Raw genomic sequence first — 70,984 nt, 5'->3', positions numbered from 1 at the left:
GACCCGCGGTGTATGTAGATAGAAATGGCTCTTTCTAAGGTTTTAAGAACATAACGGTTCATTATGTAAGGCCTTTATACACCACTGAAAACATAGTCATGTATACTATATTGCATTTCTGTCAATAGATCCTCCCAAATTTTACACATTACACCTTTAAAGTCACAATTGTGTATTATAAAGTCAGAATTGTGTGATATAAACTCGCAATTGCGTGTAATAAAGTCAGAATTGTAAGATATATAATGTTGCACTTGCGAGTTAATAAATGAGAACTGTGAGATATAAATTCGCAATTGCAAGAAAATGTCAAACGTGAGCTGATTTATTCCCCCTCAGAATTGGACTTGATAACTCGCACTTTATATCTCACAATTCTGAGAAAAGAAGTCAGAATTGCAATTCTGACTTTATAACTCGAGGTTCTGAGAAGTGCAGGATGTAAACTCACAATTGCGAGAGAAAAAAAATCTGAATTGTGAGATAAAAAGTCGCAATTGACCCTTTTGCAAATAGTCCCCTTAGTTACTGTTGCTACGTCTGACAAGCCATAGCACTCTCACGCCACACATCATGTTCTCATGCAGTGAAAAATACATCACGAAGCAAAGAGGATACTGACAACACAACGACAGACAAGACATAGCAGGTTACTTTTGGTATGAAAGACTTAGCTTTCAAATTGTGTCATTTTTTTTAAGGAATTCATACAATAAATACTGTTTTGTGGCTCTTTAATCGCTGTAGCGTCAGTTCAAGCGGCAAGTGAACCAATCATTTATTGGTTATAGCATGAAATAAACATGAACAAACATCAGAAGATATGTTGTTTCAACCGTGGAAAGATGTCAATACACGCAATTTTTCAAGTTCAAGCCCACCAACGTTAATCTACTAACTCTCCTGTCTGGTTTTTGTCAAACAAAATGGCAGATTTGGAATTATGATCGGTCAGATCGCATGTCAATCAAAAACCCGGTGTAGGGTGAATTACCTTTTTAATTTTTTATGCTACTGGGAGAGCTTGTTTTGTGAATGAGTCAGTTCAGCTGTGTGGGTGTTTGTTCGAGTGATTCAGCAGCTATGCTTACAATCACAGTTGCATCAAAGAGCATCCGCTCTTCCAATCTCTTGATGGATCTCTCCTCCTCTTTTGCCTCTTACAGCATTCTCTGACGGGTCTACCAGCACTAATAATTCAGGCAAGATAAAACAAAATCTACCCATTCATCCCAGAAAAAATTCTATCAAATATCCACAATATATATATATATATATATATATATATTGTAAACAAAAAGAAAATCTCACATTTGCATTTAGTTTCTCTTAATTGCTCATACTGCATTTAATTACTGATTGATTGTTTGATTCAAAGACTGACAGAACTCACGATTATATATGCACAACATTTTTTAAGATTTTTTAATTTATCGGTACCAGTTGATATTGGACATTTAATTGTGCATGGTCATTTCCCTTTTTTACATTTAGATGAACTTTTCCATCATATAATGCTCACTTAAATTATTTAATAAAGCTGTTCAATGTAATATTTAGCAAATCTCAAACTGAATATCCATTACCATACTACAGTATACCTTGTAATGTTGTGATGCTAAATTTATTTGCAGCATTTAAAACAATTAATTTTTAATTTGAGTGATTTACTTTTTTTTTATTTAGACAAAATTGGACATTTTTTGAAAATTAGGAAAATTATTAAAAAACAATATTTATGAAAATTATCATCTTATTTATCATCCAGGCATATAATATTGGTAAATCCCACTTACAATTGTCACGTTATATTAGTGTTTTGGTTCCATTTAAGGACTTTTAGTTTGTTATCATCTTGTTTTCTTCCTGTTTTCCTTGGTGTCATGGTAATTCACACCTATTTTGTATTGTGTTCAATTATCTTGTGTATATAAGGCCTTCAGTTCTCAGTTCATTGTCTCGTATAGTTTGTGTTACATGTACACTGCGTGGTTTGTACTGTATTCTGTTCTTTTGTTTGATTTAATAAAGTTTTATGCCGCAATTAGATCTACTACACTGTAAAAAAGAATTGTTGGTTTAACTTAAAAAAGTAAGTTACCTTGCCTTAAAATTTTGAGTTCATTGAAATTAAAAATTTGAGTTAATACAATGAAGGTGATTGATTTAATGAACAGAAACTCAAAATATTATGTTATCTGAACCACATTAATTATCTAAGTTGATTTGACAAAAGAAAAAATGTGATAAATCATGAAAATAATTTTTTACAGTGTACACCTCTCTGCCTCCTCATCTTCATCATACTGTGAAAACAGTGACAACATCAACAATTATTTTCTTATAGAGTATCAGTGCATTACAAAAAGAAAGATATAACACATAAATAACATTTTTAATACTTAATATGAACATTAGTGAAACATTCTTACAACATATTTTTGTTAGCTGGCAACCTTCAACCTGCAAACAGTATGGCAATTCATGTTACAATATAGTGCACAATGTAGTAATAACAATTATGTGCTGGAAAAGTATAATTATAGCCTGAGCATGAGGGTCATTCAGTGTTATTACTGCTTCATGTAGTGTACCACCTGGGAGTTGTAAACGCTTCTGAATTGGATTGTTTCTTGATGCCACAGTTCCTTTGACCAGATCCTGAAATGGAGATTCGTTTGAAGTAGGCTAGGTGTGAATCCTGTAAACTGATACAGGCTTTATGAGATCCTTGAATTTGCCATGATGAATCATCTAAATGTTGAAACCCTCAGCTGTGTCCTAGAAAGCCCTCCACTGAGAAATATTGTCTATTAAATTGGTCTTTTTCCTTCTGAACTGATACAATACCAAGCAATGTCAATGACACCTTGCCGGAAACTATTAGCCATTATTATGTAACTCTTCCCTATTTTCTTCCAATGTTATAACTGTCACAGACACGCCAGGCTCTACACTCACCCAATCACATCGCACTCCCTCTCCTGAGTACTGACAAGCCACACCTGACGCTCATTCACAATCATCACCACAGCCACATAAAAGTCACGCCAGTTCACTCAGTCACTGTCCGGTCTCGTTAACACATACCAGTGTTCACTTACCTCCAGGACTCCCCCTAACTCGACTACTTACCTGTCTCCAGCGTCTACAGTGATTCCCAGTGTCTCCTCGTCTCCTGTGCTTTCTCCTGTGTGTTCGTCTGCTCCACGTCTCCCGGCATCCACGCTCCCTAAGAGAACACAGACAAGTATCAGTTCCAGTTCATCGGCTCATCGACCCAGTCATCTGCCATCACTCACCTGCACTCTTCTCACGCTCTGCTTTACCTGAAATAAACCTGTTAATCCTTACCTGTGTCTCCGCTCCCTTCTGTCCTGTAACAGAAGACCGGACCAACACCGTCCAGGTAACAGCATGAGCACCCCGGATCCCATTCAAGAGCTGGTCGATGCACTTCGTCGCACCTTCACCAGCACCTCCATGACAACGCCACCAGCGAACACTTCCGCATCCACCGCCACAGCTCCTTCACCTCCCGTGGTCGCCAGTCCCATGGCCAAACCGGCGCCCTTCTCTGGTCTGGCGGAGGATTGCAACGGTTTTCTCCTGCAATGTTCGCTGGTCCTGGAGATGCAACCGCACTTATATCCTGACGATCGTTCAAAAGTGGCTTTCATAATCTCTCAGCTTCACGGGAAAGCACTGCGATGGGCTGAACCTCTCTGGAGCCTAAACAACCCCGTTGTATCATCCTTGTCAAGTTTTACAACCCACTTCAAGGAAGTTTTTGGAAAGCCCGCCTGGGACTCGTCGATTGGTGAGAGATTATGCAATTTAAAGCAAGGTGCACTAACTGTGTCTGATTATGCCCTCCAGTTTCGTACCCTCGCTGCTGCTAGTGGCTGGAATGAGCAGGCCTTGATAACCACGTATCGTCAAGGCCTCGATCCCCGCGTGCGGTTGCATCTCGCTGCATACGAGGATTCCATCGGGCTCGAGAAATTCATTCAGCTGTCTATCAGATTCGCCACTCGTATGCAGCTGTGCTTAGAAGAGCACCAGGGCCAGCCGCTATTCCCCTCCATTTCCCGCCAGCCAGAGTCCGTCAGCTCCCCAGAACCAGCAAACGACAACATGCAAATTGAGCACTCACGCCTTTCAGCAGCTGAGCGACAGAGGAGGCTGACCCAGAATCTCTGTTTGTATTGTGGTGGTGCCGGGCATTATATCGCTGAATGCCCTTTACGTCCTGCCCGATTTTTGGTGAGTGCCGTCCTGCCCACTCTGAATAAAATGAAACCACTCACAATTGTAGTAACACTTACTGCTGCTGAACTTTGTCTTCCAGCCAGTGCGCTCCTCGATTCTGGGTCAGCTGGAAACTTCATCTCCGGAGCCCTCTGTCGCCAGCTGCGTCTCAAGACCACCCCAACGCCGAAGATCTACCAGATCCACGCGATAACAGGAAAACCCTTATGGAAGGTACGTTACAGCGTGGGACCTCTCCGTCTCCAAGTGGGAGTGCTCCACACCGAGGAGATTCAGCTGCTGGTTCTGGAGGAGTCTACATCTGACGTGATCCTAGGGCGCCCATGGCTTGAGCAGCACAACCCCACCATCTCCTGGAGGACAGGAGAGATCCTGAAGTGGGGTAACCAATGTTTCCAGGACTGTTTTCCCGAACTCCCAGCGTCCAGTTCTCCAAGTTCCCATGAAATCCAAGTCGGGGCTACCACAGTGGAAAGCCCTCTCGAGAAACGTTCCACGGACATCCCAGCCTGTTACTCCCACTTCAGAGATGTCTTCTGTCCTAAGCAAGCCTCCAAGCTGCCTCCTCACCGGCCATGGGACTGTGCCATTGACCTCATCCCAGGTGAGCCAGTGCCCAGAGGGAAGATATACTCCCTATCCGTCCCGGAGGAGAAAGCCATGGAGGAGTACATCGACGAGGCTCTCAAGCAAGGTTACATCCGACCGTCCACTTCCCCTGCTGCTTCTAGTTTTTTCTTCGTGGCCAAAAAGGACGGAGGCTTGCGGCCCTGCATTGATTATCGAGCACTCAACCAAATCACCGTAAAGTTCCGTTACCCCCTTCCTCTCGTCCCAGCAGCCCTGGAACATCTACGCGGCGCCACTGTGTTCACCAAGCTGGACCTCCGCAGCGCGTACAACCTCATCAGAATACGTGAGGGGGACGAGTGGAAGACCGCCTTCGTGACACCTACCGGCCACTATGAATATCTTGTTATGCCGTATGGCCTGGTCATCGCCCCCTCCGTATTCCAAGACTTCATGCATGAGGTGCTCCGGGAGTTCCTGCACCGGTCTGTCCTGGTCTACATTGACGACATTTTGATTTACTCCCGGAGCCTGGCCGAACATCGCCGACACGTTGCGGAGGTCCTCCAACGCCTGAGAGATTACCACCTCTTCCTGAAAGCCGAGAAGTGCACCTTCCATCAGCCTTCCGTGCAATTCCTCGGCTACAACATCGACCACAGTGGCGTCCGCATGGACGAGAGGAAGGTCACAGCAGTGAAAGAATGGCCCATTCCCTCCACTATTAAAGAGTTACAAAGATTCCTAGGATTTGCCAACTTCTACCGCCGTTTCATCCAGCACTACAGTTCCATCACCGGTCCACTCACCAACCTCCTCCGTGGTAAGCCCAAGTCTCTGTCCTGGACCCCAGCAGCCACCCAAGCCTTTGAGGCCCTCAAGACCGCCTTCACGACCGCTCCCCTCCTGGCTCACCCTGACCCAGAGCTCCCCTTCATCGTCGAAGTTGACGCCTCAACCACCGGAGTGGGAGCGGTATTATCCCAGCAGCAGGGGAATCCCAGCAGACTCCATCCATGCGCTTTCTTCTCCAGGAAGCTCAACCCGGCGGAAGTTAATTATGACATCGGCAACCGCGAACTCCTCGCCATCAAACTTGCCCTAGAGGAATGGAGGCATTGGCTTGAGGGAGCCAAACACCCTTTTGTAGTCTTAACAGACCACAAGAACCTAGGATACTTACGAGAAGCCAAGAGACTAAACCCCCGCCAGGCCAGATGGGCTCTGTTCTTCACGAGATTTAATTTCACCATCTCCTACCGTCCCGGATCGAAGAATGTGAAAGCCGATGCTCTATCTCGTATCCACAGCCTCGACGAGAGCAACGAGGATCCAGAGCCCATCATCCCCGAAAGACTCGTAGTGAGTCCCATCTCCTGGTCGGAAGAGACGCTCCCCGAGTCCAATGCCTCCACCAGCATTCCGCCGGGTTGTCCCCCCGGATTGAAGTATGTACCCCGGTCACGACGCACACCCCTCATCCATTCAACCCATACTTCACTGGGCACTGGCCACCCCGGGGTCAACGAAACCCTCTCGCTGTTAAAACAGCGCTTCTGGTGGCCCAACATGACATCCAACGTCAGAAGGTACGTGCAAGGGTGTAGGGAATGTGCCGTCTCCAAGAGTCCACGCCATCTTCCCTCCGGAAAACTCCAGCCTCTGCCCGTTCCCACTCGTCCCTGGTCGCACCTAGGAGTGGATTTCATCACCGACCTTCCTGTCTCCGATGGATGCACATGTGTGCTGGTAATCGTCGACCGCTTTTCCAAGTCCTGTCGTTTAATTCCCCTGCCTGGACTCCCCACTGCCATGGAAACGGCAGAACTATTATTCAACCATGTATTTCGCTACTTTGGATTACCTGAAGACATTGTATCAGACCGTGGATCCCAATTCACCTCCCGAGTCTGGAAGGCCTTCTTCAAACTCCTAGGTGTGACCATAAGTCTCTCCTCCGGATACCATCCACAGACGAACGGGCAGACGGAGAGGAAGATACAGGAGATCGGCCGTTTCCTACGTACCTTCTGTCACGGCCACCAGGACTCCTGGAACCAGTTCCTGGGCTGGGCCGAGTACGCCCAGAACTCTCTTCGTCAACCCACTACAGGCCTTACACCTTTCCAATGCGTGCTCGGCTACCAGCCCCCACTTTTCCCCTGGGATGGGGAACCATCAGACGTTCCGGCGGTGGATTACTGGTTCCGGGAGAGCGAGAGGGTCTGGGACTCAGCACATCTGCAACTCCAGCGAGCCCTACGCAGGCGCAGGTTGACAGCCGACCTTCGACGCTCCCACGCACCCAACTTCCAACCAGGGCAGGAGGTTTGGCTGTCAACCCGGGACATCAAGCTGCGCCTGCCCTGTAGGAAGCTGAGTCCTAGGTTCGTTGGCCCCTTCACCATCATCCGGCAAGTCAACCCCGTCACCTATCACCTGCAACTCCCCCCTGAGTATCGCATTCACCCAGTTTTCCATGTGTCACTCCTGAAGCCTCACCATCCCTCTGTTCTTCCCTCCACAGAGCCTGGCGACCCCGAAGATCCCCCTCCTCCACTCATCGCAGAAGACGGGGTAGCCTACCAGGTGAAAGATATCCTGGACTCCCGACGTCGTGGTGGGTCCCTTGAATACCTGGTCGACTGGGAAGGCTATGGTCCCGAAGAACGCTCATGGGTCCCGAGGAATGATATCCTAGATCCCAGCCTCCTTGACGACTTCCACGCCAGACACCCCAGCAAGCCAGCCCCCCGAGGCAGAGGTCGACCACCACGACGTCGGGGTCCGCGGTCCTCAGGAGCGGACCGTGGAGGGGGGGGTAATGTCACAGACACGCCAGGCTCTACACTCACCCAATCACATCGCACTCCCTCTCCTGAGTACTGACAAGCCACACCTGACGCTCATTCACAATCATCACCACAGCCACATAAAAGTCACGCCAGTTCACTCAGTCACTGTCCGGTCTCGTTAACACATACCAGTGTTCACTTACCTCCAGGACTCCCTTACTCGACTACTTACCTGTCTCCAGCGTCTACAGTGATTCCCAGTGTCTCCTCGTCTCCTGTGCTTTCTCCTGTGTGTTCGTCTGCTCCACGTCTCCCGGCATCCACGCTCCCTAAGAGAACACAGACAAGTATCAGTTCCAGTTCATCGGCTCATTGACCCAGTCATCTGCCATCACTCACCTGCACTCTTCTCACGCTCTGCTTTACCTGAAATAAACCTGTTAATCCTTACCTGTGTCTCCGCTCCCTTCTGTCCTGTAACAATAACTCGCTCATGATACTTTTTGCATGGCCAAAGCTTTGCCCTCCTAACATTTATTGTTTAAGAAAAGACCAGTGTTGTCTTGAAAAAGTGTTGAAAACCTAAAAAATAACATGTTTTCACTGTTTAAGCAATAATTCTTCTAAATAACTGTCCATCAGCTTCAGGCCTCATCATGAATACATTGGAAAAATTCGCAGTTCTCTTCTGATCAAAGTTGCAACATGAAAACCCCTTTGTTTAATCATGAGCCTGAAATACTGACAAAAGTCGGACAGCCGAAAGCTCTGGAGTTGTGCAAGACAGCACCCGAGCAACCTGAAGTCACGTTCACTTCACTCTGTCTCAGGGCACATTAACGAAGCAGACACAATAAATGAGCAGTAATTAGCAGATTGAGATCATTTGGATAAGACAGATGTTATGCAAATTACTATGAATAACTCAGCTGCTGTTAATTATATTTTGAGACTTAATTACCAAATTTCCTTGTAGAGCATTCTTTTCCTTGTTTAAATTGAATTTCTGTAACCTAACATTCTTTAATTATACACCATGTCCTATACACACAATTTCATTAATGAAAAAGTACATCCACATTTTTTTTATGGTGATTTATATTTTAGAACTGTTGGGAAGTATTTTTGGTACATTCTAATGGAAAAAGTCTGTTAAAAATGCGGCCCATTGTACTTTGTTAATATGAAGAAATTTTCCGTATTGATTTTTTGCAGGTGTTTTACCCGTATTTTGAATTACGAATTGCACTGCATTTACTGATAATGTTCTGGCAGAAAATTACCTTTACATTTTCTATCAGTTTTTTTTCTTGCTGTCTAAAACATACGTATAATTCAAAATATGGCTACAACACGTGAAAAATCAATATGGAAAATTCCTGCATATTAACACTGTCCAGGGGTTGGACAATGAAACTGGAACACCTGGTTTTTAGACCACAATAATTTATTAGTATGGTGTAGGGCCTCCTTTTGCAGCCAATACAGCATCAATTCATCTTGGGAATGACAGATACAAGTCCTTCACAGCGGCCAGAGGGATTTTGAGTCATTCCTCTTCCAGAACAGTGGCCAAGTCATGATGTGATGCTGGTGGAGGAAAACGTTTTCTGACTTGCTCCTCCAAAATACCCCATAGTGGCTCAAAAATATTCAGATCTGGCAACTGATCAGGCCATGAGAGATGTTCAACTTCACTTTCATGTTCATCAAACCACTCTATCACCAGTCTTGCTGGGTGCATTATTGTTCTGATACACGGCACCCCCTTCAGGGTACAAAGTTTGAGCCATTAAGTGCACATGGTCCTCCAGAATGGTTCGGTTGTCCTTGGCAGTGCCGTCCCCATTAAACACAGTAGGCAATGCCATAATATTGCAGCCCAAACCATCACTAATCCACCGCCATGCTTCGTGCTTCACTCTGGGCACACAACAGTCGGGGTGTTAAGCCTATTTGGGGCTTCTCAACACCATAACTCCCACAGATGTGGAAAAGACAGCGAAGGTGGACTCATCAGAGAACAATACAAGTTTCACTTTGTCCTCAGCCCAACATTTGCACTCTTGGCACCAATGAACCCCTATACATTGGACCCTATTTAAACTTTGTCGGCTGAAGACCCAAGTTTGGTTTTAAGATGAAAATGTACCAAGCACAATGTTCTCTCACCATTCCTGATTTCTAACACACACTCACCACATTCACCATGGTATTGCGGCTATCAGAGCAGAAACGACAGCTGCTGCTCTCTATATGTTTTTCCATGATCTCTGGGCATATTCATATGTATTGCGTGAGCTTATTTTGTCCATTAGATCGAAAGATCTGAAAAAACCCATACATTTACCCACCCATAGACCCTACTCTTGAAGAAATCAAGACAGAAGTAGTTGAAAGAGGACAAGAGATGAATAAAAATACCAGGTGTAAACAGGGCCTTAGAGTGTAGTCCACCAACTAAACCTAATCGTCACTGGAAAGTAAGCAAATTGTACGAAAACATTCATATAAATTCATAGGAATTGGTACAAATTAACCACCAGTTCATCAAAACATAAAATATTTGCAAAATGCCATGAGGGAATGTTGGCTTTAAAATCCAATAATTACTTCCATGTTAAAAAAAATCCTAATAACTGTATTACATAATCTGCAAGGATGATGATTACCACCTTTCCTGGAGACTTTTAGAAGAAAATAAGAAGACAAGAGTGAGAATATGACCTTCAGCTTGGTTGCCTTGCAGGAAAACTCCAGAGACACATAAAATCTGATTGATGGGCAGTACAAACAGGCAATCCTAAGCATGCCATTGTACTAATGTCTTTCACACTGCATTTCTTTTTCATTAACATTCACATTTTGGTACCTTGGAGTGATCGCCTACCTTAATTTTTGAACAAAGAGACTTCTCACAGAGTAGATGAAACTATTAGCCAATAATGATCATGTTTCACTCTAGAGGAAAAATAGTGACAGTGCACAGATGAAGACTTGTTGTCTTGTTTACTTGCGTAAGTGGGCAAAATCAGCAATTTTGCTACTAAATACCCTATTAGGAGAAATGTGAGTACAGAGCTACCATATTAACAATTGCTAGGAGGCACACTGCTGGGTTTGAGCAGTCCCGGCAAAAAATAGCAGGACATAATGGAAAAAAGTTCCTTCTAAAATTCAAACATTCGCTCAATTTATGTGCTTGTTTTTTGGAGTAATACATTTGGGATGGAGGCAAAGAATCTCTCTGGTTTGAAAATGTGTGCATTTTACAGCCTCATTAATTTAATGATTTTTGGTCTGATTTGACTGCGATTGTCTTAATTAGTTACAAAAACAGAGGAAATGTTGTCATGTGGGATGTGCCTGAAGATGTGAGGTCTCGCTTTACACACAGGGCCCATTTAGGTCTTGTTCTAGGCACCAAAAAAGAGGGGAATCACTGATGAGCAAATAACAGTTAGTTTAAATGAGCTGTGGGAAAAGCCATCCAGTCATTCGGCTCTGTCGACTACAAGCTTGATGTGAAGAAAGTGCACGTTTAAAATAAAAACCATCAGCTTTTCAACTTGAAATGGTTAGGCTAATCAATTAAATAAAAGCATTTTTAAAAACATCAGTGTGTTCAAGCTGAATGATATGTGCTATGACACAGTAGATATGAGTGTCGTGAATATAAAATATTTCCAGATCTGCCTCGAGCGAAAGCGATGTGCCGCCGCTTTCCCAGAGTGCTTCTTGAAGGCAATAGTGTCTACCAAACTAAACAAACAAACAAACATTCAAAAAAATACCTGGAATGGCAAATCTATTTAAAACATATTTTCTAACTTTTTGAGCAGAACACTGCCAGAGGCAACACATCAGTGGTGGAGATGGGACCGTAAAAATCTGCATACATTTTTAAGCTGGCACGCAATGAAGGCGCTGGATGGGAAACAATGTCCCTGTGCCTGCAGTACGAGGTACAAAACACTCTGGTGACTCATCGCTTATAGTGTAGTACACTGGAATAAAAGACCAGACGAGAAAGAGACCCAACCCCCATCGTAAACACACAAAAATGTGACCTTCAACAGTTTGATGCTTGGCTTGTGTCTAAAGAAGCACTCAGTCCCTGTCCAGTGAACATTAATGCAACATTTGATTGTGAATCAGAATTTTTTTTGTAAAATGTTACCAGTGATTTAGGAAATAATCAATACAAAGTGACCAAAATTATGCTAAAATACATAATGATTAAAAGTTACCACTTCACTGAAATTAATTACACTGTTCAAAACATTTATTAAGCACATTCATACTCAAGAAAACAGCCATTGCTATTGTTGCATATGTTGGGTTTATATTACTTTATATATTAACTTAGAAATAAAATGTAAATATAAATATTTAAAGTTTTATATATATATATATATATATATATATAAATCATAATTCATATATGTGAGCAATAAGGTACGAGAGGCTGTGCTGTATCGTGAATAAGTCACGGCTGAAGGGCGTTGTTAGGCATGACGCGAAGCCTGCAACCCCTTCAGCCGTGACTTGTTCATGATACAACACTAGCTTCGAGTACCTTATTGCTTTTATAAAATGGTTACCACACAATACAAATATTAAAGTCAAAAATATGTATCAATGCAACTTTCATGAAGTAAACTTTCAAACAGCCTTTCTTTCCGCTGGACAAAAATAGTCCCTGACCGTGAACAGCAACAGAAGTTACATTATTACGCCGTTAGATGGCAGCAAAGACTGTCTTTATGAGTGTGTCAGTCAGTAGCAAAGACTTTTACATTGAAAAGACTGAATTGTTGTGAACACGGAACAAGACGCAACTGATAAATGCTTTGACTAGCGCTGTCAGTCACGGGAAAACCCCTTAACTGTTAAAAGGACAAGATAATACATCGGACATTTAAACAGATTTTTTTATTATGAACATAGGACTGACCTGAAGGGAAATGCTAAATCTGAATGCAGGTAATAAACTCGCTCACTCGATCTCTTTCTCACAACACTCTTCTACATAATACAGTAAGCTTCAATGAACAATATCAATTGAGAACATAAAGTTTACATTGCTAAGGGTGTTGTGTAGTGATACACAGAACCGTTGGGTGAAGCGGTCATAGCCGCATTTTATCGTGAATAAAACACAGCTATTGACCAATCAGAATCAAGGTCAGGAACTAACTGTTTTATAAATATATAATATTATACGAACAAGTGCATATACATTGCTGTAATGTAATGAATATATAAATATACATTTAAAGTAATTGATTTAAATGTATTTTATCAAATTATATAATTTTATTATATAATAATATATATTTAATAATATATTTAATACTCATATTTAACAAATATATTATAAAGACTAATGCATATAGTGGGTCTATCTTTTCATATTATATTCTAAACAATATATATTATATATAATATATAAAAACTAAAAACTATTATTCTTTCATAAATCTTCCAATCATGTCTGTCTTTGCCATGATGATGACATTGACATGCCATAACACTGATAACATTAACACTGATTTTATCCTGTAAACCAAACTCTAAAGATAACCAGTGGTTAAATAATGGTGCTTAAAAAATTAGCATGTTTACAACCACTAGATATTTCGCTACATACATTTATTGGACTGATTTGGTGTGTTTTATAATAATATCTGGATCACTTTATACAGTACATGTTAGACCTACTCCTATGCTGTTCTGTTCAGAAACTGTCCTTCAAAGCAATTTGCATCTATAACTCAAATATAATGGAATTTCAGAAAGTAATATAATTAGTTCTAATCCTCAACACCAAGTTGAATTTTCCACAAGATTTCCACCTTCTTCCAACTACTTGCCAGATGGCCTTGAATGCGTAATGTATGATAATGCATGATAAAATATACAGCCTTGGACACATTCATATTTCACTGTACATTAAATATTTGTGGGTGGATCTGATTGCTTTTGTAGCCACCAGAAAATCTATAACAGGCCTCAGATGCATCATTACAAATATCGCCATAACGTCTGTATCTGAGGAGGCATTGTCCTTTATCACAAAACACTACGTGCCTGAGGAAATAAACAATGTTAAACAATACAATACAAATGTAATAAAAAAACAAAATCCATAGGTTGAAATGTACTAGTTACAGTATAGTCTAACTGGTACAACAAGTAGGAGTATGTTTGTGAAATTTACTTGATTGTGACCTTACCTTAACTTTATTATGTGTCATACATTTTCATTTAGGTTGTTTGGTCTTTAGAACATGTGTGAGAATGAAAAATTAAACGCGATGTTCACATCCACCCTACTGTTTAACAACTAACCTTGGTCTTGCTGATGTAGCTACACGACGTTCTACCCCAGAAGAAATTAGAAAAGTTTGGTGTGAATCCATCAATGTTTGGATTATGGGTCCAATATGCTTCCACCAGTCCACCATGAAACCCACCCCAGATGGAGCTTGAACCCTCAGTAGCTATGTGGCGTAAGAAGCAAGCGTCAGATCAATGAGGTCACTGAGGCAAAGACTTTAGAGTACAGAACATGTTGGCCTACAAATACAACGAGAAATGTTTTAATGAAACATGCCATTATTATTCTCAAATGTTATTTTATGTTAAAAGCTTCTTAAAAGAGCCTCGTTTTCTTTTTACAAGCTCGATAAAGTGCGAAATTATCTGTAAGAAGGATTATAAGATATTTAGTTTCATAGTTTATTGCGCCCTCTTTAGGCAGTGACTGGAACTTTTTTATATTGTCATGACTCACTTTGTATTTTAACCTCAAGTTATAACCACTGAAGCAGTTTGTTGCTGATAAAGTGTGAGATAAATGGTCTGACATACAAATTGGATTTTTATGTTTTGGTCTTTTATTGTTTTTCACAGTACCTGCATCAGAAGACAAACATAAAGCACAAATATAACCAGCAATCACCGGGATCCAAGCACCAATGATCCATGTGGATGATGAGCGATTCAATTGAAATTATGATTATGATGGGGTTTTTACAGCAAAGTCCATCTAGAATCTTCACTGATAGTTAGGGTTTGATGAAACAGGTTACAGAAACACAAGAGGCAACTAACTTTCAAAATATATCTTAAATCAAGTAGTAAAAAACCATATGAAACAAATGTCTTAAGATGTGATAATGTATGTGGTGTAATTTATAGATACAAAATATGATAAATACTCTTGTTAGGGCAGCAAGGATTCAGGAAAAAAAAAGAAAAGAAAAAAAGATTTTTGATTCTATCACACATGGTTGCGGAGTTATTACCAAAAACGTAAAGTTGCTTATTATAGCGCCACCTTGTGCACAATTTTTTTTAATATATAATTGGTACACATACTTGTTATGACATTATTAGGTATTTTCAGTTGTAGTGCCCACTATAGATGCAATTTTGATGCGACTTGGCATGCCTAATGTAGTTGAGTTTAAGTTTGGACATTACGTTTAGGAGATTGGCGAAATATAAATGTATGTAGGATTCCAGAGTTACGAACCAAAACGGAAATAGCCTAATAACCTAGTGCCATACAGATGTGTCTTTGCACCTGAGTATCGGTGCACAATTGGGGCCATCCTGCTGAGTCTGGGGTCAATTCATGGTCTCCGTTGGTGCACTTTAAGGGCAGAAAAAAGAAGAAGAAAAAAAAAAAACAGTACAAACACAATAGGGTTCTAGCACAACTAAAAACTCTTAAATGCATCTTTGCGGTTTATTTGTACATCAGTTTACAATTCACTGCACATGTGCTTGCTGTACGTCCACATTCATATGGACAATCTGTGTCTGAATCCATGGCACACTTAATTAAACAAAGGCAGCTTGTGCTCTGAAAGGAAATAACCATGTTCATTGTGACATTATGAAATTCATGCCAAAAACAAGTTCTTTATGTGGTGCAGCTGGATAAAGACAAACACAACTAACTAATCAAAAAGACAAACCGGGCACTTAGTGGCATTCATTAAAACATGAACAATTGCCTTGTGAAGTCACTCTATCTTAAGACATCTCAAGCTAGTGTGCACACAGTCATGCTAAAGGTAACAGGAATGTCTTGTACTACTTATACTAAGACTTAGCAATGCATGTAGTGTATTTACAAAAGATATTGCTCCAAAATGCATGTATTTCGCTGGTCTCTTACTGATGCAAAAATAGCATGCTGATAAATATACAGTCAGCTGTAACATAATGAGGCATTACAACCTTAAAACTCCACTATCATAACAACTCATCCCTATATATATATATATGAGCGGACAGGTTAATTTGTCTCAAACCAACATTTCTGCAACAAATGCACTGTCTTTACACCCAAGAGCATTCAAAACATTCAAAAAATGAGTGCAAAATGTAATGTCCTGTGTAATTGCATACACTGCATTTTGAAACAAAGGACATTTTGATGTAATATTTGAAGGAAAAAACCAAGATCTGAAATGTTACTCATATGTAAATGTGCTGAAATGTCAACATGGCTCACAACCATTACACTAAGTCCAAGTGTCAGTTGATTTAGGAACAGAAAATGGTAGATAAACCAATAAATCTGCCTGTGTATCACTATATCAAAAACTGTCACAGATTCAAAAAACACTCAAGAGTGTGAGGCTCCAGCCAAAATGGATGAGTACAGCACATTTATAAACAGAGAGGCCATCAATCTACCTCTGTTCCTGAATATAAGAGTAGTTACAGCTGACACGCTCACCAAGCAGGTTATATGACCAGTCATAACGCGAGAAAGAGTGCATCGGGAGAGAATCATCCAGCCCAATGAGTAGTGCAAGCCTTTTCAAAAGGCACTGGAGTGTACTGGAAAATATCAATCATCTACATATTCAAAAACAAAGAAAAAAAGAGCACAATCCAAAGTTCAAAACATGCAATTACTAAAAAAATCAATTGAAATTTACTGATATTGTAGTGAGAGCCACTATCTGTGGCATGTGTAAAAGGCACCTAGTGTTAAACTGATGAAGTATCCCATAGGAAAAGAATAGAAGGAAAATTTCTTAGTAATACTTTTTAAGTCCTTGTATTTCTAGTGGAATTACAACCTTATTACCAAGCTTCTGTTCATCATTTAATTATTTGATCATTCTGAAGGCACCATCTGTATTCTGAAATATCCCTTAATACCATTTCTGGCAAATATTTTTGGCATGGGAACAAACAAACACAGTTTCATGTGCTTGAAAGTGCCAAACAATTTGTGGTATTAGTAGGTGTACACAAAGCCTAACTGGCTGACTCAAAAAAAAAAGAAATATATTAATCTTAAAAGCACAGTATATGAGGTTTGGTGTACAGTTTTGGTGTACATGCATGCTTCAGTGAGAGCTGCAAACTGTTCCTCCAGATCCTCCTGCTCCTGAAACAGAGGCTGGATTGTTCTTTCACACTTCCTCGTAGAAGGCCATCTGAGCCATGTAGGCAGAATTTCTCTGCAACAGACAGACGCGGCAGAATAAGAACACTGTTACAGTCTTTTGTGGAATGTGAACTATTTCATGAAAAGAACCGGGGAAAACCAAATTTTCAGCATCTTTACTCTGGTCTTCAGTGTCACATGATCCTTTAGAAATCATTCTAATATGCTGAATTGCTGCTCAAGAAACATTTCTTATTGTCATCAATGTTGATAACAGCTGTGATGTTTAATATTTACTCTTCAGGACTGTTTGATGAACAGATGAACAGCATTTCTTGGAAATAGAAATGTAACTTTTTTTTAACAGTTAAAAGGTTAGTTCACCCAAAAAAGAAAATTCTGTCATTTATTACTTACCCTTATGTCGTTCTACACCCGTAAGACCTTCATTCATGTTTGGAACACAAATTAAGATATTTTTGATAAAAATCTAACGGCTCAGTGAGGCCTCCATTGCCAGCAAGATAATTAACACTTTCAGATGCCCAGAAAGCTACTAAAACATATTTAAAACAGCTCATGTGACTACAGTGGTTCAACCTTAACGTTATGAAGTGACGAGAATACTTTTTGTGCGCCAAAAAAACAAAATAACGACTTTATTCCACAATATCTAGTGATGGGCGATTTCAAAAAACAGCTTCATGAAGCTTAAAAGATTTACAAATCTTTTGTTTCGAATCAGTGGTTCAGAGCATGAAAGTCACATGATTTCAGCAAACGAGGCTTCGTTACATCATAAGTGTTTCAAAATTTCAGTGGTTCACGTGACTTTGGCAGTTTGATACACGCTCCGAACCACTGATTCGAAATAAAAGATTTGTAAAGCTTTGAAGCTTAATGAAGCAGTGTTTTGAAATCGCCCATCACTAGATATTGTTGAATAAAGTCATTATTTTGTTTTTCTGGCGCACAAAAAGTATTCTCGTCGTTTCATAACATTAAGGTTGAACAACTGTAGTCACAGGAACTGTTTTAAATATGTCTTTAGTAGCTTTCGGGGTGTTTGAAAGTATAAATTAACTTGCTGTCAATGGATTGGATCAGATTTTATCAACAATATATTAATTTGTGTTCCGAAGATGAACGAAGGTCTTACAGGTGTAGAACGACATGAAGGTGAGTAATTAATGACAGAATTTTCATTTTTGGGTGAACTAACCCTTTAAAGTCTTTACTGTCACTTTTGTTAAATTTAATATGCGTTTCTTGAAAACGGTTTAGCTATTTTATGTTTGATATATTACATAACTATGTAACAATGCCTTTTTAGCTGCAATGAGTATTCAGTATGTGTGGGTGCTTCTCACATTGCTGTGTGGAATATAAGGAGGTTCAGCGTAACTCCTATGGCTGTAGATTCCAGCCTGTTGCTGCTCTTCCAGCTTAAGGGATTCAATCTCTGATTTGAGCTCCTTCAGCTGGTCTTGAAGATGTTTGCTCTTCTCCATGTACTCTAGCCTAAGACACACACAAGAAGCAGCTTGAATTCAGCATCATTTTTAAATAGTTTTTCAGACACAACATGATAAAGTGCATACCGTTCTCTCTCAATCTCCATCGAAAGTCTCTTCATATCAGAGTCTTTGAAGTCCATTCGGATGGAGCCGCCCATGTCTAGAGCCAAATCTGGATTCTCTGGCCCAGTGGGTGGAGGAGGGCTGGAGTATGCTGCTATTAACTGAGCACATGACACAAATGACATGTTTTAAAAGCATTACGAGGATGATAAACAGCAGAATACTTTTGATACGTGTCGTAGCAGCATTACAGGATATGTTGTTTTGGTGATTTCCAGGAGTTTCTGCTTTGCCCTCCGTTCTGCGTCTTTAGCTTCATTCAGATCCTGTTTCAGGTGGTCTGCCTCCTTTAGTCTGAACGCCACAAAAACAAAACAAGAATTAAACTTCTTTAAGAGCAACTTAAAATATTAAATTTCTTTGTTTACTTGAATAATTGAAAACTTGAATCAATATAAATTAAGAGAGAATAACTGAAGCCATTGTTTTCATTTATTTATTTTAATATTTAATGTTTTAATTAAAAGCGTGTTCATTAATATAATTTTTTGCTGTGAAGTAAGTATCCAGAGTTATGAAATTTCACTGGTACTAGTATCAATGACCAATAACCATAATGTCTCACCTCCTCTCTGACTGCTCAACAAGTTTAACCGCCAGTTGTTCTGCTTCTCTCATCTTCTGCTCCATCAGTCTCTTTTCTTCTTTGGTTTTGAGAGCTGTGACTTCCAGCCTCTGTCTTTCCTGTTCTGCCTCAGCTGCTTTGTGGGCCAGTAGTTTGGCCTCCTCCTCTGCGATCTGGGCTTTCTCCGCCAGTAGGTCAGCCGTCTCCTCGGAGCGCAGCTGCAGAGAAGGGAGACCGATAAGAAAGGCTTACAGGATCAAGCTCAGGGAGTCTCAGAGCATGAATGGAATTCTAATGGGAGTCAAGGACAATGGTTTAGACCTTAATACTTCTGCAGTTCATCTCAAATTTATGTCTGGACCATATACTTTTATACTGCTGGGGCTCTTAGGACATAAATTACAAGCTGGCAGGGAGAGAAAAAAAAAAAAGGAGTAAACTATTTGGCATTGCTCAATTTCAAGCTTGGCAAAACCCTCACTAGAGCTTCATTGGCCATTCGAGCCTCGTCCTGTAGCTGGAACAAACGACGCTCCATGTCTTCTTTCGCTCGCTCCGCTTCCTCCCTCATCTGCTTCTCCCGCGCAAGAATCTGGCGCTCAACCTAAATATACACACACATAATAAGCCAATGACAGACATCTGGCATAAGACAATACAAGATTAATACAAGATGTAATTTATTCCTGTGAAAGCTGAATTTTCAGCATCATTACTCCAGTCTTCAGTGTCACATAATCCTTCAGAAATCATTCTGATATGCTGGTTTGATGCTCAAAAAACATTTCTTGTTATTATTAGTTGAAAAAGGTTGTGCTGCTTAATATCTTTGTGAAAAACGTGACCTTTTTTTAGGATTTTTTGATGAACAGAAGGTTTAAAAGAACAGCGTTTAGTTAAAATAGAAATATTTGTTTTGCAAATGTCTTTATTGTAAGTTGATCAATTAGATGCACCCTTACTAAATAAAAGAATTAACTGCTTTTAAAAAAATCTTACTGACCCTAAACTTTCGGATGTTAGTGTATTTTATCCTGCCTATATTGAAGTTAAACATGTACTGCTTAAGTTAGTTTATTAAGCCTCTGTTGTTTTAATGTTTATAGCTGCAATGTTCATTTTATTTAATGAATGTTCGATTAGCATAATAAACATTAAATGAATTAATATTCATAAGAAATGCAATACCACACAGTTCTATCATTAATGAAGAAGGTTAATGATAATAAACATTAAACTAATGAATGGAAGTAAAATGACAGACCTTTTTTCTGGCCTTCTCCTCTTTGGCCTGAGCCTTCATCTGTTGCACCTCTATGGAATCCACCTTCCTCCTCCTCATGAACAGGTCATGGTTCCCAATACACAACTGTAATATCTAATATATACAAATGACATGAGCAACTCTTTTGATAGACTTTATTACAGAGACACTCATAAAACTCACCAGTAACTCACCAGTTTGTTAACTCTGAGCTGAGAGGAGTAGAATTTAAAAACTTCTGTTTTCTTGTCCAATGGTTTGATAGTAAACTGAGAAGAAACATAAGGTATGTTTGAAAAATAATTTTGGATTGTAATTTATGTTTTTGGTCAAGAATTTGTCTTCTCCCAACCTCTTTCTCGCTGTACGAGATGTTTCGGATTCCACTCCAGGGGAAGGATTTGTTGGGGCTGAGCTTGTTGTTGGGGCTGTAGATGTGAAGACCCTGAGCATCAACTCCAAGAAGCAGCTCTGTGTCCCTCTTATTTTGCTGTGTAACACCAAAGTAGTAGAAATGTAACTATACATAATCCAAAACTTGGTGGTAACTACACACAATCTCCATGAAAATATACCAAGAGGAAATTATTCCTTCAAAGAGATCTCAAAGTCTCAGTTTTGAAAAGCATTAATTTTCAAAATCCCAAATGTAGTGTGGACCACTGTACATTCAGTTAGTGGGAGGTTAGCTTTCTCCCAAGCAGCCTACAAATGTTAAAAAAGAGACTTACTGTAATAGAAAAGTAACTAACTCCATACATCTCTAGATCTTGTGCTATTTTTAGATACTCCATCTCAGCCTCGTCCCTACAAACACAAAACAAATGTAGTGTCTTTCATGTTAAAGACAGTTTACATGGACAAAAACAGGATATCCAGAGCCTTACCTTGTGATGTTTCTGTGTTCAGCATACCAAGCGGTTATCTTTTCTTCCCACATGTCAGGTGTCATCTGATACTGCATCAGCACCTAAAAAATAAAACACAGAAATCACATACACAAGTCATTTTAATGAATGCAAATGCTGGTTAATTTAATTTTCAAGTAGTAGAGCTTTTACTCTTTTGGGCAAGAGTTCATCTTGAGCTAAGAAACCTGGCTTGTGAAAGTTTGGATCGTAGTCTCCATACTGCAGAAAGCAAGACAAACAGGAAATATTTAATCAACACTATTTAATTATATTGTAGCTGTCAGGCAGAAACCTTGCATCTTCTTTTCAGGAAATGGAAAAAACACTATACTTTTTAAAAATAATGATATTGTGGCTTTATATCAAATTACAGGTTATAAAGTTTACTGTTCACTCAGTTTTTTCTGTCATTTGGCCAAAAATCTCATGTTAATATAAAGACGAAGTGCTATTTAAGACAGTATTGGCTATGACTCAACGACAAATGCTAGACTACGACACTGTTCTCTGCTCTCAAATACATATAGTGTTTCTTGAAAAAAGAAAACACTGTACTTTTTCAAAGAACCAGTTTTTATTTATTTGCATTACAAACAAGCAGAGACTTTCCAAACTGTGTGCGACACTTCATTCACAATAGAGGCGGGGTGGAGTTCTGAGGTTTTACCAACGGTTTGAGGATTCAATGGAATTACAAGAGATATTCACAAGTTTTTTTTAATACTTTTCATTGGTTAAATATTTGCAAAACCCTCAAGACAGGCATAAAGGGTGACCAATAGTAATGATTTATGAAAGAAAAAAAAAAGACAAAATATGGAGATACAAGGTTTCCGTCCAACAGCAATAATTTGCATCTTCCCATTAAGCATGGATATGGAGACCTACCTTGGCTTGAACAGCATATGATGCCAAAAGAACAGAGGCTTCTGGAGAACAAAAGATCTCCTCATCTAGTATCTGCTTTTTGACCTTGGTAAAGAAACAGAAAGTCAGAGTCATAATTTCATACAGAGTCTTAATTTCAAATCTAGGAGAACTCTGCTCAAAGAAATCAAGATTAATCATTGCAAAACACCAAAAGAGGTTTCTGTGGAGTTTCTGTGGAAATCATTCACAAGAACAACTCCCACATACTTGTAAAAAGAAGAGGTGCTGAGTAATTTCCTGAACAAGCTCATCCTCAACTTTCTCAGGGAAGAATTTGGCAAGAAAATGAAATGTGATCGGAGAGTCCTTTGGAACTTCTTGATCCAGAACCTAGATGGATTAAAAAAAAATCCAACAAACTCATCAGGGTATTCTTATATTACTCTAAGTACGTGTTCACACTGCACTGCAACCACATCTCACCCGTTTATCAGGCTTCAGCCAGGCATAAGTGTCTTTCACTGTGTATCGAAGGCCAAAGAACCACGTCTCCCTCAGACCGATGGTACGGCACACCAAGTCAAATAAATCTTTCCCTTTCCATTTGACCTATGAGATATAGAGATATAGATATAGATCAAAAACATGGTAATACAAGACACAGAATTAAAAACACACAGGTATGCATGTCCATATATATTTACCTCACAACTGAACTCCATTTCAGCATCCATGGTGCTGACTTTGACTTTAAAAGTCTTTGGTTGCTTCTTTTTTAGACCCAAAATCGACATTGTGACTTCTTAAGCACCTGCAAACAAAGATTTACTGTAAAATAGTCATGTAAAGTATATAGTAACACTTTACTTAAAGCCTTTATGTATAACGCATTATAAAAGTATTTTTAATGCAGTAATGCCTTGTAATGAACCTTATAATGGATTGTATGGTCTCATGAATAATTGTAACCACAGTTATAAATACATTATAATACTTGTCTATTCATTGAATAAACCTTTATAAAGTATAATGCATTAAAAAACACAACAAACAACCAATTTCAAAATCTGCAAATATTATAAAGCATTTTAACTTTGGTTACAATTATTTATGTAAAGATATAATGCATTACAATGTACATTATGAAAAACCTTTGTATTATACATAAGGGCTTTAAGTAAAGTGTTACCAAGTATATTTTACATTTTGCAAATTTTAAAGTAAACATTTATTCAAATAGCACATTTAAAAACAGCTGAGGAAATATACAGGAAATATATATCTAAAATTTAAGAATAAATAAATGTGAAAAAAAATAAAAAATATATAAATATAAATAAAATATATAAGTATATAAAATAATTATTCATTAAATTATTGCATGCATTATCATGAGTGCAGCGTCTATCTTCGTCTATACTAGGGTTACTTTGTACTTTCACATGGCAGATGCATGCGACCGCAGGTAAGTCGCAAACATGCTTGCTTATAAGTTGTTTACATACAATACTATATAGATAAACGACTTTAATCATTTTCACTGAACATGATATTAGTCTTTAGCCTTTTTGAGTCAGATTTTACACCGTCTGCCATGTTATAGCGAGCGAGCAAGAAGAATACGACTTCTTTCTTAAATCCTGACATAAAAAGTCATTTTTTCTCCGTATGCGGCAGCGCAATGCCACTTTAGAAGACAAAGAAAACATCTGCGAATATTTTTTAAAGATTTAGGAATAAAACCAGTCAAATATCAATCAGTTACCTTGAATAGGTTATGTTTTGAAACAGGCCCGATCCACGGCTTGGAGTTTCCAGTCTCTCTGCTAAACCACAACAATGCAAACCGGATTTGGTTCGTTCCCCTACATGGAAATCAGTATAAACGAGTCGGAAAGTGTATAAAACTCTTAAAAATCGTCCATTTTCTTACTGAACCATAAGTTGGTCGGTTATGGAATATAAATCTGATGTTATCTTGAGTAGCATGTGTTGGATAGGGAGTTAGCAGCACTTTGTTGTTGATTCTCTTTTCCGCCCTCTGCCGGTAGGACGGAAAACAACCATTTTAGGAGTTTGTAAATACTACAATGATTTAACTCGGCATTACAGTTTATTAAGATTATATTAAGATTAATACATTCAGTGGTAGCTCACATGCGGATTAAAAACATCCAATGCGCGCATGCGCGTCAAAACCAGCTACATATTTCATTAATCAAGTACGTCATTGCGCTACAGACTGCCGCCTGTGCATCTGTGCACTCTTCTCAATTAAATAAACTGCATTTGAATGTGGGACTGATGTTTGGGTTAATTATCTTATTTTTTTAGTTTAATTTGGTTTATTAAGAAATATCATTCTTTGGACGTATTATGATGAAATATTTTGTCAATTGTAAATTGGTATATATACAAATTTGATTTGCATTTATGCATTTTGGAAGATGATTCATTTTATCCAAATATACAGATACATTTAACATTTATATAAATGTTGCATAAAATGTTTATAGTAGCCTATCTATGGCATTGTAAAGATATCATAAAAATATTTTGTAATTGCCTTAAAGAGTACCAGAATCTGTGTGATTTTTCCTAAAGGAATGGCAAACAACAGTCGGACTTTTTCTGATGTGAGGAATGTGATCCTGTCAGCCCACAAAAACACAGGGGCCCAGGATAAGGTTGGCTTCTATGAAACCTGGGCTGAGGACTATGAGCAGGTAAACTTAAGGCAGTAGTCATTTTCCCAGTACTTTTTCAAAAACAATTTTATCTGTTGCTTTCTCAGGATGTAGCGCTGCTGGATTACCGTGCCCCTTTGTTAGCGGCTGAGTGTGTGAGCTCATTTTTCACAGGTGACAGAGAGAAGGCCACTGTCCTGGATGTGGCCTGCGGAACAGGCCTGGTCTCTGCACATGTAAGCATTGCTTTATTCGAATGCTGGTGGGCACAAGAGAATGTGATAAACCTGCTAATCTTCAAGCTTTATTAAGATCCCTTACGGGCAAATTGGATGCAGCGCAATAGACACACAACTAACACATTCAATACTTCTTGAAAATAATAAAAATACATAAAATATAGGCTATCGTACATTCTAAAACTGTTTAACAATCGAATTGCATAGGGAACAAAGGAATATTTGTATCGGTTATTTTTCATCTTTGGTAGTCTATAGCGACAACCTGAAGGCAGCATAGAAAAATCTGGGTGCAAGAAATGGTCACTATCTAGAAACATTTCACAAAACATTTCTATTGAACAAAACTGACATACTTCTTCATTCTTTACCTATGATCTTCCCACTGTTTGTGACTATTCGATTTAAAACACTAACTTGTTTCACACTAAGATTTCCAAACCAGCAGCTAATAGAAAAGGACAGCACCAGCCTTATATAAGACTTATTCCATCAGTGTCTTGTCTATATTAAATGATCTTAATTTTCTTAGACAATATAGGCGCTGCTGTCTCTTTTTACACAATGCTTCTGTTCACATCAAAACGCAATCTTTTATCAATAATTGTCCCCAGGTATTTATAACTTTCCACACATTCCACCTTCTCATCCTTAATAAATGTGACCTGAGAAGAATTTGTTTTTGTTCTAAAATCGATAACCATATCTTTTGTCTTACATAAATTAAGCTCCAAACAGGCATCATCACACCATTTTACAAAGTCATCAACCACTGGACCATGACATATTTCATTGTTTTCCAGAAGACTCACAATAACTGTGTCATCAGCAAATTTTAAAAAGTACCTATTGTTATATTTACTTGTACAATCATTTGTATATAAGATGTATAATAAGGGAGACAAAACACAGCCTTGAGGAGAACCCGTTAGATGTTATCAAGGGGGCTGAAAGACTACCATTTACTCTCTGAGTTCTTTCAGTTAAAAAAAAATCTAAGACCTTCTAGGTTAAGATCGAGGCCAAAATTAGGCTAGTAATTAACTTATCTGCTAAAATATGGGGTTGTAAAGAATTAAAAGCAGACGAAAAATCTCTAAATAAAAGCTTAATGTGTGTTTTGCTACCCTCCAATGCAAAGACTAATGTCTTTTTTTTTTTTTTTTTAATCCCATTTGTTTGAGAAAAGTTAAAGCAAATGGGGTTTCGTCACTTTGTTGGAGTAGATGGAAGTTTGAGGATGCTGGAGTTGGCAAAGAAAACTGGACTTTATCAGCAACTTATGCAGTGCCTGCTTGGTCAAGATGAAATTTCAGCTGGTAATGAACCATACCACACTATGAATGTTTTCGGCGTTTACTATCAGAATGTAACTAAATAATCTGTAGTAATGTCTGTTTGGATGTCATTTTGCAATTTCAGACTGTTGTAATAAAGACAACCTATTACAGAGTTATTAAAACCACAACTTGTTGAAATGAATCTGCTCAATATACTGCTGGTTTTATATATAGGACAGTCTGCACATAAAAAAAATATACATTTTGATTTCCCCCCATTTTAGTGTTATTAATGCTCTGAATCTGAAAAAAAAACATGCCTTTTGATGTTGGAGTCTTTTTGCTATTTATATTGATTAGTACTTTTGCATTTTTGACTTTATTCTCTTCTTTGTCTCAGAAACATATGATGTTGTTATAATCGTTGGAGCTCTGAGCGTTGGGCAGGTGCCTTTGACAGTCGTCAGAGAGCTCTGTGATCTTACAAAACCAGGTAACTTTTGCATTTCACATTAATAACTATTGCAAAACGCATGCATGTAGTTAAACTTTAATTAAGTGCTTTAAGTTTTTCTAATTTAATACAATGGTTTAATTGATGTGATGTCATTGTTGTACATTTTGTATGCATATAGAACACGTCAATTTTTAAATATTTTTCCTAATCTCCATCAATCTGGGTAACAGGCGGCTATGTGTGCATGACTACAAGAGGGAACGCTGATAACCGGGAGTACAAGGCTGAGCTGGAGCAAATGATCAAAGCGCTTGAGGAAGAGCAGAAATGGAGCCGTGTGACTGTTGTTGAGGTGGAGGAATGGGAGAGAGCTGTTTCAGAAAAGGAAAGCGGGTACATTCCAGGCACCATTTATCTGTATCAGAAAAGTGTTTAGGATTTTAGGATCACACAAGGGCAACCTAAATCTGCTCCGTAATCCACACAGCTGTTCTACTGAATTCTTATTCCACCAGCAGGTGGTGGTATTTTTTCATAAATCATAGTATCACTTGTTTTAAAAGTACTTGCGTTCCCAAGAGAAGTACCTGACCTGACAAGGAATATGTCAAAACATGATCCATCTATTTGTTTTGGCACTAAGTTATTTCACCTGGAACTTGTACACAGTGCAGTCACTTGAAAAACTTTAAGGTTTTTGTTCAAGTAAAGTCCATGAACCTAAAGGATTTCGTGAGAAAATGTCTAAGGCATATGGTTACAAATCTACCATTCCCCAGTTACATCTAACCTTTCAGTTTGCCACTCCCCGATACTCCGACCGCTAAACTTTTTGAAGCTGCCATTTCCGTTGGTGTCATGTGACATAAATAAAACACACAAACAAGGTTCGGTTTGGATTTCTGGGTGCATAATACAGATATGAATATTTTAAAGGGACACATTCCAGTTAAAAAGGTTGTTGAAATCCAATGATTTTTTAAAAAAGGGTTATGATGTTGAAATTGCATTATACTATATGTGCATTAATGAACATCAATACCTAACAGAGACCATTAAAATACTTTTCATTTTGTGTTATTTAGACAATACTTCTAGCACAGACAGAGATAAATGTACATGTGCAAATAAACAGATTACAAAATTCCACAGTTTGGATATAATTATTTATTAGCTTGCTTTTCCCTTTAGAAAAGTTAAGAACAGGTGAAATCACAGTGTTTTGACTAAACAAATATTATAAGGGAATAATTGAAGGCATTCAGGAAGTCTTGACCTTATACTTCATAACTTGTAACCCCTAATTCAACTAAGGTTTTAAGCAAAACAGAAGAATATTGAGATTTATTGTTGTTTTTATGTGGTAAGCTTCACTATAGCTCACTCCACTGAGATCTTTTTAAACACTGTGTCCTAACAAAATGCAAAGCGTTTTCATGAGGTGATACTTTCTGTTAAACCGGTTTGGCCTGGATCTGCCATTTCATTCAGGACTTGAGCTGACACAAGAATAGCTAACAATGAAGCGAGTGTTCTTTTCCCTCTCTTGTAACATATGAACCAAACCATTGTCCATCTCTAAAAGACCACATGTGTGGCCAAAGTCATAGCAGTGCTTTCATATGAGTGTTTCAACCAAAAGTACGTTCATTTTAGATTCTTAGCAGGTACAAAAAAAAACACTAAATGAAACTGACGTATTTCCATATGTTTGTTGAAGCACCATCAGGTTTTGTTTTTTACATTACAAAGTAGAACAAACTGTGCTAACTACTGACAGCCATTTTATTCATGACATTATATATGTAAATAGCATGAGGGGGAAACATTTTACCACATACAATCATGAATATACATTATTTAGTGTAAATATACACATTAAAGACATAAAATGTATCAAAGCTATTAAAATGAACTATAAAACAACAATAATAATCTTGACTGCTGAGGTCTGAGTGTAATCACAGTGCAAATCTTCATCTCAATTAGCTGCATTTCCTAAAGTGCCTCCAATTCTCTAAAAAAAAAAAAATCAAAATAAACTAAATAAGCAACTGTGATCATTATCAATTTCAGCCACTAAATTCTTAGTTTAATTCTTAGTTTCTTCATTTGACCAATAATTCGTAATTCACAGCAGGTATATGACTGTCCAAGTCCATGAAAGTCCCCTGAGTCAACACAGATCTTGCATTTTCATTGTCTTCTTAATCAAATGTATGTCTTTGGAGCATCTTCAGGAGTCTCACTAGGTTCAGAGGGGGCCAGCATTTGATCCAAACCATCATCAATCAGCTGGGACTTTGTCCACGCCCCCTTGTCCTCCTCAGACTCTGGCATCGATTCGGCTCTGGCAAGCTGGGACTTTGTAGTTGATGGCTTGCTCTGGTAGGAGTCTGTGGAGGGAGGTCTACCCTGATTCAGTGGGGCTTTCTGACTCCATTGGGACCTCACAGATGGAGTGGCACTCTGCATTGACCTCACAGAGATGGGGCGCATCCTGTGCGAGCCCGCCCTGCTGGACCCTGCCTGCGAAGAGCGCACGATCAGGTACTTCACTGAAGGACCGCTGTCATCCTCTGTTTTGTCTTTGCAGATGGTGGTGCACAACATTCCTCCACCCAACATGAGGACGACAGATGCACCCCAACCAACATAAATGGCACCACCAATCTCCCTGCGCTGCGAATTGGTCATCAGCGGGTTGTAAAACGTTTGCACCACAATGCCAGCCGACCAGGAGACAGGGATAATGCAGAGAATTCCAGCGACGATCAACGTCACGCCGGCCGCTGTGGCAATTCTGGCTTTGGATCTTTTGGAACTGCCCATGAAGATGGTGCACTTTCCTCCGATGAAGGCTAAAACAAGGCCCACTGCTCCTAAAAGGATGGACATTACTGTGAGAGCCCGAGCAGCCTGCAGATCTGAGCTTAGTGCGAGCGTGGACTCGTACGGTTTGCACTGCATTTGGCCTGTGCTTTGTATCACGCAGCTCATCCAAATGCCCTCCCACATGGTCTCTGAGGTGACAATGGTGGTTCCAATGAAGGCTGTCACACGCCACATTGGCATGATGCAGGACAGGAGGGCTCCCGTCCATCCCAGTAAGGCCAAGGCACTCGCCAGCATGTGCATGCCAAGGGAAGCCATCTCGCTGGGGTTAAATTATACACGTCCACTGTTAAACTGAGGCCTCTTCGTTCCTCTCACCGGTTAAAGCCTTTTTGAAGGCCTTGTTTCCTCCTTCACTCATTCCTGTCTGCAGCTCAGCTTTCACTCTGGTGACAGTGATGAGGTGTTTGTATACTAAAAAGAAAGAGTATGACTGGGAGGCGTGTGCAGTTCCACAGACCATGCCTCCATTAGTCCGCATGCTACCAGACTAACCAGATTCCTTGGACAATATGGGCGGGTCATGTAAAAAGAGGAAATTTGGATATTTGTGTTGGACTCCTGAAGAGGGCTCAGGTGTTTGTGCATCACTTGTGTTCAGGTATCCAAATGCAGTTTCGATCTCACGCTTTTGTTTTTCTGTTTGAGATCTGACCACTGAGGCAGCCCCTGTATCCCATGAAACGTTCATAATTGATGCTATAACTCTACCCTCATGTCGTTTTGAACTTGAATGACTTTCTTTTTTTTTTCCATGGAACTTCATAGAAAATAGAAGATATTTTGAAGAATGTTGGAAACCAATAGTTTTGGTGACTATTAACTTTCATTGTATGGACAAAAAAACACTGATACGTTTCTCAAAATATGTTCTACAGAAGCAATATAAGTTTGGAACAACATGAGTGAATTATGTAATAATTTTCATTTTTGGGTGAACTATTATCTGTATGAACGATTGTAAAATGACTTTACTGTCATTTACATATTTATGATACACATAATATGGAAGGCAAGTGTGGTTACTAATTTAAAGGACTAACAACTAAGTTTATAAATTGTAAAAGTTAAATAAAGTTCTAAATGAATTATATGAATGCGAAACAGGATTGTTGTTACCATGTTCACAACCTTAGCTTAGTTTCAGATGACTAGACATGATGAGTCACAGAGCATTTATCAAAACAATTTTCCTACAGGTAAACATTGAAGAGAATGCAAAGGTTGCTCATTACATTTAGATTTTGCTGTCATCATCATACCTAAGAGTTGACACAGTAGTTCTGAGTCATTTGTACCTTCACAGCATAGTGTGGAAAATACCTACTGGAAAAAATAGTGAGGTCAGTCTCTTCCTGTTGTAAAAAAACATCAGAATCTGAAGCAAACATTTATAAACAGAACGTTTATGCTGGCAATAACGTTCTTTACTAGTATTTATTGACTCTTTATGAATATTCAGAAAGTTATGAATATTTTATTTTGGGGAAATACACAATCACAATGTTTGAGTTCAGTTATATTTTTTATTAAGTACACATTGCTACATGTCATATGGATAATGGTTCCTAACTATAATATGAGGTAAAACTATGAAAAATAACCCTCTGGATAATTACATAGATTGATGACTGCAAATAAAAACAGATTGGCTGCAACTAAAGCATGCTTGATATACATTTTTAATATAGAATGATGAAATGAAAAAATTTATATTATTACAGTACCATTTAAAAGTTTGGGGTCAGTAAGATTTTAAGTAATTGATTCTTTTGCTGTTTTTTTGAACGAATGCTGAAAAAAAGTATCATGGTTTCCACAAAAATATTAAACAGATCAGCAGTTTTCAATATTGATAAAATAGATTTAAAATAGAAAACAGTTGGTGAGCTTAAGAGACATCTTTCAAAAACATCAAAAAATCTTACCCACCCCAAACTTTTGAACAGTAGTGTATAATATATTGGCAATTATATTGAATGAAAGTCTAAACAAAAATATTTTGAATACACAATACCATTTGTTGCCAAATACACATGATTTTTCTAGGTTACATGTTACTAGAAGCTTTTCATTGACATTAGTTTAAATGTCAGTACAAAACCCCGGCATGGGGCAATGTAGGTCTTAAGGAAAGAACGGTGATGAAAGTGACAGAATCACCCCTATTAATGAATGTTTCAGCAGACTTTTTTTAATTAATATACAATGAAAAAATATGATCACGTAATGTATTTATATTTTGTGGCAATGCACATTCCAATACTCCTTTTTTCCTAATTATCTTCATTCATTTGACGAAATTACATTTTTTATTTGAGATTCTTACTGTGTAAATCAGTTCCTCTTCAACATATTTGTTTAGGTGATCTCACTTTTTATACATAGGCTTTGCTGCTGTCCACAGATTTTGCTTGAGAATACTTCACATTATGGGGAACATCCTCACTCGGTGGGCAAGAGCTACAGAGGAGACCTCCACCCAGGAAAAGCAAGCCGGCTGAAGCCCAGCCAATGTAAAGTGATTCCCCGAGCTCCCTCCTCTGGCTGTCCACCAACAAAGGGTTGTAGAAGTCCCTGATTATGGTATTCGCAGTCCAGCAGACGGGAATGAGGACAAGAATTCCAGCGATGATGAGGATGACGCCGCTGGCGATAGCAACCTTTGCTTTAGACGCCTCGTCTTCCACGAAGTTGGTGCACTTTCCTCCCACGAGACACAGGAGGATTCCAAACACCCCAGCGATGATGGCGATGATCACCAAGGCTCTGGCGCCCTGCAGATCTTGAGGAAGAGCCAGCAGAGAATCATAGATCTTACACTGCATCTGTCCTGTGCTCTGAACCACACAGTTCATCCATAAACCTTCCCAAATGGTCTGCGAGGTCACAATGTTGGCTCCGATGAATGCTGTCACCTTCCAGTTGGGCAAGCCACAAATGACGATGCTTCCCAAGAAGCCGATCATAGCCAGGCAGATGCCCAAGATTTGACGTCCTGTGGACACCATGTCTCTTCACTTCTTGCGTTAGAGGAATGAATGTAGGAAGTAGTTGCCGTTATAGCAGCCGTTAGCTATGTCTCTGTATTGTCATATGTAACGCTCACGTATGTCTGTATACAAAAAGAAAATGGGGGTGGTTTTTAAGGTCTTTCCAGCTAGACTTGTTTCCTTCCACTGGTCATGGCGACTGTTTAGCCAAAGCTGTCAAACCAGTTTCCTTCAAATGAACTCGCATCTGAAACTAGAATTGTTTTATTTTAAAACATTTTTTTGAAAGTCTAGCCAGCCTGTGTTATGAAGAGAATCTTTTATTATATTAATTAAAACATCTCTTTCAGTGTAAATTATAGTGAAGGCTGTCTACAAAACAGAAGCTATTACAGATTTTAAAACTCTAGGCACCATTTACTGACTTTGTTTGATATCATACACTAAATAGCTGAGGGTCACAGACTACCAGACTTTTCTAGTTATTCTATAAACAGCAAATTCACACGGAAACATGTGCGATATTCTGTGATATCAGTCAACTCTGACTGGCCAAAATCTGCAAACTGGCTCTGACTTAATCTAGACTGCAAATCGAGAGCAAAATCTGTTGTGTATTCCAGCCTTTAGGGTTGTTTATCTGTTTATAAAGTTTTATAATGTTTTTTAAAGCCAAATGACATTCCTTCCTCAATTAAAAAAAAATCTGATAAGTACTAAACCAAGAAAAACAATGCTGGAGAAGTGCTTCACGGGGTGTAAGTTCCGTCTCGGTGCTCTTTGGATACAAGGGAAATTTAAACAAAGGCAATACCAGCCGCAACGCATAGGTGTGCAGTTCACCTGTTTTTAAGAATTAGCCAAGATGAAATAAAGGCTTTTACAATAATTTTTTACTTGATTCGAGTGCCTTGTATTATCCACTAGTTTAAGTACTAAACAATTTTGGACATATTTCAAAATGAAATATTTTGTATTGTATTGGCATCCTTTAACATACGACATAGAATAAGAAGCAAAAAAAATGATGTTATGTTGAGGCCCTTGCCTTGAAAGGGTACAAGACCAATTTTTAAAAGCAGAAATGTGAAACTTTATAAGGTTAGTAAGCATTTCTATAGCACCTCAAACCAAAATGTATGACCCATTTGTTTTAACATTGTGCTTTGCGAAAAGAATGCCGTTTCAGGACATATTCACCTTCAACAGTTTACTTTCAACTCAGTGAAACACATCTGGCTGTACTTTACTGTTATTAGCACACAAACTTTGAAAGTTTGAATCTTTAAATTTTAGAAATATTATATTTTGGTGTGTATGATGTACTAAGACATATGTGACATTATGACGTGTCTCTCTCTGTCCTATGTTTGTTCATGCTGATAACTGTGTGAAAGCAAGCTTGGTTTCTAGTGGTAGCCTATATGTCTTACCACAAAAGATATAATCATCTCAGTATACCGACACCAGTAACACTTACCACATTTACATAAGGTTTAGAAAGAAAAAAAAAGGAAAAGGTTGCCATATTTCGCTGTGTAAATGTTTATTGAATGATACCGTATATTACAGCCAGTGAGTTTTACCCACCTTCATGGGATGTAATTTTTTGATTTTCTTTACTTACTTCAAATATCAAAATCAAATAATTCTTTGAATAATTCTTCAGTTAAACCTGTTTTATATATATACATACAGTGGCAAGAAAAAGTATGTGAACCACTTGCAGAATCTGTGAAAATGTTAATAATTTTAACTAAATAAGGGAGATCATACAAAATGCATGTTATTTTTTATTTAGTACTCACCTGAGTAAGATATTTTACATAAAAGATGTTTACATATAATCCATAAGACAAAAAAATAGCTGAATTTATTAAAATGACCCCATTCATAGGTATGTGAACCATTGATTCTTAATACTGTGTGTGGTTACCTGGATGATCTACGACTGTTTTTTTGTTTTGTGATGGTTGTTTATGAGTCTCTTGTTTGTCCTGAGCAGTTAAACTGAGCTCTGTTCTTCAGAAAAAATCTCCAGGTCCTGCAGATTCTTCAGTTTTCTAGGGTTTTTTGCATATTTGATCCCTTTACAGCAGTGACTGTATGATTTTGAGATCCGCCTTTTCACACTGAGGACAACTGAGGGACTCAAACACAACTTTTAAAAAAGGTTCAAACATTCACTGTTGCTCTAGAAAAAAAACATGATGCATTAATAGATGGGGGGTGAAAACATTTGGAATTTGAAGATCAAGGTAAATTGTATTTAATTTGTCTTCCAGGAAACATGCAAGTATCTTCTGTTGCTTCCGAAGGGCAGTACTAAATGACAAAAAATGATATTCAAGCGAAATAAGAAAAAATTGGACCTCTTCATCCTGTTCAAAAGTTTTCACCCCCCGACTCTTAATGCATCGTGTTTCCTTCTGGAGCATCAGTGAATGTTTGAACCTTTTTTAATAGTTTTGTCTGAGTCCCTCAGTCATCCTCAGTGTGAAAAGATGGATCTCAAAATCATTCAGTCACTGCTGTAAAGGGTTCAAATATGCAAAACATGGTGGAAAACTGAAGAATTTTTGGGACCTGGAGATTTTTTCTGAAGAACAGACCTCAATTTAACTGCTCAGAATAAACAAGGGACTCATGAACAACCATCACACAACAACAACAACAACAACAACAAAAAAACAGTCTTGGATCATCCAGGTAACCACACACAGTATTAAGAATCAGTGGTTCACAAACTTTTGAACTGGGTCATTTTAATAAATTCAGCTATTTTTTTGTCTTATGGATTATATGTAAACATATTTTGTGTAAAATATCTAACTCAGGACAGTATTAAATAAAAAATAACATGCATTTTGTATGATCTCTCTTATTTTGTTAAAATTTTGCATATTTTCACAGATTCTGCAAGTGGTTCACATACTCTTTCTTGCAACTGTATATATACATACAGTCAAACCAAAATTTATTCAGACACCTTGAACATTTCATTCATTAATACAGTTTATTCACTACAGTTTAAAAAAAAGATCTCAGAGTTAAACTGTGTCAGAAAAAAAATAATCCATATTATGTCAGATAACACTTAAGCAAAACATGGTCAGGTCAAAGTGTCTGAATAATTTTTGGTTCCAAATTTTTATCAATTTTACTGGTAGTCCACTGTATGAAGAATTTTTGGGTATAATATGTCACAGTTTACTTTATTTTGCTATCCTCACTTATATAAATGAACTATAGTGTCCTGCGCCAACTAGTAAAAATATATCAAAAATATCAAAAATGTCTGAATAATTTTTGGTTTGACTGTGTGTATATATATATATATAGTTTGTATTCTCTTTGCGTCTCTGCAACAGAAAAGTAGATCACAAATTAAAATATTTAAAAAAAAAAAAAAAGATAAAAAATTACATTCATTTTAATTATTTTTTATGAACTATTTATTTGACATTTTCATTTTTCCGGTCCATTTATATAAATTAAGATCAAATATTATAACAACACTAGTTGGCTATGTGCTAATATCTTAAATGTAAAAAAAAAAAAGTTGGATAGACAACTGAAAATTATAAACATTGCAGCTTTATAACCATAAACATCTCTGAACAAAAATCAGAACACTATAAATAGATATATTTAGATTTAAGACATGTGGCAATTAAAAAAATTCTTGATTTTTTTTTTCATTTGCAAATATAATTTTTTTTAAAAACAAAATTAAGAAAAAAATATTATTTTAATATTCTAAGACACAAATCAAACGAGTTAATTTGTCATTAAATAAATTCATTTGTACAGATGATCAGATGTTCTTGAAGGTTGATACAAGGTTGATTTTGAACAAACATAACAGTCATTATAGAGTAAAAAGAGCCAGTGAGACTTTTCATCTTCCAGGAAAGAGTCACATCACTTAACTAACTTCAGGCTTAATCAACACATCTGGTCAACATCTGCTGGAGTATGTGCTGATGAACAGCCCACCACCTACAATTAGCAGAACACCGGCCACCCATCCGACATAGATGGAAGCTCCTAGCTCTCCTTTCCTCCCCGCTACTGCTAGAGGATTATAGAAGTCCACAATAATGACATACGCCGACCAGCTGACAGCAACAAGGCAGGTTACACCTGCAACTATATAGACTGCACCAGCTGCTATTCCAAGGTTGGCCTTTTTAAGGCGCTCTTCTCTGTAGAAGTTGGTGCAATTGGCCCCAACAACCGACAGTCCAAGGGCAACCACACTGACAGCAATAGAAGCACAAATCAAAGCTCGAGCTGCCTGGAGATCCTTAGTCAGAGCCAGAACAGAGTCATACGCCTTGCACTGCATGTGGCTGGTGCTCTGCAGGACGCAGTTCATCCACAAGCCTTCCCAGAAAACCTGTGCTGTCACGATGTTTGCTCCCACGAAGGCCGTCACTTTCCACATAGGCAATGCACATACTAGAATAGTACCACATAGGCCTAACATAGCCAAACATATAGCCAAGATTTGTCGACTCCTCATCTTTTACGGAACACAACCAATTCATCTGCAATAACAGGGAGAAAAGCGTCGTAGTTGTGAGAGCAAACGACTATTGACAAAGTGAATGCTCTTCCTTGTGCCACAGGTGTTGGTATTTGAACAAAGAGAAAGCAAAGCAAGGGGAGGAAACCTGTATCGAGTTTCCTGCTTGACTTGATTCTTTACTCAGTATGTCCATTCATGGAAAAAGTACATAATTAAATGATTTTAAGTGACGGCTGTCCTTAATTCAAAACACTGCAAACACTGACTGTTTTTATTAATGCAATCGTTCAACCAAAAATGAAAACTCACCCTAATGTCATTCCAAAACTAATGCTGTTTATTTTTAATGAAGCCTAACTGTTTCTGTAAAACAACAGTTAAAGGGTTAGTTCACCCCAAAATGATATTTCTGTCATTAAGTACTCACCCTCATGTTGTCCCAAACCCATAAGACCTTCGTTTGTCTTCAGAACACAAATTAAGACATTTTTGATTAAATCTGAGGGTATCTGATCCACACATAAGTAGCAATGACACTGCATCTTTTGAGGTCCAGAAGGGTATTAAAAGACATCGATAAAACAGTCAACGTGACTACAGTGGTTCAACCTTAATGAAGTGACGAGAATACTTTTTGTGCGCAAAAACAAAACAAAATACCAACTTTTTCAACAATATCTAGTGATGGGCAATTTCAAAACACTGATTCATGAAGCTTCGAAGCTTTATGAATCTTTTGTTTTGAATCAGTGGTTCGGAGTGCCAAAGTCACGTGATTTCAGTAAACGAGGCTTCGTTACGTCATAAGTGTTTTGAAATTTCAGTGGTTCACTTGACTTTGGCAGTTTGATATACTCTCCGAACCACTGATTCGAAACAAAAGATTCATAAAGCTTTGAAGCTTCATGAATCAGTGTTTTAAAATTGCCCATCACTAGATATTGTTGAAAAAGTCGGTATTTTGTTTTGTTTTTGCGCACAAAAAGTATTCTCGTCGCTTCATTATGGTTGAACCACTGTAGTCACGTTGACTGTTTTATCGATATCTTTTAATATCCTTCTGGACCTCAAAAGATGCAGTGTCATTGCTGCTTATGTGTGGATCAAATACCCTCGGATTTCATCAAAAACATCTTAATTTGTGTTCTAACGACAAACGAAGGTCTTACGGGTTTGGGACAACGTGAGGGTGAGTAATTAATGACGGAAATTTTATTTTTGGGTGAACTAACCCTATAATGAGACTATGCTCCAAAAAAGACAAAAAAGCTCCATGAAAATATATACAACTCTTACTTTCTAAGTTTTCTGAAGAGATATATGTTTATGAACAGAGCACAATCAGAGTGCTGCAATGATCACATTTTTGCAGAAGTCAACATCACCCTGGTTCCCTCGACAAAAACCCATTAGGATTTTTCCAATGGCTTTTGGATTATTGCAGAATAAGCGCTGTGATCAACAAACATTTATGATTCTTGAACATTTTGTTCACAATCTTCACAAACAAACATTTATGAAATTTAAAGCCTAAATGCAACTGGCAGAAGTAAAAAATACAGTTCATGCTGAAACTTAGGTTGTGAGAAAGCATGCAACATTGATTGCTAGTGGTAGCCTATATGTCTTGCCACAAAAGATGTAATCAGCACAATATGCAGACACCACACTTACCACATTTCCAGAAAGTTTAGAACAAATTATTAGAAAAAAAAAGAGAGAAAAAAAGTGTAGTAGTAGAGAACTTCAAATAGGTTATTTGGCTGTGTAAATGTTTATTGGATGATATATTACAGCCAGTGAGTTTTATGCAGTCACTCTCTTGCTCTTTATGAACTATTTATTTGACATTCACTTAAGATCAAACATTAAAACATTAGCTGGTTACTTAATATCTTGCAATCTGAAATCTCAAAGTTAGATAGGCTATGGAAAACTGAATTATAAATGGTTCTTGGTGGATCCAAAATGGTCAATATTCATATTCATGCTTTTTATTCATATTTTATGTTAATCATTTAAGGTTTATGATTTATCAATATTACTTTTGATTTCATATATTCCTGTACTCCTACTCCATATATTAATCCTCATCAAATTTTCAAGTATTTACACTTTATTTTACCCTTTATGGTTATTATTCTTTTATATTTAAGAGTATGTATGCTTGCTATATTCAATTGCTCTTCAAAGTGTTCCAATGTGACAGGTCACGTTGACACGTTTGTGGTTAGATATTGGACACCTGCCAAGTACTGCAGAAGCGATGTTTTCGGAATTAGCTGCTCATTTGAACTCAATGTACCTTTTGTATCAAAATATGTCCATTTCTATTTGTGCTGACGTGATAATGTAAGATCTGCAAAATTCCCTTAAGGGGGTCAAAACAACCCCTATATCTATTTTTTTGGACATCAGACCAGTCTATGACATAATGGATAAATTCATTTGACCTTTTCTCATTAGAACAAAACATAAGTTTGAGTGGGATGAAAATTTCCCTAGGCCTATGGTATAAAATGGACTGAGTCGTTGATAGTTTAGCCTTTCCCTTTGCTTTTCTGCTTCTTCTCTTCTCTCATTTCATTTTGCAAATGTCTTAATTTTGTTCCTTCTTTCTGTATATTCTGATCTTCATCTATTAGACAATACTCTGGATTTTACAATACTCTAGATTTTATTATTAATTTGTTTGTCTCTAATTTTTAATGAATTTATTCTTTATTCAAATTTGATCTTTGACAATCATTGCTGGACTGCCTGGATCTCATTCTCAAGTTTTTGCATCAGTTCTATAAGTATAAACATCTTTTTAGAAGAGGAAAAAAAAAAAAAAAAAAAACCACCCTACACCTAAAAGTTCGAAAGAACGCGAGAACAGTGAGGACGTGAAAGCGAAGCAGCGAGTAAATGAGTTTGGTGTGGCGACTTGAGGTCTGAGCCAATTCTAGACGGAACTCAACTGAGCATGCGCAAAGGTTACTCTGTACAACTTGAGTCACTTAGACGGTGTTTTTAAAAAAAAACCATGATATTTATTACATTAAAATAGTAATGAAAAACCAGAAAGTTAAGTTCATATCTCTTCCTTTACAAACAGGAGAATTTGTCATTAGTTCATAAAGACGGAGTTTCACACATAGGCCCCTGGAGCAGACCTCGGAGCGGAGTACTTCACGGAATAACCACGACCCTCACTCTTCGGGCACTGGCAACAGAGAAGCGCGCCTCCGATAAGCAGCAGACTAGACGCGCCCCATCCGATGAACAGCGACGCTCCCAGCTCCCGCTTTTGAGCCTCAGAAAGGATGGGGTTGTAGAAGTCTCGGATGACTGTGTGAGCGCACCAGCAGACCGGGATCAGACAGAGAACACCACCCACCAGGAAGAACACCCCGGCCGCGACCCCTACTTTGGCTTTGGCGTCCCGGTCGTCAATGCAGTTGGTACACTTGCCTCCAGCGACGGCCAGAAGAACTCCCAGGAAGGTCACGAGGATGGAGATGATAACAAGAGCACGAGCGGCCTGGAGATCTTGCGGTAGCGCCAGCATGGAGTCGTAGACCTTGCACTGCATCTGACCTGTGCTCTGCTGCACGCAGTTCATCCAAAGGCCTTCCCAGAAGATCTGTGCGGTCACGATGTTAGTGCCAATAAACGCCGTCACCTTCCACATGGGGAGCGCGCAGATAATGATGTCTCCCAACCAGCCAATAACCGCGAGGGCAGTGGCCAAAATCTGAAGTCCAGCAGACGCCATTACGTTATTGTGCGTGCAAAAATCAGTCTATCAAACGAATGAACGATACAGTTTTTTTATAGTGGCTTTTAGAGGCGCGGTTTGTAAACAATGTGATTTGATGCAGCTGCTGAGGATTTCCCGCTCTTTCCTAATAATTGCTTTCAGACTCATTTAGATTACCAACCAGCCATTAGACGTAACTAACTAGGACGTTTAACATGGGGACATATGCGTAATTTGCGGGTGGGACATTTGTTAAAGCCATTGAAAAAAAATAACATACAGAAGGTGTTTGCCTAAAGCACTTCATAATTAAATTCATGCATGTAAAATAAAATATAGGCTACTATCACCGGTCAAAACATCAAGGGCCTGATATAGCCTAGGCTATAAACGTTTTTTTTTTTTAATATAATAAAAATATAAATATGTGAGCACCATCTCCACTGTGGACCATATACGCACTATATTGCCTGGTGTAATTGAATAGAAAATCGGCGTGCAATTATGTCGTGCACTTTATGCCAATGACAAGGTCACGCGCTCGCCGCTGCTCCGTTGTCATAAAAGCACTTGAATAGTATACAGATACAGTTACAATTATTATGTCTCATCATGAATATTTACAGCAGATTATTTGTTTATCGTTGTTAAAACATTTTAATAATAATAATATTATATTCACAATTTTGTAATATATATATATATATATATATATATATATAGCCTATATATACAGGCTATTACCACGCCCACAAGCCACGACTAGCAATTTTGCCCCTATAAAGTTCTTTTTCACAAGTGTAGGAGACAACAGTGTCAGTGAAGAGCTTGTTATGAAATACATCTGGTGCGTGAAGACAACATTGAAAAAGGCAAGGTAATTATCAGAATATACTTTTATTGCTTTTTTATTGCGCATCAAACTGTAGCCTAATATTGTCTAACTTTGTCACATGACGCAAAATGTGTGAAAATAAGCTATTTTTTAGTTGTATTTATGATAAATGTTCATTATGAAATTAGCCACAAAACAAAAGAGTCTGACATTTTATTTAAAAAAAAAACTGCTTAGAATTTCCATTAATATAATTTCCACCATATAATGTAATCAAAATAGGCATAATTTGAGGTGTTCCTGACTTTCAGAAAACAATCCAAGAATGAAAGAATGTTCCTGTACTGGTGTGAAAATAATCTTTTAAGATTTTACAATTTTAAGAAATATTTAGATTTTCCATTGCATCATGCATAAACACATCAAGGGCTGTGAAGTAGGCTATTAAGTCCAAATGACCAAAAGAGACCCAAAGTTCACCAAAAAAAAAAAAAATTAATGAATAAATAAATAGGCAGAAATACTTGAGACCACGTCCCTCTTTTGTTTCTTAACCCCAGTTCGTTTGTTCAAATCCCACCCCGATAGGTGGGATTTGCATATAAAGTCCCTCTTAGACGGTAAAGTTTTAAGAAAGGGGTGACGATACAAGAAGAGCCATGGCATCTTTAGGGCTGCAGATTTTAGGGATTGCCCTGTCATTTGTCGGGTTGCTGGGTTCTATCTTGACCTGCGCCCTTCCGATGTGGAAGGTAACAGCCTTCATCGGCAGAAACCTCGTGACGGCGCAGATCATTTGGGAGGGACTGTGAACGGTCTGTGTGATACAGAGCACGGGGCACATGGAGTGCAAAATGTACAATTCAGTGCTCGCGCTGCCTGTGGACCTGCAAGTCGCGCGCGCTTTGCTCGTTATTTCCATCTTGCTCTCTGTCGTCGGCATTCTCCTGGCGGTTGTAGGGGGGAAATGCAACACCTGTATCGACAACAAAACCGCCAAAGCAAGAGTTGTCATATCTGCGGGGGCGTTTATTATAATCGCCGGACTGCTGTGTCTCACACCAGTCTGCTGGTCGGCGAATACCATCGTCCGCGATTTCTACAACCCGCTCCTGCCGGACTGGCAGAGACGGGAGCTCGGGGCGTCGCTCTACGTGGGCTGGGGTGCCGCAGGGCTGCTGCTCACTGGAGGCGCGATACTCTGCTGTCAGTGTCCGTCGAAAGACGCCAAAAACCCGGCACCAAAATCAAACGTCTCGGAAAAAGAAAGTGTATAAAGAACATTTAAAATAATATCCGAACTTTTGTCTGTTGCTTTTTATTTGTATTTTACTCAAGGTTTTTTAATAATGGACACTTTTAAACTTTTGTCTCTAGTTAAAAACAAGAAATGTATTTTAATACAAATTAAAACATAGGCCTATTAACATCTCTTCTATGATGGATACATTTTCGATTTCTGTCATTTTGATCATTTATGTGTGTGCAGAGCTTGGTGACTGTTCAGAGATTTTGGCATTTTCCTTTCTTTTTATTTAAAAAAATATATATAAGCAGTATTATTAAAATTGGGGAAAACAAATCCACCAATTTAAAGTCTATGTGGCAAAGGTCATTCATTTATTTTATTTTTTTAATCTCATTTTATGTTCTGGTCAAATTCATCATACTTTAAAAAAAAATAATTTATATTAATAATCTTACATAAAATCACATGTAGGCCTATTTTATGTGCAAGAAAAGTACATTTTACTTGATGGTTACACCAAAGTGTTATCAAACATTAAATAATAATGTAACCAACACGAATTCAGTCATGGCCAAATGGATTTTGAAAATTTTCTCCTTTTATAATCTTTATAGACATCTTTACTTGTCGTTGACCCACAAAAACAACATTTATTTGTCATATATTTCTACAACTCCTGGACAGAGTGCTCATATGCTTGTTTAAAACGGGTGTAGCAAGGCTCTGTTAATGCTTGAGCTTGTTTAATTTTGTTTCTCCTTGACAATGAAAATAACTTATCCTTTGTGTGCATGGGTAAAAAGCACCAGCACAAAACAGCAGCTGTGGAATGGTTAACAAAGGAGTGTTTACATGTGTGTAAAAGAAAAAAATCTGTATTTCATGGTCAATCACACAAACAATTTTTATTGTAAATAAACAGTTGTTAACTCATATTCATTCACTCATTTTCAACATTTAACGAGTGACAAAGTCATGGTAATTTGCGTCACGTGTGCAGTGAGTCATTTTGCACAGTACTTGCCACATATCTTCAGGTTATGCTCATTTTCTCACACGTAATCCATTGCTGGGGTCACAGATCTTATATGGGCGTGTTTGGCTGCCGTGTAGGGCCCGTTGTCATTGGAAGGGCAATTCCAACAAAGAAGCCCACCACCCAGCAACAAGAGGCCCCCAGATCCCAAGCCTATGTAGAGACAGGCTCCCAGCTCCCGCCGCTGGGATGCTGTTACTAAAGGGTTGTAGAAATCCCTGATAAGAGTGTGTGCAGACCAGCACACAGGTATCAGGAGGAGAAAGCTAGCGATAATTAAAACCACACCTGAGACGATGCATGCTCTCGCTTTGGCTGTTTCGTCCTCCAAGCAGTTGGTACACTTTCCTCCAACCACAGCCATCAGGAATCCAAAGACACCTGCCATGATGGAGATGACAACCATGGCTCTGGAAGCCTGCAGATCTTGTGATAGAGCCAACATGGAGTCATAGACCTTACACTGCATCTGTCCAGTGCTCTGCACGACACAGCTCATCCACAAACCCTCCCAGATGATTTGTGCTGTGACGATGTTTGCTCCAACAAAAGCCGTGACCCTCCACATTGGCATGCCACAGGTGAAGATGGCCCCCAACCAGCCTACCATGGCAAGCATGATACCCATGATCTGGATGCCTTGAGATGCCATTGTTGCCGGACACAGGTCACTTCATGGATGATTGTGCAAAGTGTCTGAGTTTTAATTGTCAGGGTTTTATATAGCCGCAAACCTTGGGCGGAGTTCTAACATAAAAAGAAGCAAAAAGAAAACCAGACATTTGATATTCTTTGACTATTGTGTGAGGTGTATAGAGCTAGATAACTTGAGAAACCATCTGGCAGTCCAAATTAATAAAAAAAAAAAGAGCACTAAAAAATGTATATGTGTACTGGTGAAATAGCTTCACATTATTACGAGTATTTTGTGTCATAAATAAAAAAAAAAAAAAACCTTTTTGTTGTTTGTATACACGTTGGACACAATTAATGGTACCCTTAGAAATTCTTATGAGTAAAATATCTCTAAAGTATATTCCCATCCATATTTACATTTTTAGCACACCAGGGTGACTAGGAACATGAAATTATCCAGCCGTGACTTCCTGTTTCACAGGAGTATAAATATGTGTAAACAGAAAGGCTAAATTCCCTTAATCATCCATCACAATGAGAAAAACCAAAGAATATAGTTCTGATGTGCAGCAAAAGACTGTTGAGCTTCACAAAATATAAAGTGGCTGTAAGAAAATAGCTAAAGCATTGAAAATCCCCATTTTCACCATCAGGGCAATAATTAAGAAGTTCCAATCAACTAAAGATGTTACAAATCTGCCTAAAGGATGACGTGTGTCTATATTGTCCTAATGCGCGGTGAGGAGGAAAGTTTGAGTGGCCAAAGACTCTCCAAGGATCACAGATGGAGAACTGCAAAGATTAGTTGAGTCTTGTGGTCAGAAAACCTAAAAAATAAAATAAAATAAAAATTCACACAGCACCTCCCAAGTTGTTTGGGAGGGTTTCAAGAAAAATGAGGGTAGGATTAAGGGATGTAGTATAAGGTCATGCAGAATAAAGCATTAATATGTGCTTTATAAGTACTAATAAACAGCCAATATCTTAGTACTATGCATGCTAAGCAACTAGTTAGTTAAGAATTAGACCATAAACTAAAGTGTTACCGGAAAAAGCAACAAATCCACAGTGCTAGGTTTCTTTTCATTTATTTTCATAACAGACAGTAGCGCAAATCCCATTCACTGAAGTAGTTTGTATTAGTATTAAGCAACAGAATGCACTCTTGCATAGGTCTTTTTTTTTCCAGGGCCGATAAAAAACAAAAGGTATTTGGTCACAATCTGCTACAAAACTGAAAAGCATATCATGTTATAAAAGTACAAAATAAACAGAATGAAAAATAAAACGTGTGCATTGGAAGTGTTACAATTTGCTCCACTCAAACTAATTTTAAACATTCAAAGCTTAAGCCCTCCTATACTTAATTTTCCGTGGTCCGCTCCATTTCGCATACAGTTGAGTGCGCAAGCCTTTCAAAGTATACTCCTTTGTCCGTGAGCGCAGAAAGACGCATTCAACGCGTACGCAACCATCTAGAGGAACTGTTTTCAAGCGGTCATTCGTATGTGTGCTGTTCTTCTTCTGCTCTTTTTCCTGTTGTGGCGGTTAGCAAACAGTGTTGCATTACCACACGCGCCCCCTTGGATTGGAGTGTAGATCGCCTGTGACTGACCGTATTCATCGTCTAACTGCATGAACCGAACCGTGACGTCCACACCGTTCGGTTCGGGATGAATACATGTACCTTTACACCCATGATAGATAGATTACGCCCCTCTGACGGGTTTAAATATGGACCTTCGTGCTTACGTTGCTCACGTCATATGAATTCATACAAAAATCACCATCTTGTAAAATATGTAAAAAATGCACACCCCAGGTTGCTACTGACTTTCACAATTAATTTTTGTTGAAAAAAAAAAACAGGTTCATAATTTGTCTAATTACTAACAGCTCTGAGTAAACACAAGCCAAACCTCAAATCGTGTTTAGTCTTGTCTGATTATATGCATTGGCTCTAAACGTGGACCTGAAAAACCACACCTGTTTTGGATATACTTTTTGACAACTCCCTTTGAGAATGTTTTGTACACTAGGAGTCTTTTGAAATCTCTAACGTTCCACAGGGTGGTTGACATAATGGAGGGCCGTAATACGACACCCATGTTAACGCCCCTGCAAATGCATTCAATACAGTTGACAAACACTCAAAAAGACAGGTGTGATACAAACATTCTTTATTTTTTCATTTGGACAGAAGTTTATATCAGGAAAAAAAAAAATGCTTTTTCCAGTACAAAACAGTAATATATACAAAATCATAAACATTTAAAAATACTTGAAAAAAATGAAAATACATTTTGAAAAAAACAACACATGACACATTTATGACCACAGTACATAACTGTTTGAGAGGAAATTTTGATCATACTTAAACGAGAGATTTCCAGATTAGTCTCCTTTAATCACAGAAGTTTTTTTTATGTGGTTCCCCATTGTCCTTGTTGTCTTTGTGCTGTATATATATATTGAAAATATTTAGAAACCTTGTAGAATCAGCGTTTCATTGACGTTTCAAGTCCTCATGATACCTGCTGCAAACTCTTTTTGAGCCACTGCATCCTGGACAAACCAAGACTGTAAACATTAGGCACTGTAGAGTCCATTTTAGAGTTGATCATTTACACAAAGTTTTTGCCAGAGGGTGCAGAGGCATCAGAGCGAGGGGTAGCATTGTATTTGGCCGTGTATTTTCCTGTTTCCTCTTTTGGTGGGCAGTTGCAGCAGAGCAAAGCTCCCCCGATGATCAACAGGGCGGCGGCCCCCCAGCCGATGTAGAGCGCTGCTCCCAGCTCTCTCTTCTGTGCTGCGTTCACCAAGGGGTTGTAGAAGTCCTGGATGACGACGTTGGCTGTCCAGCACACCGGGATCAGACACAGCAACCCAGCTATGATGAAAATCACACCGGCAGTGATAGCGACCTTGGTTTTGGAGCTCTCATCCTCAACGCAATTGGTGCATTTGCCGCCAGCCATCGCCAGCATGATGCCCAGGATCCCAATCACGATGGCAATGATGGTGAGAGCGCGGGCAGCCTGAAGGTCTGAGCTGAGGGCCAGCATGGAGTCGTAGACTTTACACTGCATCTGCCCGGTGCTCTGCACGACGCAGCTCATCCAGATTCCCTCCCACGAAGTCTGTGCCGTGACAATGTTATTGCCAATGAAGGCTGTAACTCTCCACATGGGAACAGCGCAGGTCACAATGACTCCGATCCATCCTATGATGGCCAGGGCGATGCCCAGTAACTGAAGCCCAGCAGACACCATTATCTTTGTCTCTCTTTCGTCTCTTGAGGAGGCTCTCTTTGCACTGCTTACAGGTGAATGTCACAGAGGGTGTGTGCTGATGCTTTAAAGTCCCTGTGAATTTGGGGGCGGGACTTCTGACGAATGACTCGCTCTGCAGGTTTTGTGGTTACTTCATGGGATGCGACTGAACCTAGGCTAGAATGAGTCACTGCCTTGACATGTTTTCATTGCGGACACAGTACCTTATATGGGTTTCTCTATTTTTTACTATTTTTAAAAATTACTCTATTTTTATTTTTTATAAAATCTATGGAGGGGTCAGTAAAATAAATTAAGAACATGTGTACTGCACTAGTAAGAAAAAAATGCCTTTTTGATTGAATTAAGGGACAGTGATATAAGACAGGAAGTGCCCCTGACAGGAAGTGATCACATTATCGTTTGGAAAATGTTGTGGGATGATGTGAAATAAAATTGCTGGCAGTTGAAACTCATCACTAAACAAACTAATATAAATAAATGTAAATTAATATAAACTAATATAAAATGTATTAATGAATTAAATTACAAAATTACATTAATGTATACTTTTTATTTTAAAATAATTTTTAGTCTGTTTTAAATTATATTACTTTAATTATAAAACTTATATATTTTAATGATCTAATTTTATAATTAAAATAATTATATAAAACAGACAAATAGATATATATAGTGAATATATACACACATATACACACATATATATATATATATATATATATATATATATATATATACTATATATATATATATATATACACACACACACACATATACATATATATATATATATATATAAAATTGGTGTAGGGTTTACTTTTCAACCATCTTCCCTCAGAAATTGCTTGTAAATTTGAATTTCACAAGTAATTACAAAGAAACGCACATTGGATTAAACATGAAATTTTGAAATAGAAAGACTGAAGTAGTATTTTCTTGTAAAACATACAACATATATATATATACAAAGTATCAAGAAAATGGCAGCTGGTTTCATATGACACAATAGAGCAGACATGGAGATTTTTGGAATGTTTTCCGTAGGTTGTGTAGCACTGACCGTTATCTCGTCTCACTCTATTCAGGTCAAAGATTTCTCAAGTAAAACTTTTTGCTTCTGGATGTTAACAAAGGTAACAAATATGCTATATTTACATAGTGTCTTACTCAGCATGTTAGTGATTCCCATGGCAGCTATTTCTAAGAATTCCCTGACGCAGTGGGGGAGCAGCACAAATGCACCTGTACCCACCTGAACTGGTCAAACCGGTTTCTGCCGGAGCACAGGTGAATGTTGACACTTTGTCTGGGCAAGACTAAACAGCTCATCACAGATCGTCGCAGCAACAAGCCTGTTTAACTGACAATAAAATAAGAAGAACTAAAGGTCATTTATATGCTCTAATAAAGCAATAAGTATTACGGATGGTGTTACTGGGAACAACAAATATAAAAGATTTGAAAGGAACAAAAATATATTACATTATACATGTAGTTGAAATGTTTCTAACCTATATTTTGTGTTGTGAAAAAACAGAAAAATGTCCTCAGAATTTAAGTAAATATGCCTGCAGGATGGGGATAGTCTTATAATTATAAACTGAAGATTGATTGTAAGGTTAATGTGATGTCCCAGGCAAAGGGTGTGTGTGTGTGTGTGTGTGTGTGTGTGTGTGTGTGTGTGTGTTTTCCTTGAGTGTTTAAATCTTAACCTGTTTCAAATATCACATTCAGAAAAATAAACATAATATCTGAGTCAAACAAAGACACCCTCCCTTTGTTGATAAGGGGCTGTTTCACATGGGATTGGTTCTGAGTAGGCTGTAAGCCTTGAACACAATGGATAAACAATCTTTTGAGACTTACCATAGAAGGCTGAATCATTTCAACTTTACAACTTGTTGTGTTTTAATTATAGGAACAACATATTATATGAGCAACAATAAAATTTACATTTACAAAAACGCTTGTGATACTAAGATTACAAGCTTGTAGTTCATAAAGTTAATCTTCTTAGTTACATACAAAACTTAGTACAGCTTAATAGTAGCCTATTAAGTAGTAGCCTTCGTAATATTTAAGTCAACACAATGTTTTGTTTTGATAATTAATGTAATGTGCAGCATGTGTTTGGCGGATGTTTTGTATGGTAAATGTATGCCCACTAGTGGCCACATATATGTATTTGTTTTGGAGACAAGTTTCAGACGAGTGACGCAGCCTGCCCTACGGACACTTATTGCGCGGTTTATTGTTTTATTATTGTCATTTTCTATTACATACACCTCGAAACGCGTTAGATCAGTACCTATATATGTAACATCTAGTAACTGGAAGTGGAAAACACTACATTCAAAACTAAGCTAATGATATAATTGATATAATTTGTCGTGAGGGGAAGTGTCTTCAGTGTGGCTTTTACACCACTTCGCACGCGAGTTAGTTTTAGCGGAGAGAGAAATGTAGGCTGTCTCGTGTGCCAGTTTAAAAAGTGTTTTTATGTTCAGAAAGTTTAAATAATAGAATGTAATAATAAAATTGCTTTGTGCTTGAGTGCCACAGGAAGCACTGGCCACTCCCCCACTCTGTCGCTTTCTTCCCACTGAAACTCATCAAGTCATTACACACTGCCATGCCTCACAGAAACTCATTTAAATATAATCAGTGTTCTCTGAGAGGGAAGTAGGCCAGCACATTGCTTATGATGTCACACCTAACAAACACAGACCAGTTTCGGGCTGTCTTCTCTTTTATTTTTTAACTTCACATAAAATGTTATATGGGTTTGGATTTGTGCTTTTTATATCTTTCTGTCTCCTCAGGCTCTCTGGGTGTGTCCAGGTTCATCTTTGAGAACCGTAGTTTTTATTGAATATCCAGTAACATGTTTATCAAGTTCCTCGTGTCAAATATAGGTTATTTATCAACTTGGTGGATTAATCAAATGCTTACTGGCTCAGAGTCTGAAGTCAATGATGTATTTACACTCAAAATCTCTCACGTATTCTCTGCACTGCAAGTGTTTTCACTTTAAACAAACAGATTAACTGTTTTTCTGCGACCCCTTCTCTCTTAAGTTGTTGTCTTATCAGGAATGCATAATTAGTTAATGTTGTTTAGCAAATACGCAAATCCTGTCTCAGAGACCAAAAGATATGAAGCATAAACAAAACAAAATAAAAGTAATATGTATTGTAGAATAAATAAAATTTTGATTATTAATTTGATGTGGAAAAAATGTCACAAAATGATAATGTAATGACATTTAGGGGAACTTAATTCATCTCCATTCCCATGATACGTTTGTAAAAGCCATAAACTAGGAGCTTCAACATTTGTTTGATTTTCTGTGGTTATGATATTGATAAGAATTAGTATCAATGTAATGATGTGTGCTTGAGTAAAGTTGTAGTGCTTTGGATTAACGATTCTGTTTAACAGTTTCATTCTAACATTCCCACTCACAACACAAGAGTACATTTTTCCTATTGTCAACATTGCCACATACTCCTGCTTTCATAAGTGTGTACACATCTGAAGAATTGTTCCCTTTTTCTCCAAAGTGAACAAAACTTAAACTGTAATACAGATACTGGCATAATATAATGGGTTACCTTATCACAATTTCATTTTACCTGGACTCTCTCAACAAGTTTTGCATTTTTGAAACCGAAACTTGCGGTTTGATTTCTTCCAAAGCATTATCTAACCTTCTCAATTATGCATGGACGTAGCCTATCAGTTTCTTAGTTTCACTTCCGTATACACTTGTTTTTGGGTTACGTCACTAAATTTAATCGTTTAGTTAGAAAACCAGGAAATGGAAATCTAAAATATATTCTAAATACATAAACGTTTTACGGTTTGACTTTATGGCCTGCAATCGAAGGTGGCCTAGATTGCTACCAGGACTTTGAATTCAGTAGTTAGTTTAAGTATACTGCTTTCTAAAGAAGGCAGACCTTGTGAGACAGCGTAAATCTCAATTTAATTTCATTGAGGAAGTTTATAAACAATAACAGCAATATTTATTTGATTAGATTGAACAGATACTGCTAGATATTTTGAGTTGCCAGGCATTTTCCACATCCCTCTTACGCCTTTACAGAAACATATACATTTATTTTTAAATGCTATATATTTATATTCTTTTATTTTTCATTTTTAAAAATAATTTTTAAAAAATATTTCAAGGATTTGAAATTAATCTGTCAGCATTTTGCTCACTTTGATTTATTGAATGGCTTTAAGACTAGTAGTGTATCATCCAAGTCATATAATTTATGGGCTTTTCTAGAGCTTTTTTTTAGCACCATCATATTTCATTCTGCTAAATAACTCATTTTGAAAGGAAATCAGTTGATGACAGCAAATTGTTTGTTATATTTGGGTGAACCACGCCTTCAAGACTTCAGTATGCATGCATTATGGCCTAAACTAAGGTGTTTACATTAGTGTTGTCAATGATTGTTCATTAAAGAGCATTTTTTACAGATCTACCTTGGGTTATCTATTAACATCGGCAAATAGTCCCAACCTTTGGTTTAAACAAACGTTAGGTGGAAGCTACATTGTCTAAGTGCTACACAAAAAGCAGCTCCCCTTTTTTATGAGCATGCTAACCAATACTAAGATTGCGCCTTATCATCCGATGTAAGAACTCAGGTAACTCAGCCCTTTTTCTCAGAACAAGGGAAATTTTTGCCAGGACAGAACATTCCAGCTGCCCTTGAAGAGGAGATTCAGTGTGTCAACACCCACCTTCATGCTTGAATGGTCCTTTGGTGAATTTGGAGATTCCTGATGTAATTGTCTCAAGGACTTACACAGACGAAGTGAGAGCCTCAGTGAACATAAGAGAGAGCACAACAGAGATCCGAGAGTTTTAAAGGAGAAAGAGTGAAGACATGGCGGCTTTTGGTCTGGAGTTAGTAGGCGTCACGCTCTCGGTTCTTGGCTGGATTCTCAGCATTGTGTGCTGTGCTTTGCCCATGTGGAGGGTCACGGCATTCATCGGCACCAATATCGTCACAGCACAGGTGTACTGGGAGGGAATCTGGATGAGCTGTGTGGTTCAGAGTACCGGACAGATGCAATGTAAAGTCTACGACTCTATGTTGGCTCTTCCTGCGGACCTACAGGCGGCTCGCGCTCTGGTGGTGGTGGCCATCATCGTGGGTGTCCTTGCGCTCTTTGTGGCTATAGTTGGGGCCAAATGCACCAACTGCATTGAGGATGAATCGGCCAAAGCCCGTGTGATGATCAGCTCTGGTGCCGCTTTCATAACAGCTGCAGTCTTGCAGCTTATTCCTGTGTCCTGGTCAGCAAACACTGTCATTTTGGAGTTCTACAGCCCAGTTGTACCAGAAGCTCAGAAGATGGAAATAGGAGCATCGCTGTACCTTGGCTGGGCTGCTGCGGCTCTGTTGCTGGTCGGAGGCTCCATTCTGTGCTGCAGTTGTCCACCTAAGGATGAGATAAGGTACCCGCCACAAAGTCGTATAGCCTACTCAGCCCACCACTCAGTAGCTCCAAGCACCTACAACAAGAGAGACTATGTCTGAGGACTTTTGAGGACTTTTACTGTCAGTCTTTCATTGAAAGATAATTGTGACCATATGGGTTGGAGGTAACTCAAAATCTTGTTTACTTTTTCTCCATGTGAATACTTCTACATGCTTTTGTTTTGTTCGGTGTCCATTGTCACTCCACACTTTGTTAGGTATATTTTAGCACAAGTTGCATAAATCATCTTGTATGTTTTAAATCAAATTTGTCAGTTGATTTATAAAGGAAAAAAGTCAGCGGTTTTATTTTTGTAGTCTTGTCTGTTTTCATTTACTATTTTTACTTTATTTTCTTTTGCAGTTTTTACACTTTTACCAAAGCTGTTTGTGAATTTATATTTTTTTATACTTTCACTTAAAAGAATAAAAATGGATTATCTGCTAATGGCTTAAAACAAAATGGAAAATCTTGTGTTGTGCTAATATGTTTATGCTGTAATCAACTCTGTAAATGTTTAGTTGTGTTTAATGTTTATTTTAGTAGCATTCTCATTCTTATTCATTGAAACTCTGTCAAGCTATAAGTTCAAGTTCCACTGGACAACACAACAGAGAAACTATGAGACTATGTGCAGGCACCTCCCAAAGTTTCATCAGATTAAATATATTGTGCATATTGTTGTGTTTTTATCACTGATTAATTAGAATAGGCCTATATATTTGAATAAGTATAACTGAGTGAATTGAATTATTGATTATTAAAAAATACAAATAAATGAAACAACCTGTACGTCTTCATTTCAGATCTTTGATCATTTGAGTTTGAATAATTATTAAGAGATTTCCACACTGAGCGCTAACGTAGCTAGCTTAACCCTGTAACTGTTAAGGTCACTTAAACAGCGGGAAATCTTTTTAAACAGCGGGAAAAAGCCACTTTTACCCCTCGGTTTAATGGTGTAAAACAGTTGGGTGGTCTAATTTTACAGCATCGCTGCTTTCATAAACTAAAGAGAGTGCTTACCTCAGTTACATTTTCTTAAGCTTTTTAACGTTACTTGTATGTCGCAGAAACCTTCACTTCTCTAAAAAATAATGACGTGCAGCGACGGCAAATGCGTAAACCGAGGTGAAAAGACTACATTTGTTTACACCATTGTAGGTTATGAGCGATTTAAAGCAGCTACAGTGGATTTACGTGGCGAAATTTTAAAATATAGTCAAGCAGTTTTTAAAACGGTCGCGCCCCAGTCACGAGCTGTATTCGACCAATCAATACTGACCTCATAAATACACAAATAAGAATTTTAGTCACCGTGAAATCAAAATTGACAATGCTTATTACTTTTAATCATTTTTATGATGTCATTTTTGATCATTTTATGATCAAATGTTTATTAGTGCACATCCGTTTTTTTAATCCATGTGCCTTCGTAAACTTTATTGAAATATATCTTCCCCTCCCACTTGCAACCAACCCTTCTCTTCTCTTCTCTTAAAACATGTTTACTAGCGCAAGGGAGGGACAACCTGTCACTCACAACGGTCCAACGATCAAATTCAATTCCTGCCCTACATTTTTTCTTGTCCACCGTTTGACTGAGGTAAACAAAAATGTCATGTAATGTAAATGTAAACTAAAATAAAATCTTTTTTATACAAATCTATAATCATAGAAAAGACAATTCTGAGAATTACAGAATGACATAGCTATAAACATACTTAGCAGTTAGGCTTATTTGGGGAAAGGGATCGGCCATAAACTCTGTTATAATTTTATTTCCGCATTTCACCAGATTTCGACATCTGTTGTTTTGTGAAATTTTACATCCTCTAAAAACTTAAAAAGGTTTTTTTGAAAGATATTTTCAGTGTTTCTGAGAATAGGCTTTTTAACGCAACTGCCGTAAATCACAGCACTCTTGAGTTGTTTCCACAGCATGCTGATAGCTTTAAAAACGTCTTGTCATTCAGACATAGCCTCTTAGTTACATCACAAAAGCTCATTTCCCCTGTTTTATGATGCTGCAGACGGAGAAGAGGAAAAAGAGTCACCAATAACAGATTTGCAATGGACTTATGTTAGCCATAAAGCATAGGCTAATTGCTCCTATAAAGCGTAACAGTTGCATGAGGGATACCATGTTAGCACAGCATCAAAACCTGACAATTTATTAGATTAAAATCATGTTTTTGCTTAATACTCATTTTATAATGTCAGTCAAGTGTTTGAAATAATCTTCTGTAATCCGATGTGACTTATCACAGAATGAGCCAGAAAATAAATTATTTTAATATTCTATGCAGTGTATGTCGATTAGCACTGCATTAGAAATATACTTTATTTTTACAAAAATACCTGAGATTGATTTAAGAACACAGAAAAACTAGTAATTTATAACTAATGAAAACAAAAACGACACTTTATTACTGACTGTAATATCGTTGCTTATGTTACTAATTGTATTGTATGTTTTAACGGCAGAAACTTAAAAAAAAAAAAAAAAAATTAGCGTAATCATTAAAATGATATGCAGTCAGCTGAAATATTTTAAACTCATATTATTATTTAATGTCAAGATATGTATTTATTTGATGAGTAAACATATAATAACCTGATGCAGTCACACGGTCATTATAATTTTACAAAATAAACCCCTTCATGGTTTTACAAGACACCCTATTGGGTTTAATGTGCAACTGTGACTGGGTGATTGTGCTTTATCTTTTACATAAACCACACACGGAGGCTACCTGTACTTTGCATTTCTCAAAACTTGATAATATAATGTGATGAAGTTTCTCTATCCATCCGATGCCCGTGACTAACCGTTGCCAGAAACAGACTAGCACGAAAACAAACCTTTCACAAAACATTTTGCACCTGGGGTGGCCAACCATATTTCAATGGGGGCCCTGGCCAACATGTAGACCCGCCCCTGACTAAAGGATCCAATGTGAAACGTTCAGTGTGATTAAGGTGAAATATTATCCCTGTTCTCCACCCCATTGATTATTGACCTGTTCTTCCAGGTTCTTTTTCCTGACTGAGCCTGTTACTCTGCTTCACATAATGTTAGTAGGAATTGGATTACAAGCGAAAGCAAAAACCAATGCATTGTTCATCTCTCCGCAGTGACCATAGAAGGCAGGTGACGTGCACAAACCTGTATTACATCCACCTGTGTCATCAAGCTAAGATCCTCCTCCACCCGCACCTGTCTTTTTGGGAATATAAAGGCTTCAAAACACCTTCATAGGCAATACAAAGACGGGAAGGATTGGGACGCTTACATCTATATATTGACATCTCAGCACTTGGTAAATAATCTTCCACCATTTTTTAATCTTCAATTTGATAGTACTGCTTTTATTTATGAAATTCACCATAGCCAATTTCTAATTTTCCTAGGGGAAAAAGTACATCTAACAGGCACCATGTCGATGGGAATGGAGATTGGGGGCATTGCCCTGGGCATTATCGGCTGGATCATTAGCATTGTCGCTTGCGCCCTACCTATGTGGCGCGTCTCGGCCTTCGTTGGCGCAAACATCGTCACGGCACAAAACATCTGGGAAGGTTTGTGGATGAATTGTGTTGTACAGAGCACCGGACAGATGCAATGCAAGATTTACGACTCCATGCTAGCACTGTCACAGGACATGCAGGCTTCCAGAGCCATGTCGGTCATCGCCATCATCTTGGCCATTCTGGGCGTGATGATCTCCATCATGGGCGCCAAATGCACCAATTGTATCGAGGATGAAGCAGCCAAGGCTAAAGTCATGATCGTCTCCGGCATCATGTTCATTCTTTCCGGCATCCTGGAGCTCATTCCGGCAGCCTGGGTTGCAAACCAAATCATTCGGGACTTCTACAACCCGTTACTGCCTGCCGCTCAGCAAAGAGAGATCGGGGCATCAATCTACATTGGGTTTGCTGCTGCTGTTCTGTTAATGATTGGAGGAGCATTGCTGTGCTGCACCTGTCCTCCAAAAGAGAAGAAGTACAATCCACCGAGAATGGGCTACTCCGCCCCACGCTCTACCAGTGCTGGATATGACAAGAAGGACTATGTTTAAATATTTGTTGGGGGAAAAAAAATGAAGAAAAGAAGGATTTGAAGATCTCACACAAAGGGTGGAGATACTTCTGAAAGGACTCCGCAATGAAGGGTCATACGATGCTGTCAATATTTGCTTTTCGTCTGACTGGTGTGTGTGTCTGTGTGTGTGTGTGTGTTAAGGGCTGGTTTCATAGGTTTACTAGTCAGGGATTTTTGTGTTCATACATTTCCTGTTTGATACTATTTTATATGCTGTTGTTTAAATGTGGCCATTTTTGTTTGAAATGACACAAAACTGGTGTCAAAATGTATTCTTTGCTCTGTGTAAGCAGACTTAAATAAGTAGAGATGTGCAAATTTTGTCTATCACTAATGTATGTTGACAGGAAGAGGAAGACTTTAGCTCTTTACATGTATTTGCTTAGGAAAATTCCACTGGACACAGAAATGGAATATATATTTTGTTTTGTTTTTACTTTTAGGTTTCAGTTGTGTCTATTCTTGAGGACATCAAGTTTTTTTTCTGTATAGTTCCCCATGTTTTGTACAGTTGTTTTATTATTCATACATATTTTACAGAGTTTAAAGATTGAACACATTTTCTAGATTTTCATAACCATTTAAGACTGTGACTAATATTTTTCAATTGTATTGCTTTTATATTATCAAAATTGATTGTGTGGTAAAATAAAACAGTACAAAAGCTAGTAAATAAAACAAATGGTCAGTTACAGCATAACAGTAGACTGTTGGAGTGGTTGTACCTGTTTGGCCCTTTGTTCTACAATTGGGGCAGTAATTTGAATACATGTCTGAGAGAGACCACTCAGCATACAAACCTTAAGCAAGCTGTACTGTTTGCTATTGGTGGTGGCAGACAGATCCAACCAAAACCAGTCTGAATAAACAGATTTATAATACATTTATAAGGCACGAAATGGTTAGCTTAATATATGCATATATGTCTGTATTTAATTCCATTGTAATTTCAACATAACTGCAATAAAAACAGAATTCATGCTCTGAGAGTTGTTTAGATCCATCCAGCTGATACATATTGAGCAGCAAACAAAACATCAAGAAAGTTTGAGCTTTTTGATTAAAAATTAAATTCCACACACTGCATTAAGTACAAGTTACTTTATTCTTGGTAAAAGAGAGATTTTAAGAGTAAAATCTATAACCATATATTGAAACAGACTCTTGGTTATGAATTATATTGCAATATCAGGCAACAGGCCATGAAACCATGGTGAGTTGCAAACACATAACCCTAAGGGATATTAATTCAAGCCTGCGCTCTGTAATGTTGTTCCCATAGACACAATCCTGGGTGACGCCTTCTTCTCCACCTGTTAGAGGAGGAGGGGGAGGGGAACTCCACGTAGGAGAATGACTAATGTGTTTGCTGTAAAGTTTCCTTGGAATTCAATCCTGAATTCTCATCTAGTGTGAATATACAGAACATTTATGTAATTATTCATTTATTATTTTTATTATTTATATACAGCAGCACAAACATTATTGTGCTTTTTCCTGCATGTTCAACAAATCCATTGTTAAAAACACTAAGTAAACTGTTAGGTAGGATGAAATAAGTTCCTGCTGTTTTTTTTTTTTTTTTTTTTTGGTGTAGAGAATGAGGAAGCGTTTAAGTGTTTTATACTAAACAAATTATTTAGAGAGATTATTGTAAAATCAATTTCAGGACTTACAAAACAAGACAAACAAAAAGATTAACCAAAATAAAGATTTATATGCTCTGCTATTGTATTAAGAGATCAAATTTCTAACAACTCTGAGACAGTTGTCAAGTTCACCTTGAACTTTTCAATACCTTCTAGTGGCACTCTGTGGCACTTCTTGTTTGAATTATTCACTGATTTAAATAAGTATCCACAATTAAATAATTCTGCATAGAATAATTATACTAACCAAATGTCACTTTGTTTTGTTTAGTTGTCATAGTTTCATCGTCATGTTCTGCTTAATTTTAGTCATGTTCTGGTTAATTTCCTTGTCATGGTTTTCCCCTAATTTCTGTCAGAGTTCTCTTTTGTTTGTTATTATGGTTTCTAATTAGTCCACACCTGTTCCTAGTTTCGTTAACGATTATCTCTGTGTATATAAGCCATTAGTTTTCTCTGTCTCATGTTTGTCGTTGTTAATGCTAAATTATGTTTTATTAACAAAGTTTGAGGGGAGCACGTTCAGATAATCTACCCAATCAGCACAAGAGGAGGCTTATATAGGCTGCATCCAAAAACTTAGGCAGCTGACTAGTTGCCTCGCTGCCCTATCAAGCAATGACTTTGCAGGTAGCGTTTGCACACGAAGGTGATTTCGGACAGACTTCTGAGGCATCATAACGGTTAGTGATCTACAGCAAAATAGAACGAGCTTTGGTGATAACTAAGCAAATATTTAAGAACTACAATTGTAATTTCTCGCTAGAAATGACATCAAAAGTGGAAAACAATGGTCAAAAATGTACATTTACACACAAACTGACCACCAACCGCAACTTTCAGACGCCTTCTTTATTTTTTAGCTCCACTATCACAGAGTGGAAAGCTTAGGATTGTGGGATATCAAAGGCAGCAAAGGATATGCTGCCTTCAAAAATCGTTTAGATAAAGGTATCTCAGGAGTCAGGAAGTGAAGCTAACTTTGAATTCGGACATGCCTTGATGCCTTTCTACCTTGGAATGCGTCCTCCGAAGGCAGCATTTTTCAGTTTCCGGATACAGCCATAGAGAGCCAATTTACCTCTGTTCAGCAATAGTTTTTCCAGCATTTGGCCCCACTCTATGTGCCCAACATACCCGAATTCGAGCTCGGAAGAATCTTTCCTCCATAGGGAATCACCACCGCAATCCACTAGCCTAAGGAGCTACTCTCCTATGTCTAAACACCGGCACACACAGAAACATTCAGGAGTGTAGAAATTGTCAACGCCGTACTGTGATCTATCAATAAAATAACTGCAAAGCTATGACAGATATTTCTTTCTGTTTTGAAGTAACCTAAACACAAGTGATACAAGTAACAGAAGAAATTATCTATACAGAGCAATAGTTTTGTGGGCAGTTCTATGACTCGTGGCACAGTTTAAAGACCCCTTGTGGTGAAAATCAAGTTTTTAATGTTGCTTATATGTCTATGTGGTATTTTTAATATGCTTTAACACAAAACATGTGCAAATTCATCAGTCAACACCAGGGCTGGACTGGGACAAAAAACAAGCCCTGGCATTTTTGGTCCACCGCTACAATCCAGAATCGATCCAGTCAGACACCACCCATCTATATATATATACACACTGTCGTTCAAAACACACACACACTCAAACAAAGAATAAAGAGACAAATTACATAAACATAGCTTTAAGTTTTTAAGTCTAACAGTGTCAGGGAATGAACACAGACAGAGGATCCAAGTGCAAGAATAACAATATTTATTGACAGGAAAATGCTGTACAATAACTTCACTCCAAGGGTCAGTCGAGGCAGAGGCTGTGGCGTGCAGAGTGGCGAGGCACTGGGTGGCGCAGGGCTACAGCGGGTATCAGAGAACAAGGATAATCCAACCCAGAAAACAGGGCACACGACGAAAGTCCAGAATCCAAAAACCAGGAAGAAACACACGGAGAACACGACACCGGGAACAGCCTGCAACGAACTGACAAAGACACATAAAGACAAGCACAATATATAACAACCACTAACAAGACACGGCTGGCAACAGATCGCAATCAGACCATAATGGGTGACGCCCACACAATCATTCACTCACACCCAACACCCACACACACACACACACACACACACAACAACACACGAGGGTGAGTAAGTGAATCCATGAACCGTGACAGTACCCCCTCTCCTATGAGCGCCTCCTGGCGCTCCCAGGAGAGCCTACCTGTTGATAGTAATCATCAATAAGAGAGTGATCCAGGATGTCCCTGGCAGGAACCCAACTCCTCTCCTCCGGACCGTAACCCTCCCAGTCCACCAAGTACTGGAATCCGCGTCCCCTTCGCCTAGCGTCCAAAATACGACGAACCGAATAAACGGGTTCCCCATCTACGAGACGCGGCGGGGGGGGAACCGGAACCGGCGGATTAATGTTAGCATGAAAAACAGGTTTGATTTTAGATACGTGGAATACGGGGTGAATTCTACGGTACGCTGGGGGGAATTTGAGGCGGACTGTCACCGGACTAAGAATCTTGGTGACAGTAAACGGGCCAATGAATTTAGGTGCCAACTTATTACATACGGAGCGGAGCGGAATGTTCCTGGAAGAAAGCCACACTTTTTGTCCGACGACGTATACGGGAGGCTTCAGCCGGTGGCGATCGGCCTGGGCCTTGGTGCGCGCTCCCACCTGAATAAGAGTCTCTCGGGCTCTTCTCCACGTGTGACGACACCTCTGGACGAAGGCGTGAGCGGAGGGGACCGCGACTTCGGATTCCAGACTAGGAAAGATAGGTGGCTGGTAACCTAGACTACACTGGAAAGGCGACAGGCCCGTAGCCGACACTGGTAACGAGTTGTGCGCGTACTCCACCCAAGGAAGCTGCTGACTCCAGGATGAAGGATTCTGAGCTACCCGACATCGCAACGTTCTCCCCAAATCCTGGTTGGCTCTCTCAGCTTGCCCGTTACTCTGGGGATGGAACCCAGATGACAAACTAACAGTCGCTCCCAGTAATCTGCAAAACTCCTTCCAGAATCTGGAGGTAAACTGGGATCCCCTGTCAGAAACCACGTCTACCGGGAGGCCATGAATACGAAAGACGTGATTAATGACAGTAACCGCTGTCTCCTTGGCAGAGGGTAATTTGGGCAAGGGGATGAAATGTGCCGCCTTCGAGAACCGGTCCACTACGGTCAAAATCACCGTATTGCCCTGTGAAGGAGGGAGGCCTGTTACGAAATCTAGCGCTATGTGGGACCAGGGTCTTGAAGGGACAGACAGCGGTTGAAGAAGCCCATCTGGGGAACGATTAGAAATCTTACCACGAGCGCAGACAGAGCAAGCCAAAACAAAATTGCGAACATCGCGAGCCATGCAGGGCCACCAGAATCGTTGCTTAACCAAAAACATGGTACGACTAACCCCTGGATGACAAGCCAGATTGGAATCATGGCCCCATCGGATAACGTCTGGCCGTAACCTCTCTGGTACAAATAATCGACTCGGTGGGCACCCGGGCGGAGGCGTTACCCCTTCTAAGGCCGTGTGGACCTTCGACTCGACCTCCCATGTGAGTGAAGAGACAATGAGTCTCTCAGGTAAAATACACTCGGGAGTGGACGGGCGCTCGGAACGATCAAAAATACGAGATAAAGCATCGGGCTTGATGTTCTTAGACCCGGGACGATATGATAGAGAAAAATCGAAACGACCGAAAAACAGAGCCCACCGAGCCTGCCTAGAGTTTAGTCTTTTAGCGGATCTGATGTATTCTAAATTCTTATGATCGGTCCAGACGATGAAAGGTACCCCCGACCCCTCCAACCAGTGACGCCATTCTTCCAAAGCTAATTTGACCGCCAGCAGCTCCCTGTTACCAATGTCGTAATTCCGTTCGGCGGCGGATAAGCGATGAGAAAAAAACGCGCAAGGATGCATCTTATCGTCCGTGGCGGCGCGCTGGGAAAGAACTGCCCCTACCCCCACCTCTGAAGCATCAACCTCCACCACAAACTGACGTGAAGGATCAGGGGCGACAAGAATGGGAGCCGAAACAAAGCGGCTCTTCAGATTGGAAAATGCAGCCTCAGCTGTATTAGACCACCTGAACGCCGTTGCGGTGGAGGTTAAGGCGGTCAGAGGAGCGGCTAGTTGGCTGAAGTTGCGAATAAAACGCCGGTAAAAATTGGCGAATCCCAAAAACCTCTGCAGGGCCTTACGGGAATCTGGGATTGGCCAATCCACCACAGCCTTAACCTTGTCAGGATCCATGCGCACCCCCTCAGACGACACGATATACCCTAAAAATGGAACTGACTGTGCATGAAAAACGCACTTCTCCGCCTTGACAAAAAGCCCATTCTCTAGCAGCCTCTGGAGCACTCGTCTGACGTGTTGCACATGTTCCTGGAGAGAAGAAGAAAATATCAATATGTCGTCCAGGTAGACATAAATGAACTGATCGATCATGTCTCTCAACACGTCATTAACGAGTGCTTGAAACACGGCGGGCGAGTTGGAAAGGCCGAAAGGCATAACCAAGTATTCAAAGTGCCCTCTAGGGGTGTTAAATGCCGTCTTCCACTCATCCCCCTCCCTAATGCGAACCAAATGATAAGCGTTGCGCAGGTCCAATTTCGTGAAAAGAGACGCGCCCTGCAGCCGTTCAAAGGCAGAAGACATCAACGGCAAAGGATAAGTATTCTTTACCGTGATGTTGTTCAGTCCTCTGTAATCAATGCACGGCCGCAGCGACCCGTCCTTCTTACCCACGAAAAAAAAAACCCGCCCCCGCGGGAGACGAGGAAGGGCGGATGATCCCAGCTGCCAGAGAATCAGAAATGTATTTCTCCATGACCTCCCTTTCCGGATTAGAAAGTGAATATAACTTGCCTTTAGGCGGAGAAGACCCTGGTACTAAGTCTATGGCACAGTCGTAGGGACGATGCGGAGGAAGAGAAGCAGCCCGGGACTTACTGAACACTTCCTTCAGGTCAAGGTACTCCTCTGGCACGTTTGACAGATTCACCGACGACTCCTGTAACACAGAACGAGACACAGAAGAACAGGCAGACAACAAACAAGACGCATGACACTGGTTGCTCCATTCTGCCACGGACCCCTGACCCCACTCGATCCTGGGCTTGTGTTTGAGCAACCACGGATGACCCAAGACGACCGGATGAGTAGTAGATCTAGAAATAAAAAATGGCAACTGTTCAGTGTGGTTACCGGAAGTGATGACGGTTAAGGGCTCCGTGGCGTGTGTGATGGTGGGTAGCTTCTGTCCATTAAGGGCGATGACAGTTATGGCATGTTCCAAAGGGTGAATGGGTATGTGCAAACGCGTGACCAGATCATAGTCCATGATGCTGCCCTCCGCCCCCGAGTCGACCAGAGCCTGGCAGGTGTGATGCCCCGATACCCACTGTAGTCTCACCGGGAGGAGTGTCGCAGATGAGGATTTATCCAAGGAAAGACCACCCGACAATAACCTCGGTACTACTGTCGGGCTCTGCCTTTTACGGGACACTCCCTAAGAAAATGCCCCGCCCCTCCACAGTACAAACACAGTCCCATCTCTCTCCGGTGTAATCTCTCCTCCCGGGAGAGCCGAGCTCTACCCACCTGCATGGGTTCAGGATCGAACGGGGGACCGACCGTGTTAACTCCGCTGGCACCGCTCTCCTCCATTTCCTCGAAGCGCGCTACGGGCCTCTTACGCGCCGCGCGTTCTTGCAAGCGAGCGTCCACCCGCAGCGCGAGCTCAATGAGACCGTCGAGACTGGTGGGTAGATCCAGCTGGTAAATCTCCTGCTGAACACGGTCGGCCAACCCATGCAGGAACATATCCCACTGCGCCTCCTCGTTCCACTTGCATTCCGCTGCCAGGGTGCGGAATTTGATGGCGTAATCAGACACTGGTTGGATTCCCTGCCGCAGATCCGCGAGTTTGCGCGCGGCCTCCCGTCCCGCCACCGAACGGTCGAAGACCCGTCTCATCTCCTGCGACAGGGTGTGGAATGAGGAGCAGCACTGATGTTTGTTCTCCCACACCGCTGTTCCCCACAACGCTGCGCGTCCCGTCAGAAGCGTCATGACCAACGCGACTTTAGATTCCTCAGAAGAAAACGTGTTAGGTTGCAAAGAGAAATAAATAGAGCACTTCGTTAGAAAGGCTCTACAAACATCTGGTTCTCCAGCATACCTCTCTGGTGCAGGAATACGCGGCTCTTGTTGACTGCTGACGTTGGCGGATGGGTGGGGAACAGACGGTGGAGCTGGCGCAGTGGGAGATGAAAGATGTTGAACCTGGGTAGATAACTCAGCCACCTGCGCCACCAACGCCTGAACGGCACGAGCAGTGGCCACCACTTGCTCGTCCTGATGATCCATCCGTTGAGCACTCCTGCTCAAATACTCCTGAAGATCCGACGACCTTGCTGGATCCATAAGTGGTCAGTTCGTTCTGTCAGGGAATGAACACAGACAGAGGATCCAAGTGCAAGAATAACAATATTTATTGACAGGAAAATGCTGTACAATAACTTCACTCCAAGGGTCAGTCGAGGCAGAGGCTGTGGCGTGCAGAGTGGCGAGGCACTGGGTGGCGCAGGGCTACAGCGGGTATCAGAGAACAAGGATAATCCAACCCAGAAAACAGGGCACACGACGAAAGTCCAGAATCCAAAAACCAGGAAGAAACACACGGAGAACACGACACCGGGAACAGCCTGCAACGAACTGACAAAGACACATAAAGACAAGCACAATATATAACAACCACTAACAAGACACGGCTGGCAACAGATCGCAATCAGACCATAATGGGTGACGCCCACACAATCATTCACTCACACCCAACACCCACACACACACACACACACACACACACACACACACACAACAACACACGAGGGTGAGTAAGTGAATCCATGAACCGTGACAAACAGTATCATTCAGGTAAGAAATACTACAGAAATTAAAAAAAAAAAAAAAAAAGTAATCACATGTAAAATAACACTGGATAGACTTCATTGTAAAAATTAAATACAGATTAATGCTTACAATTAAAGTTACAAAAGAGAGAGATTTCCTCTATGTCTTTTGTTCTTTGATTAACATGACAGACATGACTTTAAGAGCTTATGCACGGATTCAATATACTGTTACACAACATGTGATTTCTTTCTCAACTGTTTACATTCCAAAACTGACTCATCGTAGCTTTCCTGTAGGGGGAAGAATAGACTGTCAACAGTGTTTTAGTTCACTGCGACAACAAAACGACCGTGCACTGCATTAATAAGAAACTTTCAAGAACTATATTAGGTCCAAACGACTCCATATCCATATTTAATCGTGGGCTCCCCCGTTTGAGTGCTCTCCGTTCGCGTCCTGCAATCAGTCCCGCCTGGCAAAGAGCTGGTTAAGCCCGCCCATTCGGATGCAATGAGAGTTCGCCCCACTTTCTAGTCACTAGGCGCCCCCATGTGTGCTGCAGTGTGGGCTCCCCATTCAGAGACAGTAACAGGGCCAAGTCTCAGGGCCTTCAAAGTGCTGGTCGAGCCCTCCTGGCCAAAAGCAGTTGACACTCGTGCTTCAGGCAACCCAAGTTTGAGTCCCGGCTTGAGGTTCAGACATCTCAAGCCAACATCAGGGCTCGTTCACAAAATTTTAACCTCTAGATTATCTATAGATCTATCCGTGGCCTCCAGCTCCAGCAGCAGATGCTAGCCTGAGGCTGCCTCCGCTAGCATCGCAGGCCCAGTCCCCACTGCCTTTTCCTCACGCTATCTCTAACCCTATTCCCTATCCGAAGCCCCCAGCTGCAGCAGCAGGTGTTAGCGTTAAGCTGCCTCTGCTAGCGTCGCAGGCCCAGTCCTCACTGCCTTTTCCTCCCGCTATCTCTAACTCTCTCCCCTACCCGTGGCTGTCAGTTTCACCAGTAGCCTCTAGCATGAGGCTGCCTCTGTAAACAACTCCGCTAAAACCTCTTCTTTTCGCACAGCTTGACTCCATCCTCCAAGCCATTTCCCACAGAACCCACCAGTCATACCTGACAGCTTGGAGAGGTTTTAAGACATTCCATATCACTGCCATTTTCGGATTTTACCTACTCTCAATTTAATAATTTATTTCTTATCTTAACAGCATCAAAGGCCTCCAAGTTACTTCTATAAGAGGTTACTTAAGTGGAATCCAATTCTTTCATAAATGAATTTATGACACAACCTACCTCCTTATCAAAGGTATTTAAAGAATACAACCCACCCACCAAATGCCAGACAACCCATAACTCTGGACATACTAAATGTCCACCCTTCACTCAGGCTATCATTCTATAAATTCCACCCACACACTTTTTCAGGTGCTCTGAACTCACTATCACCTCCAGCTTCAACCCAAAAGTCCATCCTACAGTTTCGGCTCTATAAGTGTTAGACAGCGAAACCATCAGATGAAACATCTTCAAAAACGTCAATGGTCATCTGAAGCTTTTAAGAGCTACATCAAATCCAACCATTTCCACATTAGAAAAGCCCAACAAACCCTCATCAGTTAACACTAACTTGCACCTCTTGTCCTTCTGTTTGACTGGCTGGCGGGGCTCACCTATTTGATGCTGTGAGCTGCAGGGCCCTGTTGGACGCTGCGCAGGCCCTCACAGTCGGGCAATTGGAGTCACATTTGACACACATACTCCTGCAGGCTCCCGTCGGATGTCGTGTGGGCCTTCTGGACAGGTGATTGAAATCACTTGTGCTTCCGCTCGACCGGCCAGCGGGGACTGTCCGACAGTGCTTACCCATCTGATGCTGTGAGCTGCAGGCTCACGTCGGATGCTGCACGGGCCCTGTCTGTCAGGTGGTTGGAATCCCGTGCATCTGTCCGTCTGCTGGTGGGGCTTTCCTGTCCAATGCTGTGAGCTGCTGGCTCCCCACCAGATGCTGTGCGACCCCTCCCCGGTCGGGCAGTTCGAATCATTCGCACTCTGTTCGACTGCTGGCGTGGCTCGCCTGTCCGTTGCTGTGAGCTGCAGGCTCCCGTCGGATGCTGCGTGACCCGTTCCAGTCGGGCAGTGGAATCCCTTATGCTCCCATTCGACCGCCCGGCATGGCTTACCTGTCCAATGCTGTGAGCTGCAGGCTCCTGTTGGATGCTGAGTGAGCCCTCCTGGTTAAGTGGCCAAGCTCCTTTCTGAATAACGCCAATCTTTCAACTTGAAAGATTGAGGCTGTCCCTAGCGATTAGAGGCCTCTCCTTGGCCAAAAACGCATATTTTATTTTATATCTGATTATATGTACTGTAAGTGTGAACTTGTGAAAGCCCAAAGTATGCTTGGCCGCCCGCGTTCCACGACGGTCCACATGAAATAATTCCCGTCATCAGGAGGTCCACAATTTTTGTGTCCACACGGAAAGTGCACGTACAAGAGCATATGCGCAATTGAATTGAGAACTCGAAAACAATGTCCACTAGATAGTGTGCACATGTGTTGAATGCGTCTTTCTGCACTTACGGCCAAAGGTGTATACTTTGAAAGCCTCATGGAGCGAAACGTGGAAAATGAAGTATACCCGGGCCTACTCCGGGTCGTGTGAGTGGAAAGATGCGTTCGCACATGCACACTACCTAATGGACTTTGTTTTCAAGTGCTCAAGTCACTCACACATGTGCTGTTGTACGTGCACCATAGTATCTTTCAGTATTCTCTTTTGTGTTTATTAAAGATATCCTTGACTGTTCATTCTCCATCATGCGTCTTCTTTGGATTTATACTATTCGTTTGAATATATCTGACACAATTAAATTACTTATTTTGAAAATCAATCATTATATTGAAAGAGGATTAATCATATTACATTAATTATGTCTACTTCATCTACACGTTATATTGTGCATTAAATCATTTATTCATAACATTTCAGAAAGCAAATCCATTAATAAAGCTATCGTTATAGTTGTCTCAGCCTGCAGTGTTTATTATCACAGGAATGTGAAGTGAAGATTTCCTCCCTTCTTGGGAGAAGGTCACAGAGAAACAGCTGTGTAGCAATATTCTTTCATTATTTCTAGTCAACAGACTCACTTATAGGAATGATAAAGAGTAACCTACTGGTAATCAGTGGCCAAATTTCAGTTCTGGCATTTTCTTCACCTTCCCCTCCCTACTAGTATTACATTTTCTATTATTAACCTTCTGTGGTACTAATTATGAAATCACAGCTAGAAAAAATAAATGACTTTATATTGTACATATATTTAAGAAAATTGGTTTAATACTTCTGACCTTTGACCCCTTTTTTCTTTTTTTAGAGTGCTGTCATTTATAACTGACTTTGTCCTATTAGGGTAAATTATTTTTTGATAAATTGTCTGAAACTTCACACACATTCAAATGCATTTCACTGTCTGACTTAGTGTTTCAAAAAAGCATTAAAAAGATTTATTAACATTCCATTTCATCTTGAGCAACTATATTTCATTTGGAACTCACATGTGAAAATGTCAAATACTTGACACAAATTCAGATGCCACTTCACTGCCTGGAAAGTAATGAAACCATGTCTTAGTGTTTCAAAAAAAAAAAAAAAAACACACTTTCCATTCATAACTTGAATTTGATCTCTTTAGTCATCATTTTTGCAGCATCCCTGCCTGTCATTGTAGTGAGGCCAACAGGCAATGGCATCTGACCTTTGGTTGTAGTATAGATCACATTTTCCAAATTGGCATAGGATAATGAACCAAAATGAATTGACTTCCACAATAATCTATGACTTATATTCTTCATCTATGCCATCACTATCCCTGCTTCTATCCTCCTTAATCTTCAATTTCTTCCTTTCTTACTACGACCTTATTTTCTGATGCACTGCCATCACTATCATTAATACTTTATGGAAAAAGTACAGATTTTCCTCTCTGTCTTCTATAAAACTTATTAACATCAACCTAAAACACAGACAAAAGGTATGTATTTTATATGTATTTTATGCATGATTTTTTAGTCTTTGAGATATGATTTTACACAAAATGTGCATTAAAAATGACCAAAAACTTTTGATGACACTTTTGGATGTCCAATGATATTTTTTAAAAATGGAATTTATATGCATTTTCTTGTCTAAAGTGAACTCACTATGGTGCTTTGACAGCATGTGACCTAACATGTGCTAAATGTATTACAAAAATTAATTAATTAATTAATTAATTTTTTGGTTGAACATGATTATTGTATTTTGAATGCAAATTTCTTTGCATTACTTATAAATGACGATGTCCCATAGAGGGTTAACTCTGTAAATTACAGGTGGCTGTTTCAAAGGTCAAAGTCAGATATGCAATGAAAACATTTCTTTATCATGATATGTTTCCATGAATATTTTAAGAGAAACACTACAAAATACAGATTCCATAAAAGAGGTGTCATCATGGAACATGTACTTCTGTTCCTTTGAGAAATTCCTGAAGGAAACTAACTACAATATTAGTGTAAGGTGGGTTCAGT

General features: G+C 39.4%; 11 protein-coding genes across 11 annotated transcripts; 4 read left to right on the top strand and 7 right to left on the bottom strand.

Moving 5' to 3' along the window:
- Nucleotides 1-15,372: 15,372 nt before the first annotated feature.
- nf2b (NF2, moesin-ezrin-radixin like (MERLIN) tumor suppressor b) lies at nt 15,373-24,467 on the bottom strand. The gene is made up of 17 exons (XM_051877469.1): nt 24,077-24,467; nt 23,016-23,122; nt 22,795-22,920; nt 22,579-22,701; nt 22,330-22,413; nt 21,592-21,660; nt 21,418-21,500; nt 21,262-21,337; nt 20,883-21,020; nt 20,725-20,799; nt 20,531-20,644; nt 19,748-19,870; nt 19,267-19,484; nt 18,893-18,995; nt 18,663-18,802; nt 18,432-18,582; nt 15,373-17,134 (listed from the first exon to the last, which is right to left on the bottom strand). Exons 2-17 carry the CDS (start codon nt 23,103-23,105, stop codon nt 17,087-17,089), a joined length of 1,761 nt encoding a protein of 586 aa, XP_051733429.1. The 5' UTR covers nt 23,106-23,122; nt 24,077-24,467; the 3' UTR covers nt 15,373-17,086.
- mettl27 (methyltransferase like 27) lies at nt 23,693-28,125 on the top strand. The gene is made up of 6 exons (XM_051877471.1): nt 23,693-23,776; nt 24,916-25,037; nt 25,106-25,234; nt 26,427-26,556; nt 26,918-27,010; nt 27,205-28,125. Exons 1-6 carry the CDS (start codon nt 23,761-23,763, stop codon nt 27,408-27,410), a joined length of 696 nt encoding a protein of 231 aa, XP_051733431.1. The 5' UTR covers nt 23,693-23,760; the 3' UTR covers nt 27,411-28,125.
- A 140-nt stretch (nt 28,126-28,265) lies between these two features.
- On the bottom strand, nt 28,266-31,254 carry cldn30 (claudin 30). Its single transcript, XM_051877470.1, has one exon. The coding sequence runs from the start codon at nt 30,125-30,127 to the stop codon at nt 29,186-29,188; it is 942 nt and encodes a 313-aa protein (XP_051733430.1). The 5' UTR covers nt 30,128-31,254; the 3' UTR covers nt 28,266-29,185.
- A 127-nt stretch (nt 31,255-31,381) lies between these two features.
- On the bottom strand, nt 31,382-33,629 carry LOC127503532 (claudin-4-like). Its single transcript, XM_051877472.1, has one exon. The coding sequence runs from the start codon at nt 32,878-32,880 to the stop codon at nt 32,248-32,250; it is 633 nt and encodes a 210-aa protein (XP_051733432.1). The 5' UTR covers nt 32,881-33,629; the 3' UTR covers nt 31,382-32,247.
- Nucleotides 33,630-35,752: 2,123 nt separating this feature from the next.
- LOC127503511 (claudin-4) lies at nt 35,753-37,488 on the bottom strand. Its single transcript, XM_051877446.1, has one exon. The coding sequence runs from the start codon at nt 37,388-37,390 to the stop codon at nt 36,824-36,826; it is 567 nt and encodes a 188-aa protein (XP_051733406.1). The 5' UTR covers nt 37,391-37,488; the 3' UTR covers nt 35,753-36,823.
- Nucleotides 37,489-40,408: 2,920 nt separating this feature from the next.
- Nucleotides 40,409-41,195, bottom strand: cldnd (claudin d). The gene has a single exon (XM_051877444.1). It carries the CDS (start codon nt 41,154-41,156, stop codon nt 40,530-40,532), a length of 627 nt encoding a protein of 208 aa, XP_051733404.1. The 5' UTR covers nt 41,157-41,195; the 3' UTR covers nt 40,409-40,529.
- A 955-nt stretch (nt 41,196-42,150) lies between these two features.
- On the top strand, nt 42,151-44,160 carry cldn29 (claudin 29). The gene is given in 1 exon segment (XM_051877445.1): nt 42,151-44,160. A coding segment is annotated over 1 exon segment (618 nt). The 5' UTR covers nt 42,151-42,635; the 3' UTR covers nt 43,254-44,160.
- An 80-nt stretch (nt 44,161-44,240) lies between these two features.
- On the bottom strand, nt 44,241-46,926 carry LOC127503508 (claudin-4). Its single transcript, XM_051877443.1, has one exon. It carries the CDS (start codon nt 44,911-44,913, stop codon nt 44,278-44,280), a length of 636 nt encoding a protein of 211 aa, XP_051733403.1. The 5' UTR covers nt 44,914-46,926; the 3' UTR covers nt 44,241-44,277.
- Nucleotides 46,927-47,062: 136 nt separating this feature from the next.
- Nucleotides 47,063-48,238, bottom strand: cldnb (claudin b). Its single transcript, XM_051877441.1, has one exon. It carries the CDS (start codon nt 48,167-48,169, stop codon nt 47,522-47,524), a length of 648 nt encoding a protein of 215 aa, XP_051733401.1. The 5' UTR covers nt 48,170-48,238; the 3' UTR covers nt 47,063-47,521.
- Nucleotides 48,239-52,772: 4,534 nt separating this feature from the next.
- cldn3d (claudin 3d) lies at nt 52,773-54,484 on the top strand. Its single transcript, XM_051877439.1, has one exon. The coding sequence runs from the start codon at nt 53,101-53,103 to the stop codon at nt 53,755-53,757; it is 657 nt and encodes a 218-aa protein (XP_051733399.1). The 5' UTR covers nt 52,773-53,100; the 3' UTR covers nt 53,758-54,484.
- Nucleotides 54,485-56,504: 2,020 nt separating this feature from the next.
- On the top strand, nt 56,505-58,793 carry cldn3c (claudin 3c). The gene is made up of 2 exons (XM_051877442.1): nt 56,505-57,021; nt 57,113-58,793. Exon 2 carries the CDS (start codon nt 57,139-57,141, stop codon nt 57,781-57,783), a length of 645 nt encoding a protein of 214 aa, XP_051733402.1. The 5' UTR covers nt 56,505-57,021; nt 57,113-57,138; the 3' UTR covers nt 57,784-58,793.
- Nucleotides 58,794-70,984: the final 12,191 nt, after the last annotated feature.

The sequence above is a fragment of the Ctenopharyngodon idella genome, chromosome 21 (genome assembly GCF_019924925.1).
Source record: "Ctenopharyngodon idella isolate HZGC_01 chromosome 21, HZGC01, whole genome shotgun sequence".
NCBI classification, from domain to species: domain Eukaryota; kingdom Metazoa; phylum Chordata; class Actinopteri; order Cypriniformes; family Xenocyprididae; genus Ctenopharyngodon; species Ctenopharyngodon idella.
This window is presented reverse-complemented; position numbering and strand designations above follow the sequence as displayed.

Excerpts from the sequence above, each read along its gene's own strand:
- nf2b (XM_051877469.1), bottom strand. The coding sequence starts at position 23,105 with ATGTCGATTTTGGGTCTAAAAAAGAAGCAACCAAAGACTTTTAAAGTC. Across the intron at positions 20,645-20,724 it reads AGCTCAGAGTTAACAAACTG|ATATTACAGTTGTGTATTGG; the intron begins GTGAGTTACTGG and ends TGTATATATTAG. Across the intron at positions 18,996-19,266 it reads GTTGAGCAGTCAGAGAGGAG|ACTAAAGGAGGCAGACCACC; the intron begins GTGAGACATTAT and ends TGTGGCGTTCAG.
- mettl27 (XM_051877471.1), top strand. Across the intron at positions 25,038-25,105 it reads GGGCTGAGGACTATGAGCAG|GATGTAGCGCTGCTGGATTA; the intron begins GTAAACTTAAGG and ends TTGCTTTCTCAG. Across the intron at positions 26,557-26,917 it reads TCAAGATGAAATTTCAGCTG|AAACATATGATGTTGTTATA; the intron begins GTAATGAACCAT and ends TCTTTGTCTCAG.
- cldn30 (XM_051877470.1), bottom strand. The coding sequence starts at position 30,127 with ATGGCTTCCCTTGGCATGCACATGCTGGCGAGTGCCTTGGCCTTACTG.
- LOC127503532 (XM_051877472.1), bottom strand. The coding sequence starts at position 32,880 with ATGGTGTCCACAGGACGTCAAATCTTGGGCATCTGCCTGGCTATGATC.
- LOC127503511 (XM_051877446.1), bottom strand. The coding sequence starts at position 37,390 with ATGAGGAGTCGACAAATCTTGGCTATATGTTTGGCTATGTTAGGCCTA.
- cldnd (XM_051877444.1), bottom strand. The coding sequence starts at position 41,156 with ATGGCGTCTGCTGGACTTCAGATTTTGGCCACTGCCCTCGCGGTTATT.
- LOC127503508 (XM_051877443.1), bottom strand. The coding sequence starts at position 44,913 with ATGGCATCTCAAGGCATCCAGATCATGGGTATCATGCTTGCCATGGTA.
- cldnb (XM_051877441.1), bottom strand. The coding sequence starts at position 48,169 with ATGGTGTCTGCTGGGCTTCAGTTACTGGGCATCGCCCTGGCCATCATA.
- cldn3d (XM_051877439.1), top strand. The coding sequence starts at position 53,101 with ATGGCGGCTTTTGGTCTGGAGTTAGTAGGCGTCACGCTCTCGGTTCTT.
- cldn3c (XM_051877442.1), top strand. The coding sequence starts at position 57,139 with ATGTCGATGGGAATGGAGATTGGGGGCATTGCCCTGGGCATTATCGGC.